At 42.5% G+C, this 55850-nt stretch overlaps 2 protein-coding genes across 5 annotated transcripts; one reads left to right on the forward strand and one right to left on the reverse strand.

The window, feature by feature from the left end:
* Positions 1 to 15523: 15523 nt before the first annotated feature.
* Positions 15524 to 31353, reverse strand: LOC120812699 (E3 SUMO-protein ligase PIAS1-like). 4 transcript variants are annotated; one of them, XM_040168871.2, is made up of 14 exons: positions 31309 to 31353; positions 21864 to 22296; positions 21611 to 21695; positions 21385 to 21432; positions 21113 to 21203; positions 20880 to 21014; positions 20672 to 20777; positions 20223 to 20296; positions 19589 to 19749; positions 18917 to 19050; positions 18653 to 18830; positions 17502 to 17641; positions 16697 to 16734; positions 15524 to 16592 (listed from the first exon to the last, which is right to left on the reverse strand). In XM_040168871.2, the coding sequence occupies exons 1-14, from the start codon at positions 31351 to 31353 to the stop codon at positions 16257 to 16259; spliced, it is 2004 nt and encodes a 667-aa protein (XP_040024805.2). In that variant the 3' UTR covers positions 15524 to 16256. The 4 variants fall into 4 exon arrangements, with proteins under 4 accessions (XP_040024805.2, XP_077953502.1, XP_040024806.1 ...); XM_078097376.1 differs by having other exon boundaries at positions 19589 to 19692; positions 21140 to 21203; positions 31309 to 31347; XM_040168872.2 differs by having other exon boundaries at positions 21140 to 21203; positions 31309 to 31347.
* Positions 31354 to 44556: 13203 nt separating this feature from the next.
* LOC120812682 (ubiquitin-conjugating enzyme E2 Q2-like) lies at positions 44557 to 53745 on the forward strand. Its single transcript, XM_040168840.2, has 13 exons — positions 44557 to 45370; positions 47090 to 47194; positions 47663 to 47785; positions 47881 to 47937; positions 48040 to 48180; positions 48778 to 48862; positions 48966 to 49026; positions 49123 to 49213; positions 49299 to 49357; positions 49785 to 49833; positions 49919 to 50014; positions 51339 to 51405; positions 51565 to 53745. Exons 1-13 carry the CDS (start codon positions 45212 to 45214, stop codon positions 51594 to 51596), a joined length of 1125 nt encoding a protein of 374 aa, XP_040024774.2. The 5' UTR covers positions 44557 to 45211; the 3' UTR covers positions 51597 to 53745.
* Positions 53746 to 55850: the final 2105 nt, after the last annotated feature.

The raw sequence follows: 55850 nt of genomic DNA on the forward strand, positions 1-55850 counted from the left end.
ACACCTGTATTTAAACATGTCCACTCATGTCAGTCACAGCCAACTTGCCCAATTTGATTAATTATTCTACTATTCTAGACTACTGCTGATATGGAAGAGAAATCTGTACAGCTTGGAAGAGCTATAGCGTCTAGAAAGTGCATGAAGGAGAGGGAATATTCAGATAAAAAATGATAACTGACTTCCTGTTGATTTTATATTATGGTCCCAATAGACTTTATTGTAAGTCTACCTGTTTTACATATGTCCAAAAATCGTCATACATGTAGGTTTAACGGCGCTGAGGCTACATCGTTGAAAACAACCAGGGGGCGCTATAGAGGCAATTTACTAATTTTGAGCCAAAACTCCAAATCAGCTCAGTGATGTTATAACCTAGGACACTAGGTTTTCAAGAATGATTGAGTTTGCCAAGGCACTGAAATATGTGCTTGAATTTTCATGCAAAGACCGTATGTCAAGGAAACAAAGTTATTCAAAAACTCCCAATATTCACAGTGAATTATCATCAAAGTCTTAAGTCTTTATTCACAAATTAGAGGTTTTCCAAGTTCAGTAACAATTGGAGCATATTTAGTACCTCAAAAGCACCTTTGTTATGATTGTGAATAACTGGTTGTCATGGCAACACAGTAACACAAAACTAAAAGTTTTAAATAACTTTTAATCACCAAAGCTTTGGCACTCTTTCCTCAAAATTTGAAGTGGCTATGTCCAGGGAGGCGTTTGTCAAAGTATATTAGATTAGATTCAACTTTATTGTCACTGCACAGGGTACAAGTACTGAGGCAACGAAATGCAGTTTAACATTCAACCAGAAGTGCAAAATAGCAAAAAGTGCAGAGTATGTGCATATGTAAATTGTAATAAGTGAATAAATAGATATTTACAGTAAGAAATAGTTATGCAATATGAACAGTAAGAAATGGATATGCAATAACAGTGCAAATGTTCAGTGGCTGGAGGAGGGTGTGTGGCAGTCAAGCCAGGGTGGAGGGGGGAAGTACAGTCACTGAGGGAGATGTGTGTGGGGGTGGGGGGCAGAGTTCAGGGGGGGCAGAGTTCAGTAGAGAGACAGCCGCAGGGATGAAGCTGTTCCTGAAGCTGCTGGTCCGGGAACGGAGCACCCTGTAGCGCCTCCCAGAGGGGAGGAGGGCAAACAGTCTGTGGCTGGGGTGAGAGCTGTCCTTTTCAATGCTGCGTGCCCTCCGCAGACATCTCTTGCTCTGGACAGCCTCAATGGTGGGGAGTGAGGAACCGGTGATGCGTTGGGCATACCATACTGAGATGCAGTTTGTAAGGATGCTCTCTATGGTACAGCGGTAGAAATTCTCTAGAATCTGAGGAGACAGATGGGCCTTCTTCAGTCTCCTCAGGAAGAAGAGACGCTGGTGTGCTTTCTTCACCAGGGATGAGGTGTTGATGGTCCAAGAGATGTCCTCAGAGATGTGGACACCCATAACTTGAAGCTCGCGACACGCTCAACCTCCAACCCTTTGATATGGATGTGGATGTGTGTGCCAGTTTTCTTCCGGAAGTCCACAATTAGCTCTTTGGTCTTCTTGGTGTTGAGGGCCAGGTTGTTGTCGGCGCACGATACCGCCAGGTGCTGGACCTCCTCTCATCGTTGTCACCGATGAGGCCAATCACCGTTGTGTCGTCTGCAAACTTGACAATGGTATTAGAACCACGTACAGGTGTGCATTGGGGACAATTGATTGCATGCTTAATATTTTATTGATTTATGATTGCATGTTTTACGACTTGTTGATTTGTGATTGCATGTTGGACAATGCATGTTGGTGTGCATGTGACCTTTGACCTCATGCACGCGCAATGGGGCGTGTACAGGAAGTCGGCGTAACCGCCGCCATTTTGCAGTCATGCCCGGAAATGCGTCATTTTACAGGGTGGAAACGGAAATACGTCAATTCCGTCATAATATAAATACGTCAATACGTTTTGGGGCGTGATTTGTAGGGGGGCGTGCACTGTTTAAGCATAAATATGCCATTTTGACGATGACGTGCGGGGTTTTGATTGGAAATTTGCCATTTCAGGGTATGTTTTATGCGATGGGCGTTAGTTTTGACCGGAAACACGTCACTGTAGGAGTGGTTTCATCATATATATAGATGTGTTATTCGCCTCCACCACCAACGCACTCATTTTGGACTCATCCTCTGTTGCTGCTGTTGCTGCTGCTGTTGGTTCCGCTACTATTGCTGTGCACTCGGATTCTTTGCAAAATGCAGGCTGTATATCGCATGGAGCAGACCCCAGAGACTGACATAGGTATGTCTACAGAAAATAGACAATGCTATGCAGATGTAGATGCTCCCCCGCGCCGGAAAAAGCGTGAGGGATGTCTTTCTAGAGAACCTGCTTTAGAGCTAGAGCTGGAGGGTGTTTATGGGTACGTGTATAATGTTAAATACTATGATGGCACGGTCACGAAACAGTTGATGATGAGGCTGTTGTGGGGGGTCGACATGGGTGTATGTCTGTAAAAGACTGGCAGCAGTTTCGATCAATTGTCTGCATAGATCTTGAACAACCAGGTTTTCTAGAATCTCTATACTCTGTTCAGTGGTATAGGACAACAGGGCCTAAAATACACCATCTCACGGCAGATCGGTACAACAGACGTCATGACGATTTCATTTTTTTAAATGTTTGTGAAGACAGAGAGTATGTGGTAGCTCAAAGAGGTCGCCGAGGATGGAGAGAGCATCCGTACCCTCTTACCGTTGAAGAGTTTAATATATGGTTCGCCCTCGTGTTCTTTGTGCAGTGGTGTGACTGGCCCGCTCTGCAAAAAGTGTTTAGTCAGATTGACAAAGCTATCCAGAGAGACAGCGTCAGCAAGGCTTACTGGGCTGTTAGAAAACGTCTTGTTTACGACAATACACCGAGCGGTGTGCAACCTGGTATATCTACTACCATGTGTAGACCGAAAATAATTCACCCCTCAACCATCTAAAAGAATGACAAGTGGGTTATGTTAATGTTGTGTATATATTTCAGTCACTGATGTTAATTCATGCAGAATCATAAAAAAAAAAATAGTTTAGACTCGGAAATCTCAGGGTCCCAGGCGGGCTGGACTCCTCCCAATTCTCCTTCACCTCCATCTCTGATGGTTCACACCCCACCTCAGACTCCGCCTCCCGGACCGACGGCCACACAGGAAAAAGAAGAAAAGAAGTTCAATGAACCTCACGAAGTGTTTAAGGATACTGCACGGTTCCTAGAATACCTTAGAATTGGGGTGCTACATCTGTTGAACAAGGTCTGGGTTAAATGCAATATAGAGATCTGCTACGGCTGTCAAACAAATAATCCCAGTCAGAAAAACCATCTATGTTTATACCCCTGTGACTGGTTCTTCGAACTACACTTTGATCCGCTGATGAAAAGGCTCTGGAATGAGAACTTCATATCCGCCATCCTCCTGTTTATGGATATGAATAACCTTCAAGTCGATGCAGACCGCATCCAGGGGGGTGCGGAAGTACTTGACGAGCTGAAATCTGGAGGCAATGCGGCTGAAAGTATTCAAAAAATGTAGCAGAATCCAAGAAATTGAAAATGAAGTTTCTTGAGTGTTTTTATAACTGAAAATGTATTTTTGTTTTTTCAATGGGGCAAAATACTACTATACTATCAATCCGCTTGTCACATTTTGTACAAGAGAAATAAAATATGTTGTAACGAATGAACTGTCGGTCATTTATACTTTGGTATTATCATGGAAGGGACTCTACAGAAGATTTATTTAGATCCAGTCCATCCGGGAGGGTTAGGCAGAGTGTCTAAACTTCGCAATGCAGTTAGAGAATGTACCGGTGCAGGGGCGTTTCTAGGATTCAAAGAAAGGGGGGGCTTAGTCCCAAGGGGAGTGGCATGTTTGCGTGCGGCAATTCTCTTTTTTTAAGGCCCATTTGGGGCCGCGGATATCCATTGTTTCAGACAGTTCATAGATTGGTTTAATCAGAAAGAGTGTGATTTTGCTCTGTAGTTTTGCTTGCATTCAGTATATGATAACACAAGAGACAGAATGTCAGGGTCATAGTGAAATTTGACAACACAAATATGAACTTTTCTCAAATAAAGAGAGAAATAATTTTCTCTGCTTTTATTTTAAAGGATGGCAATGTACAGAGAAAAACACTATAGTTCTAGATCCAGAATAGCATTAGAGGCAGACAAAAATACATTCAAATTATAAAAAAAAAAAAAAAATCCAATGCACAGGAGATTTCAGACAATTGGGACAGGGGTGGTATGGAATCACAGGGAAATGATTATTTAGTGGGTGGAAGCATCAAAGAATGCCACCAGAACCTCCTCTTTTTTCAGATTAATGCTGTAGTGCTTGGTAAGCTCATCCAAATGTGATTCACTTAAGAAGTTCTGAGATTTAGGTCTGCACGCCTGGATGCCTTTTAGCAGGCCTGCATCTACACTAGAAAAGCGTCTCTGACACGTACCTAACATAAACAGCCAGCTGCTCTGACCGTGCATCCCTTGCCTCATCTGCCATAATGGCATACATTTTGGATTTTGTCATCTCAGATACAATGACACTGTTTACTTATTGAGCACAACACTCAATCATCTCATTCTGAGATGTTGGTGAGATATAGGTAGCATTTGAGGGAGGGTTATATTTTTGAAGGAAAGGTTCAAACTCAAAATTAAATGGCAAACGTTCCATGCAAGCAAGAAAGTTTCCTCTGTTTGTGCTGTCTTGGCCTTCATCACTGCCACGAAAAGGGAGTCCCTGTCGCCCTAACATGGAGGTGACTGCAACAATTTGCCTAAGATACTCCCTTCTCTCTACTATCTCACTTGCATGTGCAGATGCTATCATCTGTGCAACGTTTCCCTGTCGGCTAGTTGCCTGGTAGCTTTGCCATGCAACAACACTGTCCCTATGTGTCTGTGCCATCTCGTGCTTGCCAAAGATAAACAATGCTTGTCTTCAGCTTAACCCGTCTGCGCCCTGTGTCTTTTTCACCTAAATCATTAGTTGCTGCAGCTGCTTGGTCTGTCTCTTCCTCTCTCTGACTTGAGCAGCTTCCCTTTTCTGCCTCAGCCTCTCCTTCTGCATGACCCTTTAAGATAAGTTCAACATTCAACATTGAAACATTAACTGATCGAAATCCAGAAGCCAATTTTATGACTTGGAATAAAAAAATAATCCAGTTTAGGCTATGCCTTGGAGTAGCCTAGGCCTGACAACAAATGCCTATACATTTCTACCACAGTAGAAGAAAATAGAAAAAACTTCATTCAATTCCTAACCTCCATCACACCGGCTCCTTCAGCCCTGTCAATCTCCTGATTCTCTCATCTGACGGGGCGGAAGGTTTCTGTTGACGCCATTGATATCTAAACTTAGGTATAAGAACTGCCTCGATGTGTTGGAGCAGTGGTTCTTAACCTGGGTTCGATCGAACCCCAGGGGTTCGGTGAGTCAGTCTCAGGGGTTCGGCGGAGGTCAAGACACACACCCGACTCATATGATCCGTGATTACACGCCCCGCTTGGCCATCATTGGCTGCAGGTGATCACGCAACATCGCTTGGCCTATCTGTGCTGCAGGGAATTTGGCGCGCTCAGTAGTCAAATTGTGACTGTTGTGATGGTACGTCATGTGATTTCTTTCTTAATATTTTAATCCCTTCATACTAACTATGTCGAGCAAAAAAAGGAAGTGGTCGGACGAATATGTACAATATGGATTCACATGTATAATGGAACGTGATGGGAGTCAGCGTCCTAACTGCATGATTTGCAATGCCAAGTTGAGCAATTCTAGTCTAGCACCGGCAAAACTAAGAGAACACTTCCTTAAGCTGCATGGAGATGGACATTACAAGAACACAACGCTCGCTGAATTCAAGGTGAAGAGAGCCAGATTCGATGAAAAGGCTACTCTGCCTGTTCTCGGCTTTGTACCCATCAACAAACCGATCCTCACAGCATCGTACGAAGTTGCTTACCTGATCGCAAAGCAGGGCAAACCACACACCATTGGTGAAACACTCATAAAACCAGCTGTGTCGAAGATGGCGAATATCATGCTGGGAAAAGCGGCTGAAGTTCAGTTATCCCAAATTCCTCTTTCAAATGACACCATTAGCGACAGAATAGAGGATAGCAAAGACATCTCGGCTCAAGTAGTTGGAGATCTGATTTCAAGCCCGGCAAAATTCAGCCTTCAACTGGACGAGACCACAGACGTTTCCAATCTAAGCCAGCTTGCTGTATTTGTGCGCTATGTGAAAGACAACGTGATAAGGGAAGATTTTTTATTTTGTAAGCCTCTTACGACAACAACTAAGGCAGCCGATGTGAAGAAACTTGTGGATGACTTCTTCAAAGACAACAATCTTTCGTGGGATATGGTTTCTGCAGTTTGTTCGGACGGAGCTCCAGTCATGCCGGGAAGAAAGTCTGGTTTTGGTGCGCTAGTGAAAGCCGATGCACCACACATCATTGTTACTCATTGTATTCTGCACAGGCATGCGTTGGCAACAAAAACCTTGCCTCCAAAACTGGCAGAAGTATTAAAAATTGTTTTAATGGTTTTGTTCTTTGAACACTGATGTTGATGCACGGTTCATTTTGTGCACCAGTAAAATATATACCTATGTTTTGAATTGTATTTTTCCAATTAAGAAGGGTTCGGTGAATGCGCATATGAAACTGGTGGGGGTCAGTACCAACAACAAGGTTAAGAACCACTGCTTTAAAGACATTCTGATTGACGGACGCATACCTGTGAAACTTCAAACAGATGAAGGTTCAGAGTTTTATAACAAACACTTTCAGCGGTTAATGTCACAGTATAAAGTTACGCATTTTTCTAAACATCGAAGGAGACCAATGCCAGCGTGGTGGAGCGCTTTAACAGGACTTTTAAAACCCGCATATGGAGATATTTAACATCCGCTAATTCGCGAAGATATGTGGATGTAGTACAGGAGCTTGTCGAGGCCTATAATAACTCACACCATAGGTCCATAAAGATGCAGCCATCAGCAGTCAATAAAGACAATGAGAAGACGGTCTTCATCCAACTGTACAAGTTGTATCCTCAGAAGACATGTATGCTTTAAATTTAACAAGGGCGACACCGTGAGAATATTGTTGTGTTCAAAAATGAAGAAACGCCGGACGGACAGAGGTCATCGCTGATCAAAAGGTTCAAATCAAATGTATTTAATAAAGGAGATGGCGTTGTGGTAAAAAGAACATCTCAGCTGAGGAGCCGCTGGTCTCAGCGACCAACAGGCCCCAGGTCAGTCCTTTTGACCATCCCTAGTGCCCGTCTGTCGTCTCCACCAGCGAACTCGAGAACAATGGTTGCTACAGGTATTTATAACAATGCTTAAAGGTGTGAAAGTCAGTGTCCACACCTCTGGGAGTGGTCTTCTGGTGAGTTCAATGTAACTCGGGATTTCAAATGATCCTTAGTCAATATCAGTGGTTGTGCAAGTATTACATGCATGCATTCAAGTTGATTACATTACATCAAATACAATCATAACTGCATTGGTATTATTCTATTACAGTTGCAGAATTACAGTGGTTTTACAATATTGTCATTACTTTATGGATTACACAGTTTCAGAATCATGGCTGTATTCTGGTGTCACTATATGCATTTTTATTAATTTTATGAACCGGGTCGTATATTTGTTTCTAATATCCTACAATATCAAAACTCTGCGGTGGGTTTAGGAAGGGTTATAAACAAACATTCACTGATGAGCATTTTACCATATCAAGGTGTATAGCCAGAGATCCTCCGGTTTATAAACTAACTGATTGTGCAGGGGAATTGTTGAAAGGAACGTTTTACGAACCGGAGTTACAAAATGTAATTATAGGTAAAAACAAGGTGTTTAAAATAGAAAAAAATTTGGATAGAAAAATCTCCAGAGGCAAGAAGCAGGTCTTCGTGAAATGGTTGGGGTGGCCCGAGAAGTTTAACGCCTGGATCTCAGAAAAAGACATTACGAATGCTTGATAAAAGACACATGCCTGCATCTTGAGAGTTCACTCTTAAACCGTCCACCATAGGACACAGCACGATGACCCAGAATGGTTTTTATGTTACACTGCCTAGTAGTAGTCAGCTCAGGTTTATCCTAAAAATCAGATATGGAACTACAGGACAAAATTAGCCAAGGCCATTGTTCTGAGCGAACCACATGAGGTGGGGTTGGTAGAATTCCAGTATCCGAGAGTGTGGTACAGTTTTCCGAAAACAGATGCGGTTGTAAAAGTGTACAATGGTAAAAACAGGGTTAAATCGGACTTTACTATAGACACTGGGGTTTATGAGTCTATACAGGCAATTGTTAAAGCGTTAGTAAAACATCATGGTAAAAACAGGGTTAAATCAGACTTTACTATAGACACTGGGGTTTATGAGTCTATACAGGCTATTGTTAAAGCGTTTAATGCGCGAATCAGCATTCACACTCAGCTGGATGGGGATCATGGACTCTGGTAAGCCCTCTACAAAGTTAATGTCTCTTGTTTTAAGCAGTTGATCATATAAAGGCTGCCAGCATGAATAAATGTAGACGACATTGTCAATACCATGTGAAATAACTCTCTCAGCATTTGCAATAATGTCCTTGACAAAAAAGTCTTTCCACAGTTTGACGGCCCACTCACTACCGAACTAAAGGGGTGTTGTAGTCGAGCATCAAATCCTTGATCGCTGTTAGTATCCATAAGGAAGACCCCCTCCTTATTGTACACCACTCTGACTTGCTTAAAAACTGTCTCGTTTTTAAGATGGAACTTCTTTTTATCACGCCTGATAGTTTCAGACACAGTGGTCAAAGTGTGTGTGTTGTGATTGGTTAGATAAGCCTGTACGAGACCAATCCGTGACTGTGGGGTGACGACGGAGGCGTTTCTAGCGTTTAATGTGACGCCTTTACATTTGACAGCTGTTTTACCCTGCATCGTGTTATAGGCATAGCATTTGGGTCCTCCTGATACAAACTCTGTGATGTAGTCTTCACTAGGCTGCCCACATATGTCACCGCTGTTTAACTCATCAGTCAGGTCACCAAGATATGCCCCCAGGGGCGGCACCCATTCGCTCCCTCTTGATGTAAAGACAATGCTGTCTGTGTCACAGTACAAGACCCTCTCCTACAGATTGCCGAACAAGTCATAGAACATCAATCTGGCATGGGCAGTTGTCAGGGCTCCTATAAAGACGTTTACGTCTTTTATACGGGAACCGCGGGCGTCTGCATGTCGCCATTGTACCAAAGCCACGTCATCTGAGATAAAACCGAATTGTCGCACATCAAAGTGGTCACTAAACAACAATTGTGTGAACCGAGTCAGATCTGTGATCAGCTCGCATGCAGACATATTATTGCGCATACTAAAACGGCCCCACAAAGAGTTTAAGAGGAGTTTGTTGCAGCTTCTCATGGCTTTGTTGACCCTAATTTTGTCAGGGTTTAATTGAATGCCTTCCTTTTCAAAATAGTCTTTGACATATTTCTCCTTGTCGTCAGGGGTTTTGACATGGCCAGGGTAGCCTGACGCTTCCTGTTTACACTTCATGAATGTCTTCACATACCTGCTGACCAATGTGTCTGTTTTGTTGGGGAAATGCCAAAATTCATCAATGGACACAATCCTGTATCCCTTTTCCACAGCCTTCTGCAGTTCAATTGACACCCAGACCCCCACCAGCAGCCTGTCTCTGTCTCGGTGAGTGCGCTCGCCACTCTGATTCAAATCCTCAGCACATTTGCCACACAAGGGGAACATGAGTTTGTCATGACATCTGTAAGGTAGGACCGGGTGAAACAGCCCTCTGGGTGGTAGCACTGTGCACTTTATGAGTCCAAAATACTTGTCAATAGACTCAAAATCCTTCAGGATAACCTGAGGATGTCCAACGGGATACTGCTTTTTAGCCTGAACCGTCGGATAAAGACTGGTGAAGTCGTAGTACCGGATTTTTTCATCAGCACCGATCTTGCGGTACAGCTTCATAGCGTTTGTACGTCCCCCAAAGAGGGCCTTTCTAGGCTCCAGACGCTCACGCTTTTTGTAAGTAGCCATAAAAGCCTGTACAGCCCCGCTCGTCCGTTTTAACGAAGACCACTCACACTACCACATCACTACAACTCGCTGCCCGTGTGGTTTTTGTAGAGAATATATTTTGTCCATGAACACCTTGGATTGTCTACCGTAGGTGATTTTTGTAACTGGGTTGATGTCAATCTGGACGTGGCATTTGACACATCCGTGGAAAAAACATCCAGCAAATTCATAGCAAGTGTTTGCTACAGAATTATAGCCATCCACATAGGACGGCTCAAAAAGCTGTTCACCGTGATTGAGAGCATGTTTAATCTCGATATTCTCTGGGAGGGCCACATATTCAAGCCATTGCATCGATACATTAGAATACGTCTTATTCTGAGCAGTGTATGCCCCCTCAAACGTCAGAGCAACTGTGTCCTTTGGGAGAAACAGGGTTTTGAACACCCCCATGCAGCTGGATGCTAGGGTGGTAAATGAGAAGGAGTCAAGCTCTGTGCACTCTATGAATGTCTCACGATAGATGCTGCAGGCTTTTCGCAACACTTCTACATCGTAAACACAGTAGCGTCCGATTTCTTTTTGGAAGTCAAATGTTCCTCCTGAAACGGCATTATACCATTCCATGAATGCCGCTTTATCGCTATCACTCATATCGTCAAAGCCGTAGTAGGACGGATCAGGATATTTACCGACATAATACTCATGCTCCCGGGTGTTGAACTTGTGGGGAAAATAGCCTTTCTCGACACTGAACCCTAGGGCAGCAGGGTTTTTTGACAATCGCATAGGCAGGAAACTGAATGAGTCAATCCATCTCTCCCGTTATGAAATGTCATACATCAGTATTACCCTACTCCCTCTCATGGTGATTTGCGGAGTGATCTTTTGTTTTACAAAATATTCCAACAGAATATAGTTGTCAAAGCCGGATGCGTTGTGGGCAATAAACGTGTAGCCTTTGTATCTCGGTCTTCTGTAATACTTCACAAAGGTGTCCACACAATTCAAAGTACTGAAACAAAACTTTTTTCCCTCTAAATCCATAGCACATACATAATTTGACTCGTGTTTTCCGTTATGAAACCTTTTCTCAAAGTCAAATAATATGTAGGTTGTTTGCGGATCTTTCTTTTCAAGAGGCTGAATAAAACACTCATGTTTATCTTTGCTCTCCAACTGTCTACAACTGCAGACTTTTGGAGCGCATTTGTGCGCTTGTTGTCCTGCTTTGTATGTTTTTCCACATGCCTCACAGTATTTCATAGCATCACAGGGGATGAGGGCATGGCCGCTTTCTGGCCGCTTGTGCGATCAAAACAATATTTCGACTTACATATGCGTTTACAATCACCACATTTCTGTGTTTTACCCAACTGTGTACAACACTCTAATGTAAAACACACATTACACAGCTGTTCACAGCTGTGGTATAATCGATGTTCATAGGCTTGGTAGCCTGGCATACTTGTTTTGCCCCAAAAAAGCCTTGCTGGTTTTAAATCAGGTGATAATGGTCATTGTGTAGATATAACCAGCCTGTCCGGGGATGAGGCGCATCGTGGGTTTGGAAACACTGAAGTCGTTTATGACCTGCTGCTGCATGGTGGAAGATTATGATTTTCACACCCAGATGTCTTTCAAAAGCATCTATCGGAGAATGAGACCTTGTGCATTAGTCCAAAACCCAACGATCTATGTAGTTGAGTTGCAAATCTCACTTAGCTTGCAGGGACATGTCTGGATGATTAAAATGTGCTAAACAGAGCGAAAAGCACAGGTTATTATCAGTATTGTCAGGGGTGTGCAGAAACTGACACTTTTTAGATAATATCTCATCATAGGGTACATTTGCTAATTTTAGATAGACCCCACCATTTCTATTTTTAGCTACTATATATATATATATGGATGATGTCACATACCTTGTAGAAGGTCTCTCAGACTGGTAAACTGTATGTACTTTTTTTTTTTCACTCAAGGGGCATACAGGTCTATTGGTGAAAAAAAGTTCAACAACACTAATCAATAAAATACATAAAAATATTTGATAGTGTTCCAGTTACCTGCAACCCCCGTTTCTTCATACTGCCATTTTCCCTACCTGTACCAGCTCCCTGGTTGGTGCACGTAGTCGTTGGTGGTAGACAACTGAGTGCAGCAACCTCCTTTTTCAGTTTTTCAACACTCACATGTATAGGCGTCAAGCTGTCATCTATTTCTAAAAGGTGTAAATACCGTGGCTGTATCTATATAGGAGAACCATACCCCCGAATGCAACACCATTACCACCTAAGGATCCTGTTTTTCACACACCCCTGGACTCAGGGGGGGTTCATTAAAACTAAACAAACTGCTCACTGTTTACCACATAAGGACACTGTTTTTTCTCCATCCCTGGGGTGCTGAGTCACAATATGCTGTGCTAGGTCGACACATGTATTCCTCGTTAAAAAGACGTCTGTTTTCCTGAGGGTAGGCCTTTGTGACCCTCAGGGGGGTTCTCGGGACATTTGGGGGTTGGCACCGTTGGGGTGCTGTGTCACATTATGCTGTACTAAGTCGACACATGTGTTCCTCGTTAAAACTTAAGATGTCTGTTTTCCTGAGGGTATAGGCCTTTGTGACCCTCAGGGCTTTCCTCTGTTAGGTTACAAATTGTGTCCTGATGGTTAAGAAGTTAGCCCCCTAATTCATGCATTAAGATGTTAATGGTGAATCTGAACAGAAGCACCAGTGTCTCACTGATTTGTGGCGGGGCCTCTCATACCTTTGAAGAGAAGAAGAAGACTACACAGGGACCACACTGTGATAGGCCTCTGCTGTTTCACTAAGAATCCTGGAGCGTGAACCCCCATGGATGAGTCCAAAAGGAGTGCGTTGGTGGTGGAGGCGAATAACACATCTATATATATGATGAAACCCCTCCTACAGTGACGTGTTTCCGGTCAAAACTAACGCCCATCGCATAAAACACACCCTGAAATGGCGAATTTCCAATCAAAACCCTGCACGTCATCCTCAAAATGGCGTATTTATGCTTGAACAGTGCACGCCCCCCCCCCCCTACAAATCACGCCCCAAAATGACGTATTTCCGTTTCCACTCGTAAAATGACGCATTTGCGGGCATGACCGCAAAATGGCGGCGGTTAAGCCCACTTCCTGTACACCGCCCCCTTGCGCGTGCATGAGGTTAAAGGTCACATGCACAGTCGTATTTCCGCCCCTGTCTCCTCTTGGGTCATTGTTTTACTGCTTCCCTCCAAACAAACGAACCTTTGTTTTTAATTATTTCGAGTTCCTAGGGCTTTTACCTAGGTGGCGTTGTTGGCAACGCACTTTTAGTTCTTAAGAAGAACCTCGGCCGCTGACACAGTCGTAGGTGAAGAGGGAGTAGAGGAGAGGACTTAGCACACAGCCCTGTGGCACGCGGTGTTCAGGATGAGGGTTGAGGAGGTGTGGTTCTCTATCCTAACAGACTGGGGTCTGTTGGATAGGAAGTCCAGTATCCAGTTGCAGAGGGAAGTGTTGATACCCAGGTGACTGAGTTTCGTGATTAGTTTAGAGGGGATGACAGTGTTGAAAGCTGAACTGAAGTCTATGAACAGCATCCTCACATTGTTGTCCAGGTGAGAAAGGGCGGAGTATAATGCCGTGGAGATGGCATCCTCCGTACTCCTGTTCTTGCGGTAGGGGAATTGGAAGGGGTCCAGTGTGGGTGGTAAGCAGGTTTTGAGGTGAGCCAGGACCAGCCTCTCGAAGCACTTCATGATGGTTGGAATGAGTGCAACTGGGCGGAAATCATTTAGGCTCACTGCGGTGGAGTGCTTTGGCACTGGCACGATAGAGGTGGTTTTAAAGAACGTGGGGACAGTAGCTTGGGCTAGTGACAGGTTGAATATGCCAGTCAGGACCTCAGCTAGCTGCCCAGCACAGGCCCTGAACACGCGTCGAGGGACGCCATCAGGGCCAGCAGCCTTACGTGCATTAATCCTGCTCAGTGCAGCACACACGTCGGTGGAGGAGAGTGTGAGGGGCAGGTGGTCTGAAGTGAGCACAGCCTTGATGGCGGCCTCCTGGTTGTCCCTGTCAAAGCGTGCATAAAAGCTGTTAAGCTCGTCAGGGAAGGAGGCATCATTGTTTTGGGGGGTGGTGTTGGTGGGTTTGCAGTCTGTTATGGCCTGGATGCCTTGCCACATGCGACAGCGGTCGGAGTTGGGCTTGAAGTGCTGCGCAATCCTTAGCTTGTGGCAGTGCTTGGCCTGCTTGATGCCCCTCTTCAGGTCAGCCCTGGATGAACTGTAGGCTTGAGCATGACCTGATCTGAAAGCGGTGTCTCGTGCCTTCAGCAGTAGGCGGACCTCTTTGTTCATCCATGTCTGGTTGGGGATGGTGGTGATATTGTCTAGGAAGTGCAAAAAATAGAGGGAATATTATATTATATACACAAAAAAATTATAACAGACTTCCTGTTGATTCTAGAGCATGGTCCCTAGAGACTTTTTTCCCGAACATGAAGTTGATCGGGTTTAAACCCTCGGAGGAGTTTGTTTGTTTGTAAATCCAAAATACGATGGAAATTGCATAAAACAAGCGAAATTTCAAATATTCTGAAAAAATCAGGGTATGCTCAGGGATTCAATGTAAACATATCCCAGAGATTTGGTGAGGACAAGCAAATTACCTTTAAAGTTATAGGTCTTTCTTTTTTAAGCCACACCTCCTACAACCTTCATTAGTCCATAACTTTGAAACCCAAAGAGATATCGCCAAGCTTTTAAAAATGATTTCCTGAAATTTTCGTGAAAATTGGAGCCAGCATCTAGGAGTACACCAAAATGTGTTTTTCAAAAACTTCAAAATGGCGGAAAATCTAGTTAGGCGCATTTGCATACCATAATTGACTTTTTTGTAGAGCATGTCCAAGAGCACCTGTGTGCCAAATTTACAAGTCAATGGGTGAAAGTGGGAAACCCATGCGGAACCCCAAGAATTTAATTTTTTTTTGCACGTCTGATTCCCACCCCAAAATGCAAGAGTTTATGAATATGATAAATGCTTCAAAAGTGGGATTAAAGGGGAGAAATAATAATAATAATTCTTCGAAACACAATAGGGCTTCGCCCGACTTTCAAGCGGCTCAGGCCCTAATAACAATTTCTTGAAATACAATAGGCTCCTCTTACAAGGAGTTTGGTTCAACTGCTCTGGCCACACTCAATTATAGTTAGGATTAGTAGGAAGCAACTGAATTGGGAGAACCTTCAGAGCAACTACAGATGTGCGCTTTCTTATACCTGTAAAATTCTTACAAATATCACACAGCACAGTAGACCATGTAGCGGTTCAAAATGATCAAAGCCACTATTGAGTTATTGACATCATCTGATAGTAAAACAAAGAAATGTTACAATGTATGCCAGGCAACTATGACATCTTTAAATAGCATTCATTATATCATTACAAAAGAAATATTACATGTGACAATGACAGCAATGTATATCCACAAATCAAAGAAATACTTAGAAATATATATGATAATAAATAATCCTAATTGTAAACCCAAGTCAAAACAGGTAGAGGGGGGAATGCGTGCTTAATAACTTCAATGGTTTTAACTTCAGGGCCAAAATGCATGTTGTGGTACAATCAAAAGAACAAGCTGTCCCTGTTTTCTCGCAAACTGTAGAGACTTGAGCAAAGGTCAATGTATCCTGTATTCTCAGTACGCAGCTGCATAGCACACAACAGGTGAGCTATCAGGCAACTTGCAGGGACATACAGAGCAAGAAACCACTCTGGAAGTGTTCCCTGAAACAGTGACAGAGTCACTGCTCCACACGGCCGTTAGACAAAGATCAAGTGCTAAACAGAAAGAAATATGATAAAGCAGTTTTGACAGCAACATTTTCCTGGAACAATATAATCAAAGGACCACATGAAGAGATGTGAAAAATCCTTCAGTATTCACAGAAAAATATCAACTGAAGTCACTCACTGGACAAGAAGCGTCCAAAGTTTATATACACATGATAAGTAAAATTGAAAATAGATTTTCTTCTCTGTACATATTACATATACAAATTCTATTCTTTCATCTCCCCCTTCCATATTTACAAAGAACTCCTCTTCTCAGTTTTTTTTGTCGATCTAGTCGAGAGAGATAACGTCCGATATGGAGCCATAAATAGCGCCTGCCGTGGCAGCTCCCACGGAGGAACGCGACAATCCCGAGATGACGTGGCTCTCCCGGTCCCTGTCCTTCTGTCTATCTTTGTTGCTTTCCCGCAGACTGCTCGAAGACACCAAACTGATTGTGCTGCCACTGTTACGGCCTCCGTTGGTGGCTGCCAGCGTGCTGCTGCCCGGGATGCCCGGTTGCTCCCGCAGCATCTGAGAGGAGCCGTAGTGCAGGAAACGGTTGAGGAGCAAGTCGTGGTCCTCCGAGGTGGATGCCGATGCAGCTGCCATCACCATGTTGTAACGCTAACAGGATAGAAAAGAGTGAGCATTAATGTAACAGCGAGACAAAAAAGAAAAAACGCACCTCAGTATGATGCTGCAAAGTGTATTTGCTTGAGTTAATATACCTGATTGTCGCCTTGGAGGAAGGAGAAGAAATTTAGATCTGGAAAAAAAAGGAAAAGGGTTGAGTCCATTTACTATAATCTGGATATAACCAACCAATAGTTAATATTTGCTTAAATGATGTCAACTAAGTCTTAAAACAAAGTTGATTGGCTTATGTACATTGAGAGAATCATTGGTTACTGGAATAATTCCTCTTGTCCATACTGAGAATGGAATGATTCTTGCCTTATAGTTTGTTCCTCTTACCAACACAATCACCAACTAGAGCCGCAGCAGTGACTATTACACACGGCTTATGGAGGAAATTAAGGTAGGATTCATTGAAAATACAACCCTACCATGTACAATAATTATTACCACGCGGCACAGTGGCTTTGAGTACTCCACTTGAAAGGGATCGGTGACCTTATCAGCACTCCATGTTAAAACTTAGCTTAGATTAATTCATTCTTCAGCAGATTAAGTTAATCAAATCAAGTGAGTGTCATCCTGGTAGTCATGTGATTTACTGCTGAGGGTTTGTCCCAGCAACAGGATTACACCTGACTATCGGGACATATCACAACAGCACATCTCAGGAACAAGCCACTGTTAGAGGACAAAAAAGATGGGAGTTTTGTGCCACAAAGACAGTTACAGTGAAAGATACACAATCGATACTCAAAGCTGACTTTGATTTATACACCACATTAGCTTCAGCTTAACTTTAAAGGAACTATTGTTTCACAACAAGTATGGACAGCACAAACAAAAACTGTGATCAATAATGAACATTGTTGTATTTTTGTTTATGGCAAGCGGTACCTGGCAGGTCACTGGTTGTGTGATAATAGTGGTGATAGTCCTGGATGAGAGGCGGAGGGGGGGGTATGTAGCTGGTCTCCACATTTGGCATGCTGGGAGCTCTGCTCACAGGTGGGGACGGGCTGTGTAAATTCAGTACTCTTGAAAAAAAAACAGTGCCACATCATTAATATACATCAGGCATGAAAACGGGTCAAAGGTGAAAAAGGTGAGAAGGATATTACCCCTCTAGGGATTTTCAACTAGTTTTGTCCCAGGGATCACCATTCTTAATGGAAAGTAATTTGCGGCCCACGTGTTTGTAACCGCCGTCGCCACGCCCCCTCTACCTATTCCGCCCCTCCGCACATATTCCACCTGTAGCACTTTTCAGTGTAAGTTCTTCGATATTTTTCACAATATTCAAGAGTAGACCGAATCTCGCGCTCCCTTCTGACACGAGCACCTGTTCGCAGTTCATTGAATCTCGCGAGCTGGACGCATTGATCTTAATGTGCCGGTAATGATGGTAAATGATGGTTGTAGCTGGTTGTCATCTACGGTCCACTACGGTTACATAAAGATGTTGTTTGTTTTTGACAGCGTTTTATCTCATAATTTCGACTTTCTATCCCCTTTCTTTAGTGCGGAAATGGGCTTCTATAGTTGTGTGAATGCATCACTCCAGCCAATCCAAAGACGCGGTTTGTAACCAATCAGGTGTAGAGACCATGGTGACTGGCTCCGCCCCCTCACTGCCAAAAAGAACAACAGCGAGCGCGTAGAAAACACCTTCGAGCACGAGCAGAGATTCTCCTCGCGAGCAACGAAGTTCACGCTCTGCGAGCGAGCAAATAAATAAATAAATATCTCGCGCGAGACAGAGATTTGCTCGCGGATGTTTGATTCACGCGCGCGCATCAACCTGATTTGCGCTCTCGAATTTTGACAGTGATTTGCCGCCATACCCCCACCCAACCCCCCCAAAAAACCCTCAATGAATCTACACGATTCACGTAGGTCACCTATTTTGGTTTCAAAACGTCGAATTTCGCCGAAAGGTGAGGGATTTTCATGCCTGATAAATACAACATAACTCAACTAAGCACCAAGATTCCAAAATGCATCTGCTTGTCTACATCTAACTTCCTCTTTATGGTTTAGAGACTTACCCTTGGCTTGAAGGTGGGGAGACGGGGGACAGTGAGGGACAGGGCCTTTTAAGAGGCGGCTCATCTTCTAGCTCCTCCTCTGAGGAGCTATCCAGTGTCAGGTCAATCACATCAATATTCCTCCTGTTGTCATGAGACGATCCCCGTTTCTGCACATGCATATCGGTCCGAGACAAATCTACACAGGAACCGTTAACTCACACTTTGCTCACAGCTCTCAATGACTTCTGCATTAGAAGAATCTGAAATGCACTCGTTGCATACCGCTGTCTACACCGTTGTACGAAGCCGACGCATCCTGCACCTCTTTCTTTGACCTCATGGGGGACCAGTTTCCATCTTCTTTGAATTGGATTTCATCACAGTCAGAACAGCTATTCAAGATTTCCATGAATAACCTGTGAAAGCAGAATACGATTTATTTACAGTTTGATAACTTTGCAACCATAATTGCTTTAGTACTCTATCATATTTAGTTTGGTAAATACAGTATTAGTGGTACGTTATGAAGCCGTCATTAAGATGCTTTTCTGTAACTACAAATGAGATGATTAAATGTGTTACAGGAAGGTTTGAGCCCTATCCAGCGTTCAAAAAGAAGGATTTACTGTCAAAAATGTAGAATAATTTATCTTCGTTTTTGGTTTTAGCAAAAACAACAACAAAAAAGCTAGTAGATTTCGGCGGGGAGGCAATTCCAGACAGTTCCTCGGCACCATTGCCAATGGAAAGACAAGTGTCGCGTTGAAGTTGATGTCACAGCAGTTTTACGCAGCTTTGGTTAGGTAATCAGCTTGGAGTCCCTACCACACTAAGGGGCTTCCCACCCGCAGAGGAAAGCCAAATAGTCAAAAGCAACTGTAGCGAAGGTGATCGGAGTACAGCAAAACAATGTGAGACAGTAATCTAGCAGGAATGTGTGACTCGTTGTCTCACCCGTCGATGATGAGGTGCTCATAGGGCGCCTTCTTGTCACAGACAGGACACATCCAGGTCGGCTTCCTCTCATTCATTTGGATGTAAAGTGTAGCGTCGAAGCACTGAAGGTGAGAACACGTCAACGCCCTGCAGGGGATTGTCAGCCTCATCTTTCCCAACTTGAACAAAAACAAAACCGACTAAATAAATGATGCTTAGTTTTATAATGACAGAATACTGGAGGTAAACATATGAAATGAAATACAGTTTTTAAACACTTACTAATAAAACCCAAAGTAATTAAAATCAGGAATACATTTTATATACAGTACCAGTCAAAAGTTTGGAAACACTTAATTCGAATGAGAGTCCCCACTTTTGACAGGTACTGTAGATGTATTGAATGACTAATGAATATACTTGACTGACAGCTTCTTCTTGTAGGTTACTAGGAAAACCTTTCAAAATAACTACAAGAACAATAACTTAAACTTCACCTTCCTTCGCACAGCAGTTCTAAAGCACCGACACGTGTGCAAATATGTGAAATATTTGAGAGTACACCAGACCACCACCCCTCACCCCCATTGAAGTTGTAAACCTAGGGGAAACACTGAACGACAATGAATATGCAGTGTAGTGAAGTATTTACAGGACACAGGAGGGAGACTCGTAGGCTGGTGGTGGCAATCTCACTCTCTGGGTCAGCTGTTAATTTCTCTTTGACTGAGAAGAAACAGAATTACACAACAAAGTGATTATGACTTTGTTTAATCCAAATGTTAATTTGTGCTTTAGGATCTCAAACTACACCCGAAATAATCCTACACATAGGCAGCATACGCCAATTCAAAGAGGAACATTAAGAAAATTGGCCCTTTTCGAGAACTGTTATGGAACTGAATACTTTTACAGAACATGGTTCATTTTTCTGGGTCCTAAATTTCATCCCGCAGACATCCAAACTTTAGTGACTACGTGGTCTAACACGAATGAACATCATTCACTAAATGAACAACATTATATAATGTTATTCTACTAAAGATGTAGAGGCAACACCTGTTATATGTTTTCACGTGCAAAATTCCCGAGGAAACTTACTCAAAGCTCTTGAGTGGTCAGGGTTCCTAATTCCTTTGGCCCGTAGTTTTTGCAACAACACGGCAGACGACTGCTGCCTTACCAGGTAGACAGCCACAGAAAAACTCTGACAAAACAACGATAAAAGGAGGGAAACAAGTTAAACCAGAGTGTCCTCGTTAATGGAAGATGACAAGTTACTCTTAACACTTTTGCTTTATTTTCTTACCCTCCCAATTTCTGAAGTCCATGACACAACAATTGTGTTGGGGACAGTGGTGGAGAGTCGGACAAGAGAAGTTATGTTTATGGGGCGACTGGGCCTTTTTGGTTCCACTCCATTTTTGGTTTGAGGAAGATATCCCTGCAGACAAAACATCCAACATCAGTGACCTTGATTCTCACTAACTGTTGAGTGAACATTTGACAAGGAAGTCCGACAAAAAATTTGTCTGGATTTACCGGGAGATTACAGGGTTTGCCGTTCACCTTCACACTGAGATTAGGGGTGAAATAATCCTCTTGAGGACAGCTCGTCTCCGATAAACAAAATCTGAAAAAAAAAATTGCAAGTGGAAGCTCAAATATTGAGGGATAAATGTCAAAAGAAATGTGATTCTAGTTGGCGTGTAGCTTATATTACAATTTCATTTGTGCCAAATGCAGCCAACTATTCACTTTAACAAGAGAAACTTCTTGGGTGTAAGAGAAGGTCCAAAGTAGGTTGGACATACCTTAACTGAACTTGAACTGCAAAGTCACATTTGGTCCCAGATATGTCCCTAAAGAATTAAAAGGTAAGTCAGATCTACCTGATGAAAGGGTTAACACAATCTAATACCTACATTCTTAACTCTGATTGCTTGCTGTGTTAGATAATACCTGCTTTGAAAACCATGTAAACAGTACATCAGAATGCTTCTTTCACAGTATTATTTCTTCTTTTCTCACATCACTTACATGGAGCTGCTGATCTGTTGAACCTGCTGTGGTGTTAAAGCAAAAGCATAACACGCTTCCTGGAACCGCTGAGTGTTGTCTGAAGCTACAAAAAAACACCAAGAAACAGAACAGTCAGAAGGAAAACCTAGAGAGAACTCCCGTGGCTGACTTTTATCAAGCCGTGGTTTGGATATCTGTGGTCACAATAGTGCATCAATATGTAGAGATAAAAGCGAGCTGTTACTATTACAAAGTGAAGTTGTGAACTGACCCAGGCTGGTCGGCTTAATGAGCTCATCCAGTACGTCGTAGAACGGCAGTCTCTGGAGCTTGACATCAGGGTGCACGGGGTGAAGGGCGGAGGGGAGGTGAGGCAAACCCAGCTCATGTTTAGGCCCAAGTAAAGAAACAGGCAGTAGAGGCGATGCAGAACCGTGACTGTCAAATCCCAGCTGGGCCAGGCCAGCAGGCAGGGTGGAGGCAGAGTGAACGCTGGGCAGAGCCAGGTCGACCGGCGAAACCATTTTGGTTGGGAAGCGCCGCCTGTAGAGCTCTTTGATCTTCATCTGCACTGCGGGACTGCAACCGGCCTTGAGTAGGTGGAGAGCTTTGGTCAAGAGTTCGTGTTTGCGCCCGTGCTTATTCCGTCCTGCATACCCCAACAACACTTGGAGCTCCGAAACTCGAAGGCTCATTACCATTTGCTGGTGAAGAAAAAAAGCGGGTTAGTGAACTGATTTTTCTCAGCAGACCATTTAAAACCTAATTCTTAAATCAAGGTTCATTCATTTTCTTTAACACTGTTTTTTGAGATATGCTTCAAGCAGGAAGATGTATAGAGTTTTTTGTCCAGTTAGTATCTCAAAAAAAGACACCCATTAAAAGCATCACTGTGTCTTATATTTAACAGACAAACACACTCTTCAGTGGTTTTGGCTGAGATGCTTCTTGGCTTGAGACCGCACATAACATACTTAATTTCCTTTTAAAAATACACGATGTGTGGATCATCATCAACAATCCAATGGCACAGGATTTTTTATTTTCAACCAAACACATCGGACAGTACAATAATCAACAATGCAAATTCTTAAAATGATCACTGCCGTCGACCAACACGTTTGTGACAGAACCAAAACATTTTGAATGCTCAGAGGTCATTTGTTTGTTGTAAATGTATGGAAGAAAATCTGTATCATCGGATTTTGAAAGAAAAAGGTGATTGAATTTCTAGCACTGAATATTTATGCATTGAAATCATGTATCTGAATGTTTTTCAACGTTAAAATATTCAACTGCAAATAATTCAACTGCAAATAATTCAACCGCAAAAAATTCAATGCAAAAAAATTCAACCGCAACATCCGGGAACCCAAGGAAGAGCAATCGATTCTAGATTCAAGATCGGGAGCGTGCGTCAAGTAAAAGGAGCGAGCGCCCCAACACAACTTCGGCTGTCGGCTAGCATGATGATCGGATTTTAGCCATGTCCGTTAACAATGGGGCTTCGTTGAGTGTTTTAACTTTATCTTTATGACTTCATGCCATCAGTGTGGTTTGTGTCTGTAAGGTTCAGTAATAGACAGCTAACATTTGTACATTAACAGACTGTATAGGACATGAACTAATCGGAAGTTAAACGAGAGCGTACAGCTGGTCAGAATACGCATTTTCTTCTAGTTTTGAATTAAGTTAATGATGCTGTGATGCTTCGACAAGCTATTAGGAGTGATTGGCGGAGTTTTGAAACCAGGAATGCGCTTGTAGAGCACATATAAGCCGCTGCAACGTAGTGGCGGGGGGGGGGCAGCGGCTTTAGCGGAGCGTGTGCAGACGCATAACCCCGACAGTACATGCAGGAATAACCGGGGTACTGATGGAGTTCTCTTGGTCTGGTAACCGTGAAGCTGGTAACCGGGTTATGAGAACTCCGACTATATCCTGGGTAAGGTGTGGGTCATCGTGGCGCAGAAGTTAGAGAAGGTGTGCTGTGAAGCACAAGGTTGGTGGTTCGAGTCCAGGCTGCCCCATGTTCCATGTTGAAGTGTCCCTGAGTAAGACACCTAACCCCTAATTGCTCCCCGGGCAAAAATGTGAAAAAGCCATGGGTTTAAAGTGTAATGTAAGTCGCTTTGGATAAAAGCTTCTGCTAAATGATCAATTATCAGAAGAATGCCGTGGCTGCTAAGCTCATGCTGGATATGATTCTGGTGCTATAGCCAAACTTAGTACAAAGGATATTGCCTGTCTGATTATCTTAAAATCATGTATATTATACGTGTACTACTGATATGTAATATCCTTCTTACAGGGTTTTTTCTGTGCTGTATTTGTGATTACAGGGTAATGTTAGTCAGGAAGATATTGTTGAGTCAGCAAGGCGATTATTAGACTTAGTAACCTCTTCTGAGAGACACCGGGGAGCCGATGACACCAATCAAGATATGAGGTTTTGTATTAAACTGCAATTCATGTACATATGGCTTACTTTTACTTATACATTCTATACATGTTGATGATTAGGCTTAATGTATATTTTCAGATCCAATCCAGCAGAGAACAGAGGCGGGGCGGGGGCGTGAAGATGGGAGTTCAGCCCTTCAGCCAGAAAGACCCTCAGTTCAAATGGAAATGACCAGGTAAAGAAAAATGTGCTATTTCAAATGCAAGTTTATGTATACATACTTTGTAATGATGTCAATTTGTAGTCAAAACTCCACCCGCTACCTACAGTAAGTAGTGACAGACATAGCATTGTGTAGCATTATCAGCTTCTTACTAATATTGCAGCCATCGAAATGTAGGTGTTCATTTTTGTGACCATTTAGTAAAAAAGACCTGTTTCACTTATGGCTAATGTGAAATTTATATAAGAAATGACCATAGGTTTCAACGGTCTAAATCAGGGGTGCCCAACCTTTTTTGAACCAAGATCTACTTTTAAAGTTACTACTAAAGTTGATAGTGTATCGAGATCTACCAAGCCATATCGAGAGCCGTAGCGTAGCCACAATTTATTGCGCACCTATATAGGACACTGTTTTCTGACACATAGATACAGTTTTAACAATCATAATACATTTATTGAAGTAAATGTGAATTTGCAAAGAATAAGCACAAGTAGGCCTAGGACTGGCCCATAACAACACGACAGACAAACAACCCAAATAATACAATGCCTAATTCTTTGAACTTTTATAAGAACTAATTAAAGTTGGAAAAGTGGCATTTCTCTACCTTTTCTGGCACTGAGAGGAGGACTATAGTCTCTCATAGTCCGGACAGTAAGAGCTGAGTGCCAGCCGTAAGCAGACTGCAAGGTGGTCATCAGTCATGGTGGATCTGTATTTTGACTTGATGATTTTCATATGTGAAAAGGCAGACTCACACAAATATGTTGATCCAAAAAGTGCAGTCAAATTCTCTGCAGTTTGTCTGAGGTTGGGGTACTTCTCTTTCTGCATTAGATTCCAGAATCGGACATTCATGTGTTGCTCTGGATTTGAGCTCAATGTCATTCTTCAGTGTGAGGATCTCATTCCCCACAGCACAGCTATCCAGGTTGAAGAGTAATGCCACTTTGGACGTTATACAATCCACATCTACATTTTCCCCAAATGGAAAACAGAGATGACAACAGGCTCAATGGATGCAAAGTCAGTGAAGCGCCTGTCAAATTCTGACAAGATGCTCTGCACTTGCTCATCATAACGTGCACTCTCAAGCTCCGCCCAGTCTTTGCCCACAGCCTGGGCTGCCAACTCTCACGCATTGGCCGTGAGACCCACGCATTTGATCGGTTTCACACGCTCTCACGCCACACCTCCGATTTCTCACGCCAAAAAAAAAAGGGAGACTACCATTGAAAAAGAGGGGCGTCAGAACACAACAGTAATGTAAGGTTCCCTTTCCTGTCCATGGACACGTTTACAACGCGCTCGGTATCGCGCTGCACGGCTACGTCCGCGCGCTCCCATCAGCGGAGCAGAAAGCGCGTCGTCGGTGTTCGTCTGATCCCCCCCGGCCGGTCTCACGCCAAGGTTTTTGTAAAAGTCGGCAGCTCTGTTTCCCTGTTTCTAAATAAATCTATTTATTTCATCTAATTGATGCTACAGTAGCGCGTTAGGCTGCGATGGTAGGCGCATTGCATTGTGGGACAATCTTTGGATCCATTTAAATCCCTATCTGTTATGTTCATGTTCTAGTGTTTAAGTTTATGTGTGTTTTTCTAGGTTCTGTTGTGTTGTGCTCAAATGTTACTGTTTAATGTTGTGGTGTGCTCAAATGTTACTGTTTAATGTTGTGTTGTGCTCAAATGTTACTGTTTAATGTGTAAGAGTGTGGGCACCATGACCCAACTTAGTATGGCTGTGGGTCAAGTTCTGTGTTCAACGGCTGAACAAAGTGTCCTGGGGTCAAAATTTCTCGCGATCGACTGGAACTCAGCCTACGATCGACTGGTAGACCGCGATCGACTGGTTGGGTACAACTGGTCAAAATCAATGCCACTTGATGTAACACTTGATGAAAGTATGCAGTAGAATGCCAAGTTTTTCTATATTCATCTATCTTTAGTCTAGCTTGTATGTTTATATGCATTAATATACATATTACATTAAAGAAGTTATTTTGTAGATCCAAATATACATTCATGTTTGCTCAAGTGAAATGGAGAAAACTATGGGTTACTTCTAGTGCTTTAAAGTTATAACCTGTTAATCATAATCTGTAAGAATTGAGATAAACCTTTCTTTCACCCGTAAGCACAAACACAGTCAAAACTGAGTTTTCAAAGGTCACCCTGAAGGGCGTACACCTAACCTGTTTTCCAACATTTTCGTATAGACAGAAGGCCAAATATCCAACTCCAATGCACTTTTCTGATGACCAAATAGCCTTTCAGATCCGATTGGACTGGGAACATTCTGAGTTGGGGACACAGCCCTAATAACAGCACCACAACTTGTATTCATAGAAAAAACAATTGCATGGATTTTGATGTTGTCATTTGATCTAATCAAGCTATCCCTTTTCAGAGTGTTATGGTTAAATACACTTGTATAATTTTTTTCTCACAGTTATGTGATGCCCTCAAAGCATAAAGCATCAGGTAGGCCAACACAAGTTTGTTTGTGTTGCTCATTCGTATAAAAAGTACATGTGCAGCAGCTAACTGCACATTATGCAATGAAGACTGTTGATTTGATTCATTCATATTAATTACAGATGGTTCTCAGCAGGAAACCGATGGATTGCCTACTCCAGGTAGGGAATGTGTCCTTACCCCAAGTGAAGGAGTTCAAGTACCTCGGGGTCTTGTTCACGAGTGAGGGGAAGATGGAGTGTGAGTTTGGCCGGAGAATCGGAGCAGCGGGGGCGGTATTGCACTCGCTTTACCGCACCGTTGTGACGAAAAGAGAGCTGAGCCGGAAGGCAAAGCTCTCGATCTACCGGTCAATCTTCGTTCCTACCCTCACCTATGGTCATGAAGGATGGGTCATGACCGAAAGAACTAGGTCACGGGTACAAGCGGCCGAAATGGGTTTCCTCAGGAGAGTGGCTGGCGTCTCCCTTAGGGATAGGGTGAGAAGCTCAGCCATTCGTGAGGAGCTCGGAGTAGAGCCGCTGCTCCTTTGCGTCGAAAGGAGCCAGTTGAGGTGGTTTGGGCATCTGGTGAGGATGCCCCCTGGGCGCCTCCCTAGGGAGGTGTTTCAGGCACGGCCAGCTGGGAAGAGGCCCCGGGGAAGACCCAGGACTAGGTGGAGAGATTATATCTCTGCACTGGCCTGGGAACGCCTTGGGATCCCCCAGTCAGAGCTGGTAGATGTGGCCCGGGAAAGGGAAGTTTGGGGTCCCCTGCTGGAGCTGTTGCCCCCGCGACCCGACCCCGGATAAGCGGTTGAAGATGGATGGATGGATGGATGGTTCCCAAATAAAACTTTAACAAAATTCTCTTAACTCATCTCAAGTACATTTGTTATTAAGACTGTCTATGTTGATTTCAAGGGAAAACATTTATTAGGAGTCTTACTGCAAGACAAAAACAAAACTACAAAGTGTTAAATTGTAATAACTGTATTTGAAAAATAGACAGTTGGCTTCTTCAGTTTATACTCTAGTCACACAAAAAGTCTAGTTACTTTGACTTAAATTAAATATATATTATGTATCCAACACACTGTTGAAAGTTTCCAATCTAATTTCCATCTGTAATGTTTTCCACAGCTGGCTGGGGAAGCCGAAAACTCTGTGTTGTGCCTCCAGAAGATAGTGGCTTTTCAGGCAGGGTCTTGAAGGCTATAGGTCGTTGTAAAAGTCTGTTCATAGCCTCAATTCAAGAAGAACTTAACACAAATCCTCTACCACTCAATGATGAAGCATTCAGGAGCATGCCAAAAGCCATTTGTCAGAAGTGTGGAGCAGCAGTTCCCCTTCCACTCCTGACAGAATACATCAAGTCTTGTGATGTAATTGATGTTGACGATAACCTGACTAATGTCGATAGCGGTGAGCCTGAAGAGAGAAAATGTCAAAATTATTTGTTTAAGATTTTGTTAGCATATTACATATCATTCATGAATGAATTAAGAAACCTTTTCTTTCAAAATATCATTGTTCTTTCTTGTAACTTCCATTTCTCAGCAGCAGACATGCAAGAGTGTCCTGTCTGTGCAGAAATGTTTACCACTGATTGTATTGAGGTACACGCTTCAGCCTGCGGGGAAAGGTATCCATTTAGCTGCAAGAAAAATACTGAATTTGTCAACTGTATAGAACGTACTATAAGGAAGAAATAGTGTTAACGCTCAGAACAGAATAACTTTGCTTAAGGGCTAACATACTCTTAATTCATTTGCATTTTGTCAAAAACATTATTTGAAAAGAATTACCATATCAATTTATGGTTTGTATCAATATGAATTAAAGACTGGGGTCCTGGAACTGAGTAGGTCCGTCGAGCAATGCATCCTAAATGGAGCATACGGGAGATGACACCAGTGGTGTCAACACGGTGCATGGAAGCTCTGACACGGTTATACTGCACCCGTAGTCCTCTGGCTTGCAGAAGTGCTTTCACCATTCGGTATCCAGAATGAGGCTGTCTGGATTTAATCTCCCTCACACACTGGTCTAACTCTTCATCTGTCATGGTGCTGTATAGTGCCTTTATTGAGAGATTATACTCAGCCATGCGCCGGTACACAGTGCTTCTGGAAATCCCCATGAGTTTAGCGATACAGGGGACCAACAGATTAAGTTCAAGAAGGTTGCATAGGTAGTCTGGGGATATGGCCATTCGTTGTCGTCCAGCTGGTTCTTCCTCAAACTGCACAACGGCAATATGTTGCTTACCTTTTTCTTTTTCTATGTTTATAAGACTGTGCAACTGAGTAAGTGCATCTAAAATTGCTGGACAGACAGCTACCTGAGAGGATACAGAATTTAAAAACACAAATTCTTGTGTGCAAGTGAACTCTAAGAAGTCCAGATCTAGAGGCATGCGTCCCAAAATATTTTCCAATCAAGAGCGAAGTCTTTCTAACAGGTGATTAAGCAGCAGTTCCTAGGAAAGAGAAAAAAATGTTATGTCATGTAAACTACCAATAGATAAACAAAATCATTACTGTAAGACCAGTCTATAATCTATAGTAATGATTACTAACTTACATACTTCTACAGCTGAAATCTGCATTCATTTAAGTCAAACTGAAGGCTGTTCTGTTCATAATTCCATCAACTGAAAGTAACTTTAAGGTTACCACGATGCATGCTGAGTGACTAGTTAACACATTACTCGTTAAACCGAAACCTCATTCATTTGTGCTTATTTAAAACTGCTTTCTGTAAAGTCAAACTAGTATCATAACTTCTACTCAACTGTCTTTACTTTTAAGAACTTTATTAAAATTCAGTGACAGATCACAATCTCTGCTTCACAACTGTAAGGTCGTATGGGACAATAAACCGTTGTCACACTATAATGTGTATATGTCTGATATGTTTGTGTTTTTGGTGGAGTTTTTATGATACTATATAATGTATGACATCGTACTGAGAGCTTGAAAAAACAACAACCGAACGGCATCTCGTTTAACTTCCGCTTAGTTCATGTCCTATACAGTCAGTTAATGTACAAATGTCAGCTGTCTATTACTGAATCTTACAGGCACAAACCCCACTGATGGCATATAATAGAGTTACAACACACCGAAGCCCCATCACCGTTGGACATGCAATGGTCGTGCATGTAAACAGCATATCCTGCCCCCCCCACTACGCTGCAGTGGCTCATATGTGCTCTACAAGAGCGTTTCTGGTTTCAAAACTCCGCCAATCACTCCTAATAGCTTGTCGAAGCATCACAGCATCATTAACTTAATTCAAAACTAGAAGAAAATGCGTATTCTGACCAGCTGTACGCTCTCGTTTAACTTCCGCTTAGTTCATGTCCTATACAGTCTGTTAATGAACAAATGTTAGCTGTCTATTACTGAATCTTACAGACACAAACCACACTGATGGCATAAAGTCATGAAGTTAAAACACTCACCAAAGCCCCATTGTTAACGGACATGGCTAAAATCCGATCATCATGCTAGCCGACAGCCGAAGTTGTGTTGGGGCGCTCGATCCTTTTGCTTGACGCACGCTCCCGATCTTGAATCTAGAATCGATTGCTCTTCCTTGGGTTCCCGGATGTTGCGGTTGATTTTTTTTGCATTTCATTTTTTGCGGTTGAATTATTTGCAGTTGAATATTTTAACGTTGAAAAACATTCAGATACATGATTTCAATTCATAAATATTCAGTGCTAGAAATTCAATTACCTTTTTCTTTCAAAATCCGATGACACAGATTTACTTCCATATAAATGTACCTATGTTCAACCAGTGTAATGTGCTGTGAATAACAGTGACTAGCCTCTATATCAGGTTCTGTATACTAGGAAATGTGACGCAATAATATGTATTTGATAAAAGAGATGAACTTTCAGACTGTATGGACGAAGAACAGCTCATATGAGGCAACAGATCAGTGTCAACAGCGCCGAGATTTGTCGAAGAAGGAAGCAGATCAAAACAAAAACGTGTCACAGTGAGCGTTTTAGGACAAGTATTAATCAATAGCCAACAGTAACGTAACGTTAGACGGTACACTTCACTCGGTACAATTCACTCCATCTCATGTATTAGAGTAATCGAAAATAAAGGGTTACATAACCACCAACCACTGTGGATAGCAGCTGTATTTCATGATCCATAGTCACATCATACCAGAACTAACGTTAACGCTAATGAATGCTAAACGGCTCTTGTCTTCCAGGGAATAGACAGAGCCCGATTTTAAAAACAGACTTTGTGTTCCACTTGGGGAACTGCTGATAATGTCATTTGGCTAACACTACAGAGTCGGCAGGATGAAAAGGTTGACACTAATGTGTATTTTTAAAATATATTTCTAAAAGCGGTATATGGCCTTATCTGCAGGTGAGTCCCACAGCAGAGGCAGCCAAACGGAACGTCGGCAACAACAACAAAGCTAATGCTAACGCAGCTAACAGTTTGCCGGCCCCACTGCTCTGTTGTTTTGGTCTTATATGCTTTGTTAACGAAATTCGGGTCCCTACTATCCAGTTACAATGGTGCTACGATTTAAAATCCAATTCTCACGATATAAACGTCTATTTGTCAAGCTAATGAAGGGACTCGCTTTACCTTCAGTTCCACACTGTCCGCCATCTTGTTACATTTGGTACGCATGCGCAATAGCAATCCTCAAGGGAGAGCGCAAATTCACATTTGTGTCACTTCTTCACTAGAAACAGAAGGGGGCGCTGCAGCCACACGTACAACTGTGGGGCATTAATGGAATAAGGCTGCCCAGTTTCACAGAAAAATGTTGTCGTGCGGGCAAAACAAGGACCAGCCTGGAAACTTAAATCAAAATAGTATGACAGTTGATTTGCTACAAGATTATTCTGTCCTGCAATTTAACGTGCACGGACCTATTTCAGGCAGTTTAACAACAACATGAAAAAAGGCGCTTAATACAAAGTGCGCTTGTATTATATAGTCTTTAAGAGCATTTTTGATTGGTTATTAAGATGGAGGCGGCTCCTGCTTAGAACCCTCGGAGAGCCCCACTGGAGCACAGGAACGTCCATCCCTCTGGGCTCTCTGATCATCACGCCTCCCGTTGTTCAGGAGTTCTTCATATCAGGATGTTTGCCAGATGTGTGCAAGATGATTTGAATATGAGCGATTGCCGCAGCTCTAGGTATGGACATGTTATTCTTAAAATGGGGAACTGCATTTGACCCAGATAGTGCTGCATCTTTCTGCAACATGTTCGTGTGCTGGTGTTGTGACTTGAAATACGTGTTGTTCGTGCAATCCGGCCTTTAAGCAGCCTTCACCCATTTTTACTATGCATTTACAGTTCAAGTGTAATTTCATTCTAGCGTAAGCGTGCATGCTTATATTTTAATACTCAACAAATCCACCTTTTCACACCTACTTGGGGTGAACTACTCATCAAGGAGGAATTCTACAGCAGAAGCGCAAGCAACATTGGCTTCTGGAGACGGGCGTTTAATATCAAATTCAAGCAGTGGACATTGCTCGTACGGAGGAAGCGGGCCTTTCTCCTTGGAGAGGGCGGTGGTGATTAACCGGGATGTCATAGTACGGAGGCAGGGGATGCAACTACAGCCGCAGGTAACTACGATCCCTATGAATACGATGATTGAGACGGCAATAGACATAACTAAAGATTTCCATTTTCCAAACATATTTTCCATGCAATTTACAGAGGGGTTATCGATTCCGGAGGCCTCATGCATCAAGAGCCTTTGTAATTGATCCATCGGGAGCGGTATTATTTGGAATAACCATCCAACACATATCCCCGAACATGGCGCACACCCCACTTTTTTCAGTAGCATATCCAATGCCATTCTATTCTGGACCGCCATAAAAGAAGTTGGAGCCAACTTCTCCGAGAGACCTTCAATAACGTTGCGGGTGATATTGGCCATATGCAGGACATTGTAAAGAATGTAATTGATGCGGTTGACATTTTTACTCGCAGTTATGGGGAAGATGGCGGAGATCAGTGGGATGTTTTCGAACCCTGAGGCAATTTGGTCTACCAATTTAAACCGGTCTGGGACATCGCGAGGGATACCAATTGCATCTATGTAAGTGGGTCCGTCTGTTAGATCAAATGAGCTGGTGACACTTCTTTTACGCAGAATATGTCTTCTCCTACGCCTGGTGAGAGTGTCAGATAGCGAACTAGTAGTGGCCAACCGGTTGCCCATGAGGGTGAGACGGGCTGCCGATCGCACCATGGCACACACCCCTATTGTCTTACTGTGATCTATACTCACAACCGAGCGAAGGCCTCGACAGTAGTAGTACAAACCGCCTCGGGCCCAAGGGCCAAACGTTGCTCCGGGCTCAGTAGTATTGCACCAACCTGTGGAAATATTTCCAACATTTACACTGGGGTGAGTGGCAGTAAAATTAAAACATCGGTGCGCGTGTTGATCCGTCACTGGGGTCCGTCTCAGTCCCCCCTGCTCCTCCACCGCCGATGTGAGCCCTCCCTCCTTGGCTCTGATGTCCACGTTACCCTAGTGATCACACACATAACGTTCTCAACTGGTGTGTTTCAAAAGTCTTTGCCCATCAATGTCTCTTCTTCTTTCTTCGTCCCTGGTACAACTTCTCTGATGCTTTGTTCTCCAAAGGTTCTGCTTCCTTGACGTATCAATTTCATTACAACGTCCAAAGGAGTAAAAGTTTTCTCTAATTCTGTCCATCTTCAGACTCGCTAAATGAGTCCTGCTTTCTTTGCTCGTCAGACTCCTGTCGTCTTTCGTTCAGATCATCCAAGCATTTTGTAATGTTCATTGATGGGGCTGTAGTCATTGGTTCTTCTTCTTCATGTGTCCATACAATATTTCCTCAACATCGATTTGAGTGTTTGGTGCCAGCGTTCTAATGCTCCCTGACTTTCAGGGTGGTAGGCACTGGAAACCTTGTACGTGATGGACAGTGTTTCCAGTCCTTGGACAAACATGTTAGCCATGAAATTAGTACCCTGGTCTGTCTGAATGACTTTAGGCAGACCGAAAACCACAAAGAATCTATTTAGTGCCAATACTACTACCGTTGACGTGATCTTCCGAAGAGGAATAGCCTCTGGATATCGGGTAGCAGCACACATTATTGTCAGTAAGTATTGGTTGCCTGACCTAGTTTTAGGTAACAGGCCAACACAGTCGACAATCACTCCTTCAAAGGGTTCACCCATAACAGGAAACGGGCAGAGTGGGGCCTGCGGAATGACCTGGTTCGGCTTTCCGGCCATCTGGCAGGTATGACTTGTCCTGCAGTGACGAACCACATCCTTCTTCAATCCTGGCCAAAAGAAAATTTGCAACACACAGTTATAGGTTTTGTGACTCTTAGGTGCCTAGACCATGGGATGTCATGAGCGAGGGACAAAATGTGGGTTCTGAACGGTGTCGGCACCACAATCTGCAATACAGATCTCCCTGTGTCTTCAGCTTTGTGTGAGGACCATTTACGAAGCAAAAGCCCATCCTCACAAAGGTAAGCAACAGCCTGTGCCTTAGCTTGCTCCTGCGTCACAGCAGAACTATAACATTTTCTAAGTGTAGGATCTGTCTTTTGTGCCTGAATCAGGTTCACACGTGTAACAGGTAACATGCACTCCTCAATGGGAGATGCATGACTCAGATCCTGCGGTTTTATTGATGCTGGTGAGTCAAATATTGTGTCATTTAAACCAATCAGATCGCCCAGCTGACGTGACTGTGCACGCGTCACCACACATGCTGGGTACACAGAACTAAGCTCAACAGAGTTAGCAAGCTTTTCGGTAGCGTCTAAAACTTCCAATACTGGACTCACCAGCCCTCCACCAATGTCGTTTCCCATTACCAAGGCGATCCCTTTTACGGGGAGAGAAGGTAGTACAGCGACTTTGAAACGTCCGCTTACCAATCTCAATGCCTTGTAACAAAACGTTGTAGCCACAAGCCGAACTGTCAGACCAAGGCAACACATTCGACAGAATAATGGACTGCGAAGCCCCTGTATCTCGTGGTATACGAATAGGAACCTGTGGCTCTGAATTATTAGTTAACGACACAGACCCTGCAGATATGAAAGGATCGTAACAAGAATCAGCAGATTGACGTGACACAGGCAACAATTTCACAGAAGTGCCGGGGAAAGTGTGAACTAGCCCCACGGGTTTGGTAGAAGCCTGCCTATGTTGCAGCTTCAAACAATCCGCCATTAAGTGTCCTTTTCTATGGCAGTAAAAACATTCACGCTCCTCCCTGGAACGAGGCGGAGAACGGGGAGGAGTGCGTCTCACCGGTGCAGGAGACGCGGAGGCAGCACCCTTGATCCGGGAATGTGGTCTGTGCAGAGGACAAGGGTGAAGACGCTTGCCCAGCGTGAGCCACTGCAACTTTCCCATCGATCTCCAGCTGCCTCATCCTGTACAGTTCCATTTCCCTAAAGTTATAGTTATTCTCGGCTTGCCTAGCCTGCCCCTCCATCTGGAGACATGCAATCCTCACCTTCACACGAGCATCCAAACTGGATCTCTGGCTGGACAAAGGATCACAGCGGGGAAGAGTGACTGGGGTTCTCACACCATCCTTTTCCTCTGCCTGACTTGCCGTGGGAGAGCCAAAGACACTGGCAGCCTGCTCACCTGGCACATTTCCTCGGATAGGAGAACCTGCCGCCACAACTGGAGGTAAGACACTTCGTACAGCAAGCGCTTCCCAGAGTCGCAACTCATGCTTAACCTAGTGCTTAGGCACAGCCAGTGAAAAATGCTTAATTATCACCCCCAGGTCTACCTTGCGACACTGCTCTAGCAGCTCAACGGACGGCTGCGCAAGGAACAACTGCGCCAGCGTCGTAGCCATCCCAGCACATGGCCACTAATCAACTACAACAACTAACAGGTCCAGACCCCACAGACGGTTGAGCTAGTGCAGGGGTATTCAACTAAAATGTTAAGAGGTCCAGTTAGAGAAATTTTCTTGAAGCAAAGGTCCAGAAGATCATAATGTCTAACTATTTAGTGTGATATATATTTAAGTAGCCTGGTAGTTGTATAAACATCTGCATAAAAGCAATAACTTTCAAATCAAAGGAATTCGGTACGATTAAAACACTTTTTAACAATATTTATTATCATGTAACATAGAACTGGACTTATGTGTGACTGCAGATATGTGTAATGCTCTCTCATGAACTAAATAAAAGTAGGGCTGCATTTTTAAAATAAAATAAATACAAAATGAAAATGGTGCATGTAATAATAAATAATAATAATAATCAAATAAAGTGCTTAACTTCAGAAAAATTAAGTAAAGGGAGGAAAAGCTTAAATGTCCCCGTTTCAGTCTCAAACGATTTTACAGATAATAAATCTTAACACATCTTAACAATTTAACAGTTTTAGAGCATTAGTCTTGCATCCCACTTCCCCACTTTGTTGGTCAGTGGGAGAATTGAGCTCTAGCTTGTGCTGCCAGGACTTTAAACCTGGGCTTGAATGGAGTCAGGGCCATCCGCATGCACATGTGGAGGTGCTCATTGGTGAGCCTCAAACGATATTTATTTTTGATGATATTCATCGTGGAGAAAGCTGCCTCGCAGTTGTAGGTGGAGCCAAACATGGTCAAGATGTATATGGCAACTTTCCTCAGACCTGGAAAAGCTGTCTCAGGGACCGTTTGGAGCCAGAAAGTGGAAGGGTCAGTTCGATTTACCCATTTAAAGTGCTGTGTGACTTCCTCTGAGAACCCCCTGACATCCGTGATGATAAATGGGTTCTGAATGAACATGGTGAGCTGCTGTCCAAAGCTGAAGCTGTCAAAACAGTTGCTGAAGTTTACGATCAGCTTATCAATGAAGTCAACCAAAGAAGACACATCTCTCTGTCCCTGTACCTGTTCCCGCACTGCTGGGAAGTGTGCACAGTCTCCCTGCAGGTCTTCCTTGAACAACTCAAGTTTCTTTTGAAAGGAGCGGACAGCGGTCATCAGTTCACAAATTGAATTGTCCTTGCCCTGTAGCCTCAAATTCAGTTCATTCAGATGTGCAGTGATATCAACCAAAAAGGCCACATTATCCATCTGTTTCTCATTTCCTAAAAAGAGAGAAAACTGCGTTGCCTTCTGATGTCTTAGCTCTGCCAAAAAAGATGCTACTTCCCTCCTGATGGACCAAAAGCGCGCTAAGACCTTCCCTTTGCTGTAATACTATTAGCCATAGTAGTATTTGTAATAACATTAGTAGTAGTTGTAGTATTAATAGCAGTAGAAATACTAGTAGTATGGTAGTAGAAGTATCAGTTGTAGTACTAGAAGTACGAGTAATATTCGTAGTGGGAGACAGAATGTTTGTTATTCAAACTAAGAAGTTTTTAATTAATGACCTCATCACAAACATTACAGTAAAAATTCCCTCCATGGGGCTTTTATTTTGAAATTATTGGATTGGGTGGGGTGGGGGGGTGTAGATAGATGGAGGGTGACAGGGTGAGGAAGGGAAGGGTGGTGAGGAAGAGATAGAGGGAGAGAGAGAGAGAGGAGGAGAAATAGACAGACAGACTGACTGAGAGTGATAAACAGTGAGAAGAGGTCAGGGTGGAGGGGGGAGGGGGGGGCGAGTGTCTTTATCATATTGGTCTGTTGACAGAAAGCATAGCTGTGTCATGTGACTCCACTAATCAGGTCATAAGAGCAGCTGTGAGTCACAGACAGAGATCCTGCAGCGTGTTTACGAGTAACCACGGCAACGGCGCACCTATTGGATTGGGTGGGGTGGGGGGTGTAGATAGAGGGAGGGAGGGTGAGAGGGTGAGGAATGGAGGGGTGGTGAGGAAGAGATAGAGGGAGAGAGAGAGGAGGAGAAATAGACAGACAGACTGACTGAGAGTGATTAACAGTGAGAAGAGGTCAGGGTGGAGGGGGGAGGGGGGGCGAGTGTCTTTATCATATTGGTCTGTTGACAGAAAGCATAGCTGCGTCATGTGACTCCACTAATCAGGTCATAGGAGCAGCTGTGAGTCACAGACAGAGATACTGCAGCGTGTTTACGAGTAACCACGGCAACGGCGCACCTATTGGATTGGGTGGGGTGGGGGGTGTAGATAGAGGGAGGGAGGGTGAGAGGGTGAGGAATGGAGGGGTGGTGAGGAAGAGATAGAGGGAGAGAGAGAGGAGGAGAAATAGACAGACAGACTGACTGAGAGTGATTAACAGTGAGAAGAAGTCAGGGTGGAGGGGGGAGGGGGGGCGAGTGTCTTTATCATATTGGTCTGTTGACAGAAAGCATAGCTGCGTCATGTGACTCCACTAATCAGGTCATAGGAGCAGCTGTGAGTCACAGACAGATCCTGCAGCGTGTGAGTGCTCGTAACCACGACAACGGCGCACCTGTGATCATTAACGAGCTGCTAAGGCAGAGACATGGCAGCAAGTTACACAGAATCCACACCTCAAACAAATGAGAACCAGCGCAAAACTATAACAGCTATCTAAAAAATACGGCGTTTGTATGAGACCCAAGACTCTACCGAACGCGTGGATGTGTTTTTATGTCTGTCCGGTAATAAATACGGCTCCTATGGCCGTTTACAAAACGTGTACCTTGTGGATTTTTGTGAGAAATATGTCGGCAGATTTGTATTGGAGCCTATGGGGCTTTTGCCAGAGGTTGTGTCACTCAAACACTCCTTGCGCCAAAACTAAAAAACTCTGGGATTCCATGAACACATTAATCCAATCAGCACAACCATACCCTCATTAATCTGAAGAAATGAAGCCTCTAGAGTGTATACTTTGGCTGCAAGGACAGAAGTTCCGAATTTTTTTAACCAGATTCCTGCGATGCCCCACACTCTAGCCTCGAGCTCTCCACTCTAGCAGACGCAATACACACTCATGTAGAAGTCAGAAACGGAGCGAAGAACTAGTGAAACATAATCAGTGATTATGAAAAAAGTACAATAGATATCAAGAAGCAGTTTTTTTCATAAAATAGTTGAGACTTGTGTGAACATTTGAGAGTTGAAATGGTGTCTGTAGCTGAAAGATTTGCAAAGCTGAAAAATCTGAAAGTTGAAGAAGTTTAGGAGGATTTGAAAGCAAACTCCATTTGAAAACCATGTTAAAATATTAATGATTATTGATTTATATAAATTCAAGCATAAGAGGTAGAAAGCTGAAAAGTCATAGCCCTCAAGCCAGAAAGGAGCTGAACATTTTAATATTTGAACGGTTTTAATAGCTGAAAGTGTGAAGGAGTTGAAAGGTGCCGCGGAAGAAATAGAAGAAGAAGATGAAGTTGAAGAATAAAGATTCGAAGAACAATACTTGGAATGCATCTCAATGCATTCCAACTAACTAGAAAATGCATTTCCTGCTGAAAATGCGTTGGAATGCAAAAAGCTGAAAGCTGCACTGAATATTTAAAAATAGCTGAAAATACAGAAAGTTGAAGGGAATTTGAATACATTTGCTGAATATTTAAAAATAGCTGAAAATACAGAAAGTTGAAGGGAATTTGAGTACATTTGCTGAAAAGATTAGAAAAGCTGAAATGAATTTGAAATTGCTGAAAATACAGAAATGGGAGAAGCTGAAAGGAATTTCAATAGATTTGCTGAAAAAGCAGAAATGAAAACAGCTGAAATAAATTTGAAATATTGCAAAAAAATACAGAAATGAAAATTAAAAAATTGCTGTTGATAGAGGCATAAGAATAGCTGAAATTATTTTAAAGAACTGCTGAAAATACAGGAAGTGGGGAAGCTGAATTTCAATAGATTTTCTAAAAACAGAAGTTGCAGGAGCTTAAATTTGTTTAAAATTGTTTGTAGTAATAATAGTAGTAGTATTAGTTATAATTGTGGTATTAGTAGTACTAGCAGTATAAGCAGTAATAGTAGGTTTAGTATCAATAGCAGTAGAAACAGCTGGAATACTATTAGCCATAGTAGTATTTGTAATAACATTAGTAGTAGTTGTAGTATCAATAGCAGTAGAAATACTAGTAGTATGGTAGTAGAAGTATCAGTTGTAGTACTAGAAGTACGAGTAATATTCGTAGTGGGAGACAGAATGTTTGTTATTCACACTTAAAAGTTTTTAATTAATAGGCCTCATCACAGACATTACAGTAAAAATTCCCTCCATGGGGCTTTTATTTTGAAATTATTGGATTGGGTGGGGTGGGGGGGTGTAGATAGAGGGAGGGAGGGTGAGAGGGTGAGGAAGGGAATGGTGGTGAGGAAGAGATAGAGAGGGAGAGAGGAGGAGAAATAGACAGACATACTGACTGACTGAGTGATAAACAGTGAGAAGAGGTCAGGGTGGAGGGGGGAGGGGGGGCGAGTGTCTTTATCATATTGGTCTGTTGACAGAAAGCATAGCTGCGTCATGTGACTCCACTAATCAGCTCATAGGAGCAGCTTTGAGTCACAGACAGATCCTGCAGCGTGTGAGCGAGTAACCACGACAACGGCGCACCTATTGGATTGGGTGGGGTGGGGGGGTGTAGATAGAGGGAGGGAGGGTGAGAGGGTGAGGAAGGGAGTGGTGGTGAGGAAGAGAGAGAGGGAGAGAGAGAGGAGGAGAATTAGACAGACTGACTGACTGAGTGATTAACAGTGAGAAGAGGTCAGGGTGGAGGGGGGAGGGGGGGCGAGTGTCTTTATCATATTGGTCTGTTGACAGAAAGCATAGCTGCGTCATGTGACTCCACTAATCAGCTCATAGGAGCAGCTTTGAGTCACAGACAGATCCTGCAGCGTGTGAGCGAGTAACCACGACAACGGCGCACCTATTGGATTGGGTGGGGTGGGGGGGTGTAGATAGAGGGAGGGAGGGTGAGAGGGTGAGGAATGGAGGGGTGGTGAGGAAGAGATAGAGGGAGAGAGAGAGGAGGAGAAATAGACAGACAGACTGACTGAGAGTGATTAACAGTGAGAAGAGGTCAGGGTGGAGGGGGGAGGGGGGGCGAGTGTCTTTATCATATTGGTCTGTTGACAGAAAGCATAGCTGCGTCATGTGACTCCACTAATCAGGTCATAGGAGCAGCTGTGAGCCACAGACAGATCCTGCAGCGTGTGAGCGAGTAACCACGACAACGACGCACCTGTGCGGCTGCAAAAGAGCAGACACAGGACCACAGGACAGCGAGTTACACAGAATCCACACCTCAAACAAATGAGAACCAGCGCAAAACTATAACAGCTATCTAAAAAATACGGCGTTTGTATGAGACCCGAGACTCTACCGAACGCGTGGATGTGTTTTTATGTCTGTCCGGTAATAAATACGGCTCCTATGGCCGTTTACAAAACGTGTACCTTGTGGATTTTTGTGAGAAATATGTCGGCAGATTTGTATTGGAGCCTATGGGGCTTTTGGCAGAGGTTGTGTCACTCAAACACTCCTTGCGCCAAAACTAAAAAACTCTGGGATTCCATGAACACATTAATCCAATCAGCACAACCATACCCTCATTAATCTGAAGAAATGAAGCCTCTAGAGTGTATACTTTGGCTGCAAGGACAGAAGTTCCATACTTTTTTAACCAGATTTCTGCGCTGCTTCACCCTCTAGCCCGTGAGGTCCCCCTCTAGCAGACGCAATACACACTCATGTAAAAGTCAGAAACGGAGCGAAGAACTAGTGAAACATAATCAGTGATTATGAAAAAAGTACAATAGATATCAAGAAGCAGTTTTTTTCATAAAATAGTTAAGACTTGTGTCAACATTTAAAAGTTTAAATGGTGTCTGTAGCTGAAAGATTTGCAAAGCTGAAAAATCTGAAAGTTGAAGAAGTTTAGGAGGATTTGAAAGCAAACTCCATTTGAAAACCATGTTAAAATATTAATGATTATTGATTTATATAAATTCAAGCTTAAGAGGTAGAAAGCTGAAAAGTCATAGCCCTCAAGCCAGAAAGGAGCTGAACATTTTAATATTTGAAGGATTTTAATAGCTGAAAGTGTGAAGGAGTTGAAAGGGGGCGCGGAAGAAATAGAATAATAAGTCGGAAATAAAGATTAGAAGAACAATACTTGGAATGCATCTCAATGCATTCCAACAATAAAGATTCAAAGAATAATACTTGGAATGCTTAATGCATTCCAACAATTAAAAGGAAACTATCAATAGTCACATGATCATTTGACTTCAGACGGATAGGACCCATCCCGAAGGTGTCACTCAGCGATAACCAGGACATTCTGATGTACCATTCCAAAATTAAAGCCGAGCCACTCAGCAGCTGGCAAACTCTGCACAGGTGGACTCCAATCACCTCCATCACCTTGGGATCCGGGAAGCACCTGCAAGACAAGGTGGAGGGGCAGAACAACACAACAAAAAGCTCTGCAGGCATGTAACACTTGGTTATGTTTTGTTCTTGTTTTGTGTCTCTCAGTTGTTTTGTTCTGTTCAGTTAGATTACGTTGTAGTTTTTCTGTGTCTTGAACAAATCGTGATTTGTCCCCCAGAAGTTAATTTATACACTTTGTATTTGTTTTTGTTTTGGAGTGCGTGGGGCTGCAGCAGCGTGGCTACCTGGATGGTGGTGGGGCTGGTTGGACTGAGCCTCTCACTTTCTCCTCCCATTTTTCTCAGTTGCATGTTTTTGGTTTTGATTTAGATTGTTTGGCGTGAGTGTGGATGCGGCACTGGAGGGAGTGAGGGTCTTGTCCTAGAGCTTTTCCCCCCCTTTTCCCCCTTCTTAGCCCGCTGCAGCCTACGGCCCCAATAGAATTGAATTTGTTTATTAAAACCTTTCTTTTTTTCCTTTGACGACATTACCAGAGCTGACAGGAATTATTGAAAATAATTGTTTCGTATCTTTTCGATATTTTTAGAAATTCAAATAAATATTGTACTCTGGTGGAATATTTTTTCCTTGTGGTTACATTTGGAACCACATTTTCGAGTTTAGATACATTTGCAATCGTAAATGGAGATTAGTTACCTTGGTTTACTGCAAATTAACAATATATAAATTAGCAATAAAATGCTGACGGAACTTTGGTTGAACGGTTTTTGGACTTTCAACAGCCATGTGCTAATAATTCGGGACCGAGTCATTCTCGGGTATTGATTCAACTTTAATGCCACACAAAGCTAAACAAATCACTACTAGGCCTTAAACTGTGGGTCAAGCAGTATCTTAGTCTGACATAAGCCCTCACCTCAACAGCACCCGGGGCTTTACGCAGTAATCTGATTTCTCTTTGAACTAATGGTTGTCTCAAGCACCAACAAAGCAGTGTTAGTTTGTCTAAGTGGCCAAAACACACTTCACGTGTGGTCAGTTGTTAATGCCATTGGATCGTAAAAGTGATGGTATTGTGGTAAAAAGAAAATCCCTTAGTCAACATGAGTTGTTGTGCAAGTATTACATGCATGCATTCCAGTTGATTACATCAAATACAATCATAACTGTACATTGGTATTATTCTATTACATTTGCAGAATTACAGTGGTTTTACAATATTGTCATGACTTTATTGATTACACAGTTTCAGAATTATGGCTGTATTCTGGTGTACACTATATGCATTTTATTAATTTTATGAACCGGGTCGTCAATTTGTTTCTAATATTCTACAATAGATATGTAGTGATACAAAAAACGGCAGACAAAATACTGCAAAGGGAACAAACTGGAGAGTTTACTGGTACTGCAATACTGCTTTCCACTTAATTGACAACATGGTCCAGACAAAACACAAAAGAATGGAGGAGGCAAAATAACTGCTTTGTCCGGAATCAGGAAACTTTTATTGCCAAAATATGTCGTACATACAAGGAATTTGACTTGGCGGTTGGTGCGTGACAGTAGACAGTATAACAATAGACAACAAGACAGCAGTGCACAAGTAAAAAAATAAAATGAAATACTAATGCAATGGGTTAGTAGAAAGGCTATGGGTTAGTATAAAATAAAAAAATAAAGTTTGAGTTAAAAAATTTAATTAAAAATATTTAAAGAAATTAAAAAATAAAGTGCACTAGTGAACAAGTGACAAAAGTGACAAGTGAAAAATGACGGTAAAGTGACATGTGCAGTGTGAAGGGGAGTGACCGGTGGAATGTTATAGTCAGTCAATGGGGGACCGGGCTCTGTTGATGAGCCCGACTGCCGACGGGAAGAAACTGTTCGTGTGGAGGGAAGTCTTAGTCCTGATGGACCTCAGCCTCCTGCCAGATGGAAGGGGCACAAACAGGTTTTGTCCGGGGTGAGAGAGGTCGGCTACCATCTTTTTAGCTCGCTTCAGAGACCTGGAAGCGAACAAGTCCTGCAGGGACGGCAGATTGCAGCCGATCACCCTCTCTGCAGAGCGGATGACACGCTGCAGCCTGCCCTTGTCCTTGGCTGTGGCTGCAGCGTACCAGACGGTGATGGAGGAGCAGAGGATGGACTCCATGATGGCCGTGTAGATGTGGACCATCATTGTTTTGCTGTATGCATATGCTTAAAGGTTTAGCAGTGTATTTGTAGTCCATTAGGTAATTCATGTTTTTATATGATGCAATGTGTAAAACATTTATTTTCAACACATCAAGATTTTAGCACATTTTATATCTGCATTTTACAACAGATAAGCAAGAATATTCTTATATAGCCTAAACCAAATTCTTGCAAGGGATTTAAACATCCAGGTTATCTCCTACGATATCATTTATATATAGGTGCAATTCGAGGTGCAATTCACCGCCAGAACAATAGGTGGAGTAACGTTTATTTATCATAGACTTTATTGCCCCGTGCATCGCCAATGCTACTTTTCATTGCCGACACATTTGTCCCGTATTTTCCTCCACAACTTTGTTCCCCTCGACCGGCAAACCGGCGTTTGTGGAGATCTCCCTCCATGAATCAGAGGCCATCTGCGCGTCCTTATAGTCCGACAATGACGGCTTTTATAAGCGGTCATATTTACGCATTTCTTCCGACAAAAGCTCTTCAATCTGATCCATTCTCTCGTAAACGTTCTTCGTTTTAATAATGGCGGTGTCGGGCTATGAAAGCGGAAATGTGAGACTTCGTAAAATATGTAGTTAGCAGACCAATCGCGTGGGAGGCTTGCGTCTAGGAAAATGGGTCGACGCACGCAAGGAGGTGTGAAAAGGCACGCAAGGGACACGCAAGAGGGTCTTGCGTCTGCGTGTCCTTGCGTCGCTCTGAAAACGCAGAAGCATAAACTATGCTTAAGTCTGCTGCAGGGTGTGCAACTGTTGAGATGCCACGAGGTACCTTGTGAAGACAGCTAGCCTCTGTATGTTTGACAGGGTCTCTTAACGTCACGAAATAAACGGCCGATTGGAGCCGAATGTGGTCCGTGTCCTGGTGGTAATTTTAAAAACCCAACGCAAGAGAGAGTACAACCGCTAGAGAAGCATGCGCCAGCCTTAAATGTGCGAGATCCGTAGACCCGACTCTACTGCGCGGTCACATGCCGCCCCGACTTCCCCTCAGCCAACGGTCTGGTGGTTGGAGATGAGTAGAAGATGTCGGTTTCGGGGCTGAAGGCCGAATTGAAGTTTTTGGAGTCCATTTTTGACCCAAACCACGAACGATTCAGAATAATAGACTGGAAACCAGATGAACTCAGTTGCCAATTCAACGTAACCGGAGAGAAGCTGCTGATCATTCACTGCAACATCACGGTGAGCCGAGGCCAGCTCTGCGCACAAGCTAACCCAGCCACTGACTATCGACTGAAACCCAATCATTCCATGGGGACGGTTCCGTGTTTACAAAACTGCAATTTGAAGTGTTCGCTTTTATTTTCCTGTTGTGTGTAAAGCCAGAGAGATTTAACCCAGTTGATCAAAGTAAACAACTGAGCACTGGTGTTGAATTCACTTTAGAAAAGTGTGCGCGAAAACGTAGTTTCAGTAACGACGCCGCGTAGCTTTTTGCTAGCACAAGGTAGCTGCAAGTACCGTGGATGCTAGCTTGTCTTGTTAGCCTAAATAACCATTTGTGGTGCTACAGATGCTAACTTTATAATTACTGAACTGAATCCCGGGCTAATGTAATGCTACCGTTATTTAACGTTAGCTTAGTCATATGGGAAGTTTCACTGTTGTAATAAATACAAGAAATACAAGAAAGTACACATTTGTCTACACAGGCAGTGAGTTGTTCCACTGTGTTTTGTGCCATTTTCAGTAGATAGACAGATCCCTTTGGCGAACGTAATATTAAAACAGTGACGCTATCGTTTTAGCAAGACAGCAAAATATATAACGTTTAATATATTTCGTTGCGTTGCAACACCAACTAGTAGTAGGGTGATGATGTGAATAATCTTGAAACTTATTAAGTCGTGTGAAAGAAGAGGGACCGTCATTTTCATGACACCAGTATTTGTATGAGTCAGGTGGTGCAGTTCGCTCGAACGCCACCCGATCATCCTCACCACATCCTCCTCTCTCCCACACACGCAGTTACACTTCAGCTCGATTTTGAGACACAGACGGGGCCTGTTAACATTTTTTATAGTGTCATGTTGACACCCAAGCTGTGTCGGTCAACTCAAGCTTGAAGATGTCAAAGTACACTGAGTATCGCAATATGAATCTAGAAAACAGAAAAGTGAGTCGGTCTGGTCCCCCTGGTAACGCGAGCCATGCATGTTCTCCATGTCTGATTAGCTGGATCATGTGTGCTTACCAGCTCTTGAGGGGCTGAACACACCTCATCCAGACATCAGTCATGATTAGAACAGGTGGAGATGGAGAATACTCAGGCTTTTTTACTCTACTTACTTTACTTGATACACTGGTTTCTTGTCACTGTTGTGTGGGGCATGTTCCAACACAAGTGTGAATTTTTGCTTTATGATTTTTTATGAATGCAAGATCCCCAAAAAGAAAGAGAGATAACGGAAATGTTGAATAGCCCCCACTTCAACATACAAATCATAACTCTGATTACCCTTTTTGTGAACTTTCTGATACAGCTGGCTCGGGACTCGACAACAAATCTGAAAACCAAACAATGGCGTCCTGTGTCAGCCACAGTGGGTTACACAAGGCCATTAAGAACACATTAAATGGTTATTGCACACTTCTTTAAACTCTCATGTAACTAACATCAGACTTGTACAACTGCCATCAGTTGTCAAATGACTCTAGTTTCCGAGTTGTAAACATAGGAGTCTTTCCCATCTCTGGCTACCGTCCCATATACAACAGGACACTGTATTATACACTCTCAGTCCTAACCAACCCATCTGTCGCTTTTATACATAAACGTCTGTATAACGTAGTACTGTAAAGTGGAGTGTCTACTGGAAAGGGTTGGAGTTGACGATAAAAGCATTAAAACACAAGCATGACTTTCTATAATTCCATGTCCCCCTGTTGACTCTTTTGCAGGAATCTTATCCCTCAACACCGCCGATATGGTTTGTTGACTCCGATGATCCGAGTCTGGCCGAAGTGTTGGAGCGCTTAGAGGGTGTGAGAAAAGGCAGCACATTGGTGAGTTGGCCGACATGGATGCAGCCTCAGACCCCGTGCAGACGGACTCTAGTTGGCCTGAACCCGGGTTCATTTTTCACACCTATCCACTTTTCAAATCGCGTGCACATGAACCCAGTGAATCCGATTGACTCCGCTTGGGGCAATCCGATTAGGTATGCGGATAGCGTGTAGACGAACACCAACAGCGATCGGATTTCGAGTTTACTCACTTTGGACCACCGATTCGAGGGAGTGCGGATACAGTGTGCGGATACAGTGCGTTCGTCTGCACGATAGGGCTATCCGGAGACGGGGTTCACCGGGTTCAGGCAAATTAGCGTCCGTCTGCACGGGGTCTGAGAGAGACTTGCTCTGGATGAGAATGACACACGCATGTATTGCTGCGACAGCAGAGACTTGGTGGATTTGCTTAATCGCAGTCAGATTTTTGTAGTTGATGTCTTGTCTTTCTCGTCTCTCCCTCAGCTCCTTCAGCAGCTGAAGCGCCTCATTTGTGATCTCTGTCGACTTTACAACCTGCCTCAACATCCAGATGTAGAAATGCTGGACCAGCCGTTACCAACTAGACCAATTACCCAAGAGAGAAAGGTACTCCCTTGAAAACGAGTAATAAATGTCTTTGTGTTCCATTTTCGTTTTAAAACTCCATATTTGTCCACTCCCAACGTGTCTTATCACTGCAGCATGGGCTGTCAGATGAGGTGACATCTGAAGAGGAAGAAGAGGAAGAAATGGGCGAGGTAACTATATGTATTAATGACAGTTAATTCATATTCTATATAGTTTAAATGTCATTTTTGTTTTACATCCTGTATCAACATGACATTGATACTCACTCACAGCAGGACATTGACCTGGACCATTACGACATGAAAGAGGAGGAGCCAGTGGACGGGAAAAAGTCAGAAGATGACGGAATTGAAAAAGAAAATCTGGCCGTCTTAGAGAAGATTCGTAAAAACCAGAGGCAGGATCACTTGAATGTAAGTACTTACGCAGGTTTTGTTTGTCTTTATTCAGTTTTGATGACTGTAGTGTCCCACATTGTGCTCGCTGTAACTACAACGTGAAAATGACACAAGTAGTATAAGATAGCAAATGTTCCTGCTTCATAGTTCTATTGTGTTCTATACTGCTGTGTACAAATGAAAAGAATGAGGACGTCTGAATGGTTCAATAACCCAATGGTTAGTGTTCAAGTTTTGCAAATTTGGATATTTTTCCAATCAGGAACCATTTGGCTAAATGTAACAAATTATTGGACACCAACTTGTCTCTTGGCTAGTTTGACAGTCACTGGACATAAATTTCTCTTTTCCATTCCTTCATTCTGTTTCATCATATTCACATCGACAGTAACGGGGCATTGAAAATACGGACTCATCATTCTTTTCACTGCTGACACTGTGTCTGCTGCCGTAGAGCGCTCGAGCAAAAAGAAAAGCAAAGCTATCCAGAAAAAAGTGTAGTTTTGCATCAGGCAACGCAGAGAATGAAAGAGGCCAGCCAAAATCAGAAACAAAGCATGAGGTAATGACCCAATGGAAGACTGGTCGGACCATTACTGCATTGTGTTGCAGGGTGCCGTGTCTGGCTCTGTGCAAGCCTCAGACCGCCTAATGAAGGAACTCAGGGAGATCTACAGGTCACAGAGTTACAAGACAGGTGACTGCACTGACACATTTTCCCTCCCCGATGCCTTCTAATGCTTGAACATTTCATCAGCAGGTCAAATTAAAGCACTGTGCTTGCGTCATGTATTTCATAGGTATTTATTCATGTGAACTAGTTGGCGACAGCCTTTATGAATGGCACGTCAAGTTAAGGATGTAAGTTCCCGAATTCATTTGCTTCTCAACTTTTTCACAAATATTGTGTTGCATATTGATTTGTTTTTTAATTGGACTTGTTGTTCTGTATTACAGGGTAGACCCGGATAGTTCATTACATAGTGACTTGCAGGTCTTAAAAGAAAAAGAAGGAGTGGACTACATTCTGCTCGATTTCTCTTATAAAGTGAGTCCTGTAATAATATTTCTCAGTATTTTTATTTGTGGAAAAATCGAGACTCAAGAATTGCATTTTTTTCTTCACATTACAGGATAATTTTCCTTTTGACCCACCGTTTGTTCGGGTTGTCGCCCCTGTGCTCTCCGGAGGGTGAGTTTATTCTCTCCCTTATTTGCAAATGAATCGCTCTGATGAGAGTTGAGTCTCTGGCATTTGGTCTACATTGTTGTGGGCATCATTTTCTAGAGGAATTGTTAGGCTTTCTTGGGAGAGATTTAAACACAATACCTAGTGTTTCCCCTGGGTTCCCCTTAAGTCAGATCATTTGATGAATTGGGTTATAATTTTAGGCACAGGGTGAACTTTGTGCATTCGAAAGCAGACAACTCCACAACTGGTTCAGGTTTAAATCACCTATTTGCAAATCTCTTCAACAAATCATCAAATCAAATCATGTGATTGTGAACTAAATTGGAAAAAAATCAAGTGAAAACTTTCTTGGTCAAGTAACGGTAGAGTTTCATGTATTTCATGCAGCAGTCAACCTTTACACTAAAATTATCCTTTTTCTTTTCAGTTATGTTCTGGGAGGAGGGGCCTTGTGCATGGAACTTCTCACAAAACAGGTTTGTAATTTAGTTTGACGTGTGGTATGACATAATGTTCGACAACTTCTAAAAGCAGAATTAATGGTGTTTTGTGTGTTTTCAGGGCTGGAGCAGTGCCTATTCCATAGAATCTGTCATTATGCAGATAAATGCAACGTTGGTTAAAGGAAAAGCTAGGGTGCAGTTTGGAGCCAATAAGGTAAGGGACGTCAAACATTTGTTTACAATGCAAAAATACAGTTGAATAGTGCCTGACTGAGCAGAGGTTGTAGTCGTATGGTGATACTTAGAGATAGGGCTGCAACTAACGATTATTTTGATAATTGATTAAGCGGTCGATTATTTCTTCGCTTCGATGAATCAGATTAAAAAAACAGCATTAAAAAGCTTTAAATTCCAACCCTTTATTCTAAAACAGAACTGCAAATTCACATTGCAAAAATACTTCAGAAAGTACAGGTTGCTATTTGAACATAATATTAATTTATGAAAAATATTTTCTCTATATTACACTCACAGACACAACGGTAGACGGGCCTAAACCTAAATTTACATTAAAACAAAAATCATATTAAAATTACATATTTTCAGCTGTATATTTGGGGGGACAGGTTGGTATTTTGTCAATATTGGGGGGACACGAACCCCCTCAAAGAATGAGTGGTTACGCCCTTGCATTAGAGGCCTCTTAGTTAGCCGCACTGGTTTAATAGATTACCGTGTGTCTCGTTTTACAGGCATAACATACACTACCGTATAACCTACAGTATGTGCGCAGCGCACTAGACTACCGTTTATGACAGCATTAAACACACACAAATATATTTCTCAACAATAACCGATATGTATATATACAAAATATATACGACAGATTGAAAAATGAATGGTCTAAAATAGGCGTGTCTAAAAACGTGTCTTCGTCCTGCTAACTGCTTTACTGTTGTTATTAGCGAGCTAACGCTAGCTTGATCAGCTGGATGACGAGCCTCCAGCAGCAGCGCTGATGTGAGGCTCTTCTTCTCTTCTTTCCTCTACGTCGGGTCGCTTTTATTTTTTATTTTTGCTCTGCGCACATCCGCAACTCATTGAGGGACGTAATAATAGCGCAACACAACGAGTCGATAACGGAATTCATTGCCAACGCTTTAAATAATCAAATTTTATTGATTCGTTGTTGCAGCTTTACTTAGACACAATGCCGGACAGTTTTCATTTAATGCTTTCATTATGTTGCCCACGGTAACATGGGGGGTATAGTTTTGAAGCACATTAATTCCCGTAGGCATCTAATTATGTAGCAGTCGGTTTCCAGTTGAGAAATAAAGAAAATCTAAGTGTCCCAAATTCAATCACCCACCGTTTGAATCTTGTTATAGAGTTATTATAGTTATAGAGAGAGAATATATATGACATGCAAGTTCAGCCAGACACCAACATGTAAAATAATGTACTGTAGTTGTTTGCGCCCTTCTTACTGTATAGCAGTGACTGTGCATTTAACAAAAAATTATTTGGCTTTTCAGAACCAGTACAATCTTGCCAGAGCACAACAGTCGTACAACTCCCTTGTGCAGATTCATGAAAAGAATGGTGAGTAATTGTTACTGAGTGGTTCTCACACACACACACACACACACACACACACACACACACACACACACACACACACACACACACACACACACACACACACACACACACAGTGGTTTGGATCCAGTGGCAAAGGGGTTTGTCTTTGTGTTTTTACAGGCTGGTACACACCACCTAAAGAGGACGGATAAGGAGCTACTACCACTATGCACTGGGAACATGTCTTTCAAAGTCAAAGTATCTTATTTTCTTTGGAATACCCCCCAACTTCACTGGGATTATATCATCCTGTTGGTGGAAACCCTCTTGTTGGCTCATCTGACAAGTATACCGTCGCCCCGGTCCAGTTGAGACTGTAGTCTGGTATCACTTTGCTATCACTGATATCACTTGTCCTCAATCCTACATAGGCTCACTTGTCTTTAAAAAAAACATTTCTCCCTTTTGATTTTGGGGAAGTGCTTTTTCTTTAGCTGCTGTGACAAAGTGGGCTTTACAAACAGTCAGTTACTCCTTTAAACGGGAGTTTTAAAAGAAGATACTGAAGCTCTTGATGTGGCACCCCCCCCCCTTTTTTTTGCAAACTAACCGGTACATAAAAATGCAAATATTATAGACGTTTTATTCAGCTATTGTTTTTATTATTTGAGCATCCTAGATCATTAATAAAGTAAACATTTTGGAAGCTTATTTCAATATTGAGATGAACTTGTGTTTTAGCTCATACCTTTTAAAAAATATATGAAGAATATCGGGTCAAGCAGAATCAAGATGCTTGGGTGTTGAACTAAGATTTATCTGTTGTATGTGAACAAATCCATCTGTAGCTGATAATAAAACAGGGCCAAAACATCTCACAATTTCCATGTTATATAGCTCTCGTGAGGAGGAAACAGATATTTTCACCAGATGTCAAAATCACAGATGAGGCGTCATTCGAGACGTTTTTACAGATCTAAAGAGCTTTTTTTTGTCTCATGTTCTGTTGATACAACAACCCCGTAAGCGTTCAGTTTGGTTACTGGTCTTTTCATTGATTATAGAGGTTGATGTCTAGAGGTTGCAGAGGTTGGTGTCTAGTTTGATACTAAAATGAAGCCCTGACTGTGTCTCAACTTCTGTTATAAAATTTTTTAAGCAGACACGCACTGGGATTGGCTTTACAGAAGGAATAAATTAAACGTGTTTAGATGTGTTTGGATTTTTTTGCATAATACTGTACAGTTTAGCTGCAAATTTGTTATTCATATCATGACGTACATGGATTGTAGTTGCTTTTCTTGCGCAATTTAGAAAACTTTGAAACTGCTTCCCTGCTCCATGACGTCCACCACTTGTAGGGCTTCCTTTGCCAACAATATGATTCGGCATCAGAAAAGGTGACCAAAAAGATGGATCATTCAAACTCTACAATATTGTACGTTCCAACTTTGACCATGCAACATACCGTAGTACTTCTCTACTGTCGCTCGTTGTACTGCAGACCAACGGTATGAATTAACCTGTTTATTGCAACGGTATGTTTGAATTGCAACTCAGGTAACAAACAATACTTAGGAGGAGAATCAGAACTTGATTGCGCTCGCAGTTTATTTCTTTAGATTAATGAACGTTCTGTACTGCTGACATTGAGGTTTACACACACGCTGATCAGATGTCAAAAATACATGAGCTTTACAGTAATATGGGCCGCGTATTTAATTTAATTCCATTGATATAATAGGAAGAAAGATGCCATTTAAACATGATTGGCAGCATGGTGACTACCCGCGTAATCGCTCAATGATTTCCCACTGTAGTGTTTAATGCTTGGTTGTTCGTCCCAAGTACTGAAAAATATTTGATTTCAGCATCTGATCTTTGAATATTCTTTATAAATTAAAAAAACAACAACATTTGCACAACTGGCAACAATGTGCCTTTAAAGGTCAATTATAACAACTATCTAAATAGCTTAACATCAGGATAAATTATTTTTTTTCCAGAACATATCATATTGTTTCATGTTTGATGGAGCGTAAGGAGGACTCAGGTCTCTAAAACCAGAGGTGTCCTCATCTAAAGGTCCTGGGTTTTCCTGCCGAGACTCCCTTTAGAGGGGCTATGGAGAGACAATTTCATGGTTGGGACGTGATGAAAAACTCTTGCATGCCAATCCAACTGGACTGATTTGAGATGATTAATTTATCTCAACTGCATCAACAAAACAACATCAAGTCTGGCACCCTTTGACTTGCTTTGGTTTTCTTTTACTTCTCATTTTTCATTTTAGGACATTTTGATCATGTACAGTAATTTGCAAACTTGCATCAAGTTTATGAATAAAGAATTTTAAGATTATTTCTGTTTTACCGGTTTTCCTGTTATTTTTTTCACTGCTACTTAATAGATTGTATTGGGCATATGTTAATATTTTATGAATAAAATGATTTACTGCTGATATAATTGTCACACTAATTTGATTTTGTTTAAAAGTGTTGTTTCTTATCTGACAACCTCGGAAGGCTGCATTAAAGAGGTTTAACTTTTGTATTTACAGCAACAAGAATGACAACACATAAAAAAACAATTGCCATTGAAGAACCAGAAATGGAAAGCAAATGCTATAAATTAATTCAAATATATTTGCGATTAGAAACAGATATTCACACATTTTCATTTGAAAGTCCAGCAACGGTGTCTGTAGCAGTCATGTCCGTCCTCAGCTTGGTGAAATGTGTGAAGTCACTGAAAACATTGTCGCAGAGTCAAACTACAACATCAGATATGTTTATTTTGATAGAAAATGCTTTTTGAATTACATTTAAAGTATTGCTCTAGAGAATCAGTGCATGGTTCAGAGTAGTTTTAAACAAAGGCACGATAAATAATTCACATTTAATTTTGTTTTTTAAAGCATTGCGATAAATTATCTAATATGCGGCTTTGTGTTGCTTCACCATTACTGCAATGTACAAAATGATCAAATAACTAAACAGGATTCAACCATAACTCTTTAATATATATTAGGGTAAGACCAAATAATATAAAAGTAATACAAAAAAATGTATTCTTCATTCATGGAGACGCAGCTTCCTCAAAATCACAACATGTTTATATTGAATGTGTTTATCCATGGCAAATATTTACCTAACCTCAAGTACTCATATATTTATAGCTAGGAATCATATAATACATATAAAACAACATACAGTACACGGGGGATCCAGCAGCATGAAATGCAGAGTGTTAGTAGTTGCATCCAACATACGCTGTAGCTCCTGCTGCATGTTGGATGCATATCTGTCGTTTCCAAAATCACATAAGATGTATGTACATATGGCAACAAAAAGAAACTTGGACTGAAACAAGAACATTGATGGAGACTTTCCACTTGGATCGGCTAAAGTTTGTGCATTTGCTAACAGATGGGATTGTGGATGGGTTACAGGGTAACAATTCATAACTACTGCGTGTGCACCTGCTGGTGAAAATGTTATCCATGTCTCGATCTGTACCGTTGCACTAAAACTATGACGAAAATGTTTCGTTAACGAACCTTTTTTCCATGACTAAGACGTGACGAAAACGATCTTAAAAAATAAAAACTATGACTAAATCTATTTTAACTTTCGTTAACGAGACGAGACGAACATGTTGGTGGTTGACGAAGTCACGATACTTTCCCCCCCTAAATTCTCACGCAGCCAACAGACAGACAAAGTATACGGCCCCGTACGCGGATGTTAACGTGTCATGATGACGTCATCCACGAACCCAGAACGCTCACATCGGTGCAACTGTGGTTCTTGTGCACCGACTACGGACCGTGACGACTATTTTACGTTTCGGCGAGTTTGAACGTGGCTTCGTTAGTTTAGCTCAGCTGTCTCTGTTTAGCTGACTGTTAGCAGGCTGAAGCCGCGCTGCTTCACAGAAACATGAAGACCCGTTTAAAGACTGTCGGACCTTTCTGCTCTGTTCTCTGGCGACGGCAGGCAGCGATTCCTCGCTGGATGAGACGCTCCGTTACAAACACGTCTAACATAATACACTCATTGCAGGTTCTGAAGCCAAGAAAATAATGTATTTTTGTTTCGTTTTATTGGGACAGTGGAAACAATAAAGGACCATGAAGTTTCCGGTGGCCATGTCAAAAGCACTGCAAGTAAACAGACAAAGACAACAAAGTGTTGCGTTTAGATCCCTGGTCCTCATGAAGTTGTTACACCTTTGCCAATTTGTTAAATTGCCTTGCAAATAAATGCTTTGCTATTTGTTAAAATCCAAATCCTTTCATGTAATGATTTTTCACATGTCATTTATAGTCGCTCACACAAACACTTCAACCCTTTGTTCTTGGCTCGGCTCCTCCGACCCCTGCTATAGACCTGTCCTATGAGGGACATCTAATGGACAACCAAGTACTGCAAGCTAGACTATTATGCAGCTGTAGACACAACACA

Source organism: Gasterosteus aculeatus, chromosome Y (assembly GCF_964276395.1).
Source record: "Gasterosteus aculeatus chromosome Y, fGasAcu3.hap1.1, whole genome shotgun sequence".
In the NCBI taxonomy this organism is placed as follows: Eukaryota; Metazoa; Chordata; class Actinopteri; order Perciformes; family Gasterosteidae; genus Gasterosteus; species Gasterosteus aculeatus.

Bases quoted from the DNA above. Each gene is read 5' to 3' on its own strand.
- LOC120812699 (XM_040168871.2), bottom strand. From the start codon at position 31,353: ATGCGTACCAAATGTAACAAGATGGCGGACAGTGTGGAACTGAAG. The intron at 19,750-20,222 runs GTAAATACTTCA...TTTTTGTTCAAG, and splicing joins GAGTCTCCCTCCTGTGTCCT to TTGGGAAAGATGAGGCTGAC. The intron at 18,831-18,916 runs GTATGCAACGAG...GTTCCTGTGTAG, and splicing joins GTACAACGGTGTAGACAGCG to ATTTGTCTCGGACCGATATG.
- LOC120812682 (XM_040168840.2), top strand. From the start codon at position 45,212: ATGTCGGTTTCGGGGCTGAAGGCCGAATTGAAGTTTTTGGAGTCCATT. The intron at 47,938-48,039 runs GTAACTATATGT...ACTCACTCACAG, and splicing joins AAGAGGAAGAAATGGGCGAG to CAGGACATTGACCTGGACCA. The intron at 49,027-49,122 runs GTAAGTTCCCGA...TCTGTATTACAG, and splicing joins TGGCACGTCAAGTTAAGGAT to GGTAGACCCGGATAGTTCAT.